At 39.8% G+C, this 72089-nt stretch overlaps 2 protein-coding genes and 1 pseudogene across 2 annotated transcripts; 2 read left to right on the forward strand and 1 right to left on the reverse strand.

Moving 5' to 3' along the window:
* Positions 1-208: 208 nt before the first annotated feature.
* On the reverse strand, positions 209-6577 carry LOC102915540 (trypsin-4). The gene is made up of 5 exons (XM_076566047.1): positions 4285-6577; positions 3201-3360; positions 1203-1456; positions 681-817; positions 209-411 (listed from the first exon to the last, which is right to left on the reverse strand). Exons 1-5 carry the CDS (start codon positions 4388-4390, stop codon positions 262-264), a joined length of 807 nt encoding a protein of 268 aa, XP_076422162.1. The 5' UTR covers positions 4391-6577; the 3' UTR covers positions 209-261.
* A 15774-nt stretch (positions 6578-22351) lies between these two features.
* LOC102918855 (trypsin-4-like) lies at positions 22352-30098 on the forward strand (annotated as a pseudogene).
* A 12208-nt stretch (positions 30099-42306) lies between these two features.
* Positions 42307-45796, forward strand: LOC102915847 (trypsin-4-like). Its single transcript, XM_006995589.3, has 5 exons — positions 42307-42353; positions 43304-43463; positions 44552-44805; positions 45191-45327; positions 45596-45796. Exons 1-5 carry the CDS (start codon positions 42314-42316, stop codon positions 45743-45745), a joined length of 741 nt encoding a protein of 246 aa, XP_006995651.3. The 5' UTR covers positions 42307-42313; the 3' UTR covers positions 45746-45796.
* The last annotated feature ends 26293 nt before the right edge of the window (positions 45797-72089 follow it).

The raw sequence follows: 72089 nt of genomic DNA on the forward strand, positions 1-72089 counted from the left end.
TTGAAAAAGTACAATGAAATAACCTCCCTATTATGGTTCCACTGAAATTATTGTTGTGTTTCAGATTTTGCTGATGATTGTTTCATGAGGCCCATTTTGAGTCCAGGATAACTTTCAATGGAGAAAGTCTGCCTGATCTCAGACCCTTCAGATAAGAGCTTGCCTCCCAGAGCTAAGGGACTAGAAAGGTCAGACAGAGGAACAGGTAGTGATGGCAAATGTACTTTATTGACACAGGGACTGAGTAGGAATTGGGGATCTCTAGTTGGCAGCAATTGTGTTCTGGATCCAGTTCACATAGTTGCAGACCTTGGTGTACACACCAGGGAGGTTCTTCTGGGCACAGCCATAGCCCCAGGAGACGATGCCCTGAAGTTGTCCATTGCAGACCACAGGGCCACCAGAGTCACCCTGCAATGGAGAAACACAGTGTTTAAAGTAGTGGCATGATGAAAAATGGTCACATCTGCTCTTACATTAAGACCCATTCCAGTCAGCTTCTGACTGCATTTGTTTTTCATTGAAACACATCCTCTAATCTTACTAATGAGATGAAAGGACATCCAGGGTAGAGCTCACTTCCCCCATCTCTCTGGATGAATCTCTAGTCTCATAATACTGAATAGTCAAATCCCCCTCTCTGGAGAAGATGGGTTTCATATGGAAAGGGAGCCACTCACCTGGCAGGAATCCTTGCCTCCCTCAAGGAAGCCAACACAGAACATGTTGTTGGTGATTTGTCCAGGGTAGGAGGCTTCACAGGCAGCCTGAGACAGCACTGGGGCATCCAGGCACTGGAGCAGGTCTGGGTTATTCACTTTGAGAAAAGATAGTTATCAAAGTAGAAATATGTATTAGAGCACCCTGAGAAATAATAATTTATCCCAGAATACCATGGCTAACCACCAGAGAAATCATTAAGAGTATAAATTCCAACAAAGAATTATAGCTTTCTAAAACTTTAGAATGACCATTTTTGATCCTGTTTTCAGTATAATAACACAGTGTATATTTGTTCTCTTTAGGTTACAGGAAGTGAACTTCTTGGTATTTTGTAGCCCTTTGCTACCAGGAATACTCTTCTTATAGTTAGTAGTTCAAACATATTTGGAAGATGAAAGCAAATAAGTTCAAATCCAGAGACATGTCTGGTTTTGGAAACATGGGGAGGAAAGGCTGGAGTAGGTAAATGTCATACTTACCACCTGAGCTAAGGGTGTTGCCCCAGCCAGAGATGAGGCACTGAGTGCCAGCAGGTGCACAGGAGGTAGGCAGAGCTACAGCTGCCACTCTGGCATTGAGGGTCACAGGGGAAGCTAGCTTGATCAGCATGATGTCATTGTCCAGGGTCCTCGAATTGAAGTTGGGATGTCTGATGCTTTTGGCAGCAGTGACAAATTGCTCATTGCCCTCAAGGACATTGATGTTGTGCTCTCCCAGTCTCATTTGGATGCGGCTGTTGGAAAGAAGAGACATGGTTCAGAGTTTCAACACATTATCCAAAACACACTACAGGTTCCAGAACTTCATGTTCAGGAATAGCTCAAAGGAGAAGCTCTTCAGTGATGGACAATTTCTAGTTAGTCACCCTGGCCTTTAATATACAGAGGTTGTTGGTATATAGGGTATAAAATAAAGGAGTGCAGTTGGGCTGGTTTTTAACCTGTCATACTATAGCCTTTGATACATCCAGGGATGTGGACCCAAGTTGACATTTGATGTACACCTCGCCCTCCGAGTCTTTGTTAAGTATAGTAGGAACTATGACAAATACTTCTTGCTTTGTTAAAAACTATTACTATGAAGAACCTAATCCCTTGAAGACCAAAGAGTTTTGCCTCGACCCACATCAGTGTGACATAGGACTCTGAGAGAAGTTTACATTCTTGCTTCCAGCTCCAGAAATACTGAGCAGAATCTAGCCCTGGGTTTAGTGTTTTAAAAAACCTTGTCATCTTTATGATACATACTCAGGACTGAAAACACACAGTAAAGACTATATTGATTTAACCACATTTATCTATATTTCTGAAAACTTGGTGTGTTTTTTTTCCAGAGGGAAATATTTCTTTTTTTAAATTTTATAATTTAATTTAATTTTACATATCAGCCACAGATTCCCTTGTTCTCCCTCCTCTGCGCCCCCTGCCTTCCCCCCCTGCCCACCCACCATTCCCATCTCTTCTAGGGCAAAGACTCCCCTGAGGATCGGGTCAGTCCAGGCAGGTTCAGTCCCCTCCTCCCAGGCTGAGCCAAGTGTCCCTGTATAAGCCCCAGGTTTCAAACAGCCAACTCATGCACTGAGTACAGGACTTGGTCCCACTGCCTGGATACCTCCCAAACAGATCAAGCTAATCAACTGTCTCACTTATCCAGAGGGCCTGATCCAGTTGGAGATTGGTTCATAGTTCATGTATTTCCATTCATTTGGCTATTTGTCCCTGTGATTTATCCAACCTTGGTCTCAACAATTCTCGCTCATACAAATCCTCCTCTTTCTCGCCAAATGGACTCCTGGAGCTCCACCTGGAGCCTGGCCGTGGATCACTACATGAACAACATGGACATGAGTGGGGGTAATGAAGGGCAAGGGTTGAGGGAAAGAGAGCTTAGGGGTGTGAGAGATCCCAGCTGGATCAAGAACAGAGAGGGAGAACAAGGAATAAAAGACCACGGTAAATGAAGACCACATGAGAATAGGAAGAAGCAGTCTGTAGAGAGGTCCACAGAAATCCACAAAGATACCCCCACAATAGACTACTGGCAATGGTCGAGCGACACCCCAAACTGACCTACTCTGGAGATAGGATGGCCAAACACCCAAATTGTTGTGCTAGAAACTCCATCCAATGACTGAGGGAACCAGATGCAGAAAACTTGGTGTTTATTATTCATTTTGGCTAGTGGTCCTCTTTCAAAGTTCTTGACTGGCTTTCTCACTGGTGTCTATGATAACAAGATCAATTCTTCAGGGTTTAATGGCCCAAAAACCTTGCCATATTATGGGTTTGTTTGGGGAAGTGAGAGGATTTCTATTCTGTATGAAATTTCACTCTTGCTCATGATACTTAGCTGCTACCAGCAATTGTTTTCTTCATAGCTTTCCCTAGTTACCTTACAGTAACTTCACCACTTGCCCAATGCTATGATCTAATCATGTTCCAGGCCATTAGCTCTGCATCCAGGGGTCCACCGCTTACCTCTTGTAGCAGTGAGCAGCAGACACTACCCACTGGCTATTGATGAGGGAACCTCCACAAAAGTGGTACCCAGAGTTCAGAGACACCTGGTAGGGCACAGAACTCTCCCGGCAAGTGTATCCTCCGACAATCTTGTCATCATCGTCAACAGGAAAAGCAACTTGAATGGAGATAGGAAATGAGAATAAACCAATGTATCAGGGTGCTACATAGTGAAGCCATTGGCTTAAACCCTTAGGATTTCTTAGTGAGCATGAGTGTAGGAAAACTGGGATCACTCTGTGCACAACAGACAACATGGACTGTAGGGCTTCCCAGTATTGGGCTCTGTGGGACAGATAGGTTGTTCCTACAGGGCTCAGATCTCTTCTAAGAGTCAGGGTTGGAAAAGTAAGAACTACCTAAGAACACACTTAGTGGGATCCCATTAGAAGCTAGGTTCATCCATGGCCTGCTTTATTTTTAGACCTGTTACTTGTTTGTGCCACCTGAATGTTAACTCCTTGGACTGTCAGGATGATTTGACCTAGGCCAGCTTCCCACAGAAATCAACTCTGTAGACTGAGGCCAGAATAGAAAGGAATTCCAAGCCAACTCAGACATAACAAAGGGAGGGGTCAGCAGCTGGCCAATGTAACAGCACTTGTTACCATTCAATGTGTGACTGGTAAGATTAAGTTCATTGTGGGACTTTAAAACCCCAGTAAACAGACAAGACACAGGACACATTAGGTCAAACCTGGGCAAAAATAAGTTTTTCATGTCTTCAGGAACACTTTTCTTTAAGAATGTCTATGGTAGCAATATCATAGAATCATGGAGCCAAGTAGAGCCCATGCTTGCCCATTTCATGGAACCTCTACCAGGCCTACCTTTAACATTCCTTGCTTTTGGTACCAATTACAAAGTAAAAGAGAGTAGATTAAAAGGGAAGTGAGAAAGGTGAAGAATGAGAGCCCAGGAAAATGGGGAGAAGATTGGTGAGGTTGGTGAGACTATCAGAAGATAGAGAGACAGCATTTGGACAGTTCATATAATCTAATTAATGGGATGGAAAGAGCTTGGAGAAAGGCATGGAACTCACCAGCAGCTCCCACAAGGGCCAGGATCAGGAGAGCACTCATGGTGGCAGAAGGTAGTGAGCATGGGAAGAGAGCCTGAATATATAGCTCCCTAGGAGAGGAAGGCATAGAGTGGAGGGGTCATTGTCCTCCTGCATAAACATAACTGCACATTTCTCTTTCCCAGAGTCTTGCATCAGCTTCTCTCTTTGGCACCCTTGTCACTAGGAAACTTACAGGTGACAAGGAAACTTTTTTCCCTCAGGCCAGAGAGTGGGAACCAATGATGCTTGAGATGTCACTGGCATAGATCAATCAGAGGAAGTCAAGCCCCTGTCCATACAGTGAGATTCCTAATGCTAGGAGATGAGTTAAGAAGAAATAATAGCATCTAGGATCCTTACAACTCCTCTGACTTTGTGGATATTATTGAAGAAACTTTGAGGATGGCCTGGTTCTGGTAGCTGGTGGGGATGTTTGGAAACCCCCTATTGCCTAAGCCTTTTACCTGTGAACCTGAGTAATCTATTGAATATGAAGATAAAATTAAAGGGCTCGGAGTTCCTCTATTAAAACAGCAAGCATGAAAAAGCAGGAGGTAAGGAGTTCCTCACAAGTTTTGGCTTTCATTGTCTCTTTTCTAACCAGGCTCTTGGGTTGCAGGTGTCTTGAAGAGGGTGGATGAAACTAGTGTAGGCTCTTCCTTGATTCATTACAAGGATGAAATACACCAATACTATGATCTTTTCCTCCAACCCCCAGTGCCTTTTGTGTCATTTTTAAGAGTCATAAAGGCCACAGAACCCACACTAATTATAAATACCCCATATTCCACAAAGATGCTTCATGACATAAGAGTATATGGTGTTTTGGATATTAGAAAATGTTTGAACAGAGTCTTGGCTCTGAACAGAGATTCAGCTGTTTTAGATATGGAGAGATTCTGTCATTTTCTGTTTTGTATGTAGCAAAAGTACCATGCTAAGTGCAGTCTTCAATTTATTGAGGTAAAAGCTAGCTGGCAGAGTTTATTGACTGATGATGGGTCAATCTGAATCTATTTATATAGTCAGTTACAGAAGCCTTGCTATCAATTGCTTATCTTTTATTTTCTCAATTCCAACCTTAGGCATAAGGAGATGTAAGTTGGAGTTGAGATTATATATCAGCTTTCAGAAACATATTGAATGTTCTAGAGATTCTAAATGAAGGTGGAAAAACTTGGCTTTAATTGTGGCAATTTTATTGGCGATGGTAAGATGACTGGAGATTGGAAAATGTAGAATGAACTACTGCAAAGGCCAACATTGGTTTCATAGGCTATGCTGTGGCTCCAATCCTAGTATTGTTAGACCAGCTTTACAACAAAGTCCCTCTACTAAATGCTCTCATTTCTGCATCCTACATCCCATCTAAAGGCTTTTGAGCTCAAGCCTAAGTAGAAGATCTGTCCTAGTGAACAATGTCTGACAGATTTTGGAAATACTCACATGTTTACTTTTCACAAATATTTTAGTATGAGGTATTCAGAAAGGATTCCAGTGATTCATTTTTACCCAAGAAATTAATCTAAAACTAGTGTGCTTCCCCAAAGTTTCTAGAAAACCTGTAATTTGTCAGAGTGTGAGATTTGCTGCAGGTGACTGTCAAATAAAAGTCATCATGGAACAAATTACACGTCCACTTCCTTCTTGCAAGCACTTGTCTCCTGGCATATCATGAACACAGAATTTGCATTCCATTATGTATTTTGTCTCAGATTCTTACCTTGCCATGTAATCCTATCGTTTGCTTGCCAAACACATTCACACACAACTCCGTGTTCACAGGTAGATCATAGTATTGAAGGATTTCACTATGTGTGGTCTGGAATTTTCCACAATGTAGTTTAGCATGCTGGTTGCTGGGGTTTGTTTGCAGGACTCCTGCTGTAGAGGTCAATCATTTGCTTTAGTGTCTGCCCATTTCCTTTTACCCTGACATGTGGCCCACAGTGAAGAAATTAGCACCATATAAGAAATGAATTTGGCTAAACAGAGTTTTGGATTGGTCCTTGACACTATGTATAAAAGGAACCATCTGAGGATGTAAGCATTTCTGTAGCTCAAACTTGAAGATCAGCACTCACTTGATACACTGTCACAGAGTGGAGTCTTTCTGTTGTCTCCTTAGTGTGAAAGGCAGATGCTTTCAGCTTGTACATCATTGTTTTCGTTTTCAGATCTTCTCCAAATTCCTTAGCTCCTTCTTGAGCCCCAGTTCCATACACTATTCTATAATCCACTTGTTACACTCCCGGCTTCCTTCCTTTCAGATCTCAGCTCCTTTACTCCATCATTTTTCTCTTCTCCAACAGAATTTTGCTTTATCTAAAGGAGTTTATTTCCTGAATATGTTTTCCTACATTCACTAACTTTGGATAGTAAAGAGAACTTTGTTATCAATCTCTCTGTCTCTCTGTCTCTGTCTCTGTCTCTGTCTCTGTCTCTGTCTCTGTCTCTGTCTCTCTCTCAAATTCTGAAGTTTTAGACAGAGGCTTAGGGTCCTAGGTTAGTCCTGGGAGATCAGGTTATTGGAGTAGATCATCCTCTTTCTGCACTACCTCTCACCAGTCATCTGAGTTTATAAATCACATGAAAACTTCATGCCCAGGAAAATGTCATTTGCACATTGTATTCATTCTTATGTTTCATTCACTGTAGTAAAGTAAATGGAGAAGTCTCTAGTGATTGTGGATTCAAAGTATTAAGGATAGATTGAGGTTTCAGATAGGACAGTGTATTAAAACTTTTCCCCATGGCACACATACATAAGAAGTGTCAGGGTAATAAAGAAGAGCCTGTGTGAAAATATCAGTGTCCCTTTTCTGAGAATGTACAGCCAGACTCCATCTTGAGGAGGTGCCTACTGACTGAGAGTGAGTGATTTTAAGGATTTGAAAACAAAGAGAAGTATCGTAAGTCAGCAAGCCTGGGGACACTGCTGCACATTTGGCATAGAAGAGGGCGATGAGAGTCATTCATAGAGGAGGTCAGGGTCTGGTGTCTATGGTGAACACCTTAAGCAGTAGCAAACTGGGCCTTTGGAAAGTGATTCAGTTTGAGGCCTTGAACTGTGACGAAGAGCAAATCTTTGGCCTACATAATATTGCCGTCACTGAGAACTCTAGAAAACAGGTAGTCCCCTGCCTCTGTTGCTGCATCTCTGCTGTGTATAGTTTTCTGTCAGGCAAGACTGAGAGTTCTGAGCCCAACCCTTGTGAACCCCCAATTGCTCAATCTCCTCAACTCCATAAAATGATTTGCTGCTGGCAAGAATCTGAAAGCATTAAAAATAGCCAGAAGGGCACCCAGATCCCCCTGTTCTGCCCCTCCAGTGCAGATGTGAATGCCTATCTCCTGTCTTCCCAAATACACTCAGGATTCACTGCTCAGCTTAGATGCTTGTGTCTTTGGAACAAAAACCAGAGAGCCTCTGAAGAAAGTGAGAACCCTTCCAGCTCACAAGGTGCAAAACTCACTGAGGTTAGGGCAGGCTCCAGGCATTCAAACTAAGGAAGCTTCTAAAGTGACACTGACACTGACACTGGCAGCACCCATTTGACCTGACAGCCATCATGCCACAAGGGGAGTAGGATGTCACCAATGGGGTGACAACAGAGATGAAGTGCAATAGACGCCAGGCAGGACTTGTAACACTCTCCTTCAAATAAGCTATACTCACTAGAGGACTCAGTGAGGTCCTACCTACTTCATATCTTAACTTACTTTTTTCTCTATTACTTTTTCTTTAAATTTTTTTGTAATTCTCAAATTCAGTATTTATTTTTTTAAAGTATTTTATACTTGGGATTTTTTTATTCTTATATTCATCTGACTTCATGTACATATTTTTTCTTATTTTATATCTGCATTTAAATCTCTTGCTCTTTTATTCTCATTTCCTCCTTCTCTTGACTTTATTCCACATGAAGTATATTTTAAATATGAGAAATACATATATATGCATATAATTGTATTTTGATCATTTCTATCCCTGATAATAGTACATTGTGTTTCCTAAATTTAATTTTATTATTTTAGTGGCATATTATTTGAATGTAACTATCCTTTTATTATGGATGAACAAAAAACATTAATGATTTATTGAAAATAGTCCTATAGACCATACATATTTTAATTTTACCGTACATTGTTCTGGCATGTATAGCACTAAAATTACTACCCCACCATAATGCCTGCATTAATTTTAAAAGTATTAGGGGCTGGAGAGATGGCTCAGAGGTTAAGAGCACTGGCTGTTCTTCCAGAGGTCCTGAGTTCAATTCCTGGCAACCACATGGTGGCTCACAACCACCTGTAATGAGATCTAGCGCCCTCTTCTGGCCTGCAGTGCAGGCATGTGTGCAGGCAGAACACTGTATACTAAATAAATGAATAAATAAATTTTAAAAGTATTGTCCATTGATTGGAAGGAAATTTTGTTGTTTTTTGTTTTTCGAGACAGGGTTTTACTGTGTAACAGTCCTGGCTGTCCAGTATCTCACTTTGTAGACCAGGTTGACTTTGAATTCATAGAGATTTCCCTGCCTCTGCCTCCCCAATGCTGGGACTAATGGTGTGCACAATCACTGCCTGGCTGATTGGAAGGATCTTTTGCTAAAAGCAAAATGCATAAAATTAAATTGAGAAGAAGAAAAGCTGAACATTTCAGCTATAAAACCTTGAAAAAGCATTGGTATGTTATTAAAGGAAGACTCCTAGAATATTAGAATTTTCATATCAGGCCATAGCCATAAAAGGAAGGCATTAAAAATTCAGGTTATGGCAAAAATACACAAAATCAAGTGCAATCACTCATAAGAAGCACTGAAGAGACAATTTTAATGATCAGATACATGAGGTATTTAAAAACTCATTTTTGATGCTTTAATCTATCAGAGTAACTTATCAACCATTCTGAAGTATATTTATCAATAAAAATCCACAGATTATTCAGGATTCCACAGGAAAAATAAATACTTTGTCTATAACTATCAATGTCATAGACAATGATGGGAGAGTTAGGATAAGAGGACACTTACAGGACTTCAAAGTATGAGAAACATGGCTAAGGAGATGTTCTTCTCTCATTGCAAAAGAAATGTGTTCAAGTTCCAGAAAAGTCATTTTTGCAGAAACAGACTTCTTAAAAGCTTGGCTTCTGCCTTTGATCTTAGGACTTCTAACCTGTGTTCTCTGGTCCGCTCATCCTACCTGGATAAGTGGCTTCTTATCTCTTCACATTCCATGGCTCTTTTCTTGGATCCACAAATGTGACTAGGCATGACTTAGAGAAAGCAAGATTCATTTATGTAAAATTATCATGATGCTTGCTTAGAGTCTCCCAGTAATAATTATTTCTATGCCATTACTTTGCTTAGTAGGAAAGAAACGATACTTTCTAAAGTCTAGAAGATTGCCTCTCTGAATGTTCCCTGACATTTACATAGAAGAGTTTTCAACTTTCAGATGCACTTACAACTATTGGCCATTTTTAAAAAATTTTGAACATGTGTTTATTTTGTTTATTATATAAAGTTTTCTGCCTGCATGTATGCTTGCAAACCAGAAGAGGGCACTAGATCTCATTAGAGAGGGTTTGTGAGCCACCATATGGTTGCTGCAAATTGAACTCAGGACCTCTGGAAGAGCAGCCAGTGCTCTTAACATCTGAGCCATCTCTCCACCCCCACTATTGGCAATTCTTAGCTACAGTGATGAAATCAGACTTCAAGATGAGGATCACAATATTTTGAGCTGATGAACTTCTAAAATGACCACTAACTAACTCAGAAGGAAGGATACACACTTCCTCAAGAAAGGAGAGAGTTAAAATCAAGAAAGTAATGCAATGCAAGTTACTTTGCAGAAGCTAGTAAAATGTTGATTACTGTTTTTCTTAAAGAAGGAATCTCAAAATTACTAGTGCTACATGGAAGCTTCCATGAGGCATTATATGGTGGAAGTAATAGAAATGTTAACAGTGTATTCAGTATTTTCTAGGAAGTACCTTCACACAGAAGGATTAGACTTCTGAAATCCTGTAACAGTACATCCCTAAGCAAATGTTACTGATGAGGGTCTAAGCAAGTTTCTCTGGAAAGAAAAACCCATGATTACACCCTTGAATGGCAACATATAAATGCCCCATAGGCATTTATTTTCATTTTTTAACATTTTATTTAAAATTTTAACCCTTATTTTGAGAATTTCATATGTAAGTACTATATTTACATAATTTCTCCTCCTTCTCCTCCAACTCCTCTCATGTCCTCACCCCACTTCTTTTCATTTTATGACCTCTTAATTTTTAATTATTATTTTCACAACTCATATGAATTTATAAACAAAACCTGATGAGTTATTTGGTGGCACTCATATGTATATGCATTTAGATTTGACTGGTTGGGGTTGTTCCTGGTGAAGACTGATTATTTTTTCCTCAGCACTCATTAATTGCCTGTAGATTTTCATCTATGGGTGTGGCCAAGTGTATTCATTTTCTTTGTTCTTAGAGACATACACAGCATTTTGAATTATAGCATTCTTTGGCTTCTGGGATGCTGTGGAATCTTCCCAATCATCTTCCAGCATTGGTAGATCACAAGATGACAGACACCGGGGAACAGGTATAGAGTGTGGGGACAGATCCTGAGTTCCTCAATTGGTTTACTATAATTTTGTGTCTGGTTGATTTTTATTTTGTTTTATTTCCATGGCTAGATTTCTCCTCTCTGAGCAGTGCTGGGGACTGAACTATCAAGAGAAATCTGTTCACTCAGAAGACACCAGTAAACCACCAGGAGAGATATCCATACCAATAGCTGCAGAAATCACACCATAAGAAGAGAAATATGAATAGGCAAGTCAATATGAATATGCCAGAAATCCATCACTCTTCAGCACATGATAGCATGCAAATATGGTAACGTAATGAAATATTGGACAAAGAATTTAGAAGTCTAGTTTAAAAAACTATCAGTGGCCTTAAGGTGGATTAAACTAGAACACTGAATGAAGTAAAGGTAATCGGAGACTTTTTCTAGAAACTCAGCAAAGAAACAGATGTTATAAAATGAGAAGTCAATATTAGACAGGAAAAATAATTAATCAAACAAAAATATACTGGATAACATTATTAATAGAGTAGACCAGCTGAATACAAGACACTAAATGTTGAAGACATTGTTGAGAATTTGAGGCCAGATTTACTCTCTGTGGTACATTCCCATGATGCCTCAGTTTCAGAGGGCAGCTATTTTCTTGACTTTTTATCCCCTAGAGAAGATCATAGAAATTAGGTGTTTTCAATAAACTATTATTAAACCTTCCTTTTAACTTATCTTATCTTTTGGCTTATTAAAAGTTTATTTATTGTTATATAACACAGTATGTTTTATTATAAAATTTTAATGCATGTATTTTTGTCTACTTTTTCATATTGGTCCTCATTACCCTCTTTGGTCTCTCACCCCCCAACCTTTCCCCTTTCACCACTGAAGAGTCTTGGTTCTTTTCCCATATCTATGTTCATCATATGTGCTACACATGCAAAAATTGTGTGAGTCCTGCTTGTTTCTTACTCTTTGGGTTTACAGATATCCTTATAAGGAAGATTTTATTCCATGTGGATTTAAATAGATTTCTAGTATATACTAGGCAATGATCTACTTCAAGGCTTGAAATATACCATTTGTACCTGCTTCCTTATATGGGATTCAACTCAGATGTGATTCTGATGGGTTCGAATTTGTGAGTTTGCTTTTTTTTATTGTCAGTTTTAATATTATTTCCTGATTGTGTAGTCTTTACATATTAACTATTAGGTGTCATGGAGACATTTTTTCTGTTGTGCCAATTTAGGATTCTTGAATGTCCATGTCTTTCCCTGGATTTTAGAAATTTTCTGCTGTAATTTTATCAAACTTGTTTTCTGTGATGAAATTTTCTTTCCTCTTCTTCCTCTAGATTATTGATTTTCAGGATTAGACTCTTAATCATATTCTAGAGTTCTTGAAATACATGACATTACCCAATTTTCAGTTTTTGGGTGAATGTAGTATTTCCTCAGCCTTGTCTTCTATCCCTGGTATTCTTTATTCTGTTCAGTCTAGTCTATCTAGCTTTCCATCATACTTTTTGTTTTAGTCTTTGTATTTTTCATTTTTAACAGTTACATTTTTAGTGTTTTAACTTTATTTTGTCTTGAATCAATATCTCAATATCTTAACTAAAATTCTCAGTGATGTGTTATTGATGTCCTTGTTTTCACCTTTCTGAAATCGTTTATTTTCTTTTTAGAAATAGAGTTTGTTTTTTATATTTTTGACATTTTAACTTATTCACTATCATTGGATTCAGTATTTAAGGAGTTATTATCTTTCAGGGGAGCTACACTACCTTGCTTTTCCATCACAGGTGCATATTGGTTGGGATGATTATTTTTTTCCGGCTTTATTTGTGTCTTCCTTGTGAGTAATTTTCTCTTAAAGGCTCAGTCCACAGGCCCCTACAGACAAAGGAAACCAATATGACAACAGTACTTCTTTAGTTACTTCTTTTATTGCTGTGATAAAATACATACCATGAAAATTGAGTTTAATCAATAAAACATTTATTTTTGGTCATTATTTGAAGGTACAGTCCATTATTGCAGGGAAGTTATGACAGAAGGAACATGAGGTAACTCACCATATCTCAGCGCTACAGGAGGAAAGAGATTGTAGAAATTGAGGGCTCTTTTTGACACGAGCTTCAGATTTCTCACGCTGCATGGTAGAAAATCACATCAAAGAGACATCTTTGTAGGTCTAGCTGACTTGTGGTTAATGGTCTGGATTGGTCAGTCTCTACTTATACAAAGGTGGAGGGACTAAATCCTTACTATGAATGGTGGGGCCATAAGGCATGGTGCCCTTCATAGCCAAATTGCCTGGCTACTTCAGTTCAGTGTGTCCACATTTTTCTGTCCCATGGTCCACAACTGCCTCTTGCAGCCATCTGTCTCAGGTTTATTTACTTGTGGTTGTTTCTGTTTTTCGTGACCGTAGAATAGTATGGTCTCAATCAATAGGCTCCCATCTCAAGATGCTATCTTGTTGGAGCCCTCCATGGTATGAGGAGTGACAAATGTATTTACTTTTTATGTTGACCTGTTACACAGAAGGGATCACTGTCTCACTAAATTTTTTCACCTGTATGTAAGGGTTTTGATAATCATGTGCATGCTCTTTGTGTACACTTGTGTCTATTTCTATCATAGTACTTGACATACTTTCTGAATGAAGTTCTATTTTCTCTTCTTCATATGTGATCCTTACTTAGAGATACATGTTGATTGCTCCATTTTGTAGCCTTTCTATATCTCCATGCTTTTCAGCTGTCTAATCATCTCTACTGTGATTTTTGGTGTTCTCCCATTGTTTTGTGCAGTAATATGATTTCCTAGTTACCCTGAGTCTTTTCTATCTTTACTACACTGCAAGTGGCTTCTCATCTGCCATCTCATCACAGAAGTTCAACATCTCCTTTCCTTAAGACTTTTTTTGATATTAAATAAATATATACTTACTTAATTGAAAATTCTAGGAATTTTTAAGCTCTAAGTAACAGTGTTACAGAAAAGAAAGTAAGACTCTGCTCTCATGACATTTGTTTGTGCATTGGTGCTTTGTAAGCTTCCATAGGCATGTAAGGGACAGAGATACAAAATAGACAATAGTCAATGTCTTTATCCTAGAAATATGTGATGCTGTCTTATTAAAACAGAGTAAAGTGTTAATAGGTTATAAAATACAGGCATAGTGTTTTGGGAACATGCTATCTTAATAAGAGTATTTCAGTAAATGATATATGACAAGTTGTAATGAGGGCAACTTCTATTATTCCCTCCTGCATCTGTAACAAAACCAAATCCCCTCTCTCTCTTTCTCTCCTCAAGACACACCTGAACTTTTTAAAAAATTAAATAAAACTGTCATCCAAGTAGAAACTTTGTTATTAGTTTCAAACTGTTAAAACTGATAATTTAAAAGATGGTCATCAATACGTTGAAATATTCCTATAAATTATGATATTTTTGACATGCAGTGGTGTTTGCATTTGTATTTGTCATTAATAGACACATACTAAAGCAACATATATGATCTAGCCATGTTGCAATTGTGTTTCTTTTTCTCACATTAATAATCTTAATATTTTATGATAAATATGCATCTACATGAGGAAAATATGAAAAAGAAAGTAACATAATTCTAGTCAAGAGTCATTACAATTTAAGATAAAATCAAAGTCAGGTAAAGAAATAGGACGGTAGGAAAATCTCAGGCCTAACAGTAAGAAACATGTAGGGACATACTACATTACTGTTTGTCTCTATCAGTTATAATTTAATGTATTTAATATGGATTCTTCCACCTCAGTTTTTAAAAATACCTTTATTAACTCTGAACATTTCATATATGCCTGAAATGCCTTTTGAATCTTAATGAAACTTCTCTCCAAATTTACAAAGGAAGATCCCCCTTCCATTTCAGTACCATGGTACCTATCATGAATACCTAACCATGACATCAACAAGGCCAACAACCATGGACATACTAAAGTGAATGAAGAAAGACCATGAATCTTCAATACTATATAAAGAACTATAGGCAACCAAGGAATGCTGAGACAAAGAAAAGGGCCTTCCCCAGGGAAGAACACACCAACTAGTCAACCAGCACATCAGTTTTATAAGAAACCCTCATTCAAAAATCTTATTATTAGAGCCAGACATGGTGGCTCATATGTGTCATTCTAGTATTCAGAAGACTGAGCAGAAGGACCACACTGTAAGTTAGAGGCTAGCCTTGGGTTTGCATGGGACCCTGTCTCTAGAGTAAACATTACTATTATTCTCATTTAGTTAGAAAATAGTGTACAGAGAATTCACAGGACTTGTTCAAGATTACACCTAGTGATAATGAGCAAGTGTCTCCCCACAGATTTGAAATTCATAGCCATGCTGCTTTATAGTTTCTTGGAGTATAATTTTGTTATCCAATGTCATCATCTTTTAGTGGTTGCTCTAGGAGAGTCTGGAAAGCTGTGCACACAGTGAGCATAAAGGCACCTGGGGGAACAATCACTAAATTTATCATCAGCTATGTGGAAGTGTTCTATGAGACAATACCCTGTGTACCTTTGCTTTTTACATATAAACTGAATTAATAACCATTTCATAAGAAAGAGTGAACTAAGTGTGAAAATGTCTATACAGCTCTCAGGATGGAACATACTGAGATGTTGTATTATTATGGGTAGAAGCAAATGTCTTTAGATTATGAAGAATAAAGAGAGAAGGAGTCCTTATCTTCCCTGTGGGATTATGAAAAATCCTTAAGTGTGTTTGCTTTTGGTACAAAAAGTCTCCCAGGTTAGTCAAAGAAGGCAATGTTTTTGCCATCCATGGCTGTGAATGCATATGTTATCATCTTCAAAACCCACAGTAAAGAATGTTTTTTAAATTTTCCTGTATATTTGTTTTATTAAAATGAAATCTTCAGTATAATTCTCATTGAAAAAAATCACCTATAAAAATAAAGGGTTGTCAAGAATGTAATATAAATTTTCTGTAATGTATTTTCAGAAGAAAATGCTGTTTTTCTCTTTGGACAAAACAACAGCCTAAAGAATGGGGAAAGATCTCCACTAATCCCATATCTGACAGAGTGCTGATCTCCAAAATACATAAAGTATACAAGAAACTGGACATCAAAATACCTAACAGTCCAATTAAAAAATGGGCTCTAGAACTAAACAGAATTTTCAACAGAAGAATCTCAAATGTCTCAAAGACATTTAAGGAATTGTTCAACATCCTTAGTCATCAGGGAAATGCAAATCAAAATGACTCTGAGATACCATCCTACACCTGTCACAATGGCTAAACTCAGAAACACTGAACACAGCTTATGTTGGAGAGGATATGGAGCAAGAGGAACACTTCTCCATTGTTGGTGGGATTGCAAACTTGTAAAGCCACTTTGGAAATCAGAATGGCAGTTTCTCAGAAAACTGGGAATCAATCTTCTTCAAGACTCAGCTATACCACTCTTGGGCATATACCCAAAGAATGCTCAATCATACCACAAGGACACATTTTCAACTATGTTCATGGCAGCATTATTTATAATAGCCAGAACCTGGAAACAATTTACATGCCCCTCAACCAAAGAATAGATAAAGAAAATATGGTGCACATACACAATGGAGTATTACTCAGCAGTGAAAAACAATAACATGAAATTTGCGGGGAAATGGATGGAACTAGAAAATATCATCCTGAGTGAGGTAATCCAGACTCAGAAGGACAAACATGGTATGTACTCACTCATAACTGGATACTAGATGTAAAGCAAAGGATAACCAGATTGCAACCTACAGCTTTAGAGAAGCTAGCTAACAAGGAGGACCCAAAGAGAGGTGAATGGATCACTCCGAGAAGGGGAAATAGATGAGATCTCCATGAGTAAACTGTGGATGAGAGTTGGGAAATGGAGGGTAGGGGATGGGGGATGAGAACATAAGGGAATGGGATGGTCAAGCTGTAGCAGGGATAGAGCGGTAGAGCAATGAAAGAGAAACCATGATAGAGGGAGACATCATGGGGATAGGGAGAAATCGGGTGCTAGGGAAGTTCCCAGGAATCCACAAGGATGAACTAATCTTAAACCTCTAGCAGTAATGGAGAAGACCCCTGAACTGGCTTACCACAGTAATGAAATCAGTGAATGCTCTAGATGTCATCATAGAGCCTTTCTCCAGTAACTGATGGAAGCAGATGCTGAGATCCACAGCCAAACACCAAGCCAAGCTCTGGGAGTCCAGTTGAAGAGAGGGAAGAGAGATTATAAGAGCAAGGGGCATCAAGATCATGATGGGGCAACCTACAGAGACAACCAAACCAAACTAGTGGGAACTCACAAAATTTAGATCACCAGCTGTGAAGCCTGCATGGGACTAGACTAGGCATTCTGCATAGAGAGAGAAAGTCCTATAGAATGATCTGCTTAAGGGGCCCTCTGGCAGTAGGATCAGAATCCATCCCTGGTGCATGAGCAGGTCTTTTGGAGCCCACTTCCATGATGGGACACCTTGCACAGGCTTGAGGCAGAGGAAGGGGCTTGGACCTGCCTCTACTAAATGTACCTCCTCATGGGAGGCCTTATCTTCTTGTAGGAGGGAATGGAGGGTGGGTTGGGAGAGGGAGGCTGGAGGGGTGGGAGGAGGGAAGAGGGGGATCTTAGGTATGCAAAATGAATTTTGAAAAAAGATTATGTATAAAGTCAAAAAAAAAAAGAGAAAGAAAATCACCTCTAAAAATTAAGGGCTGTTAAGAATGGTATGTCATATCAATTTTCTGTAATGTATTTTCAAAATAAAATATTGTTTTTCCCTTTGTTTTGAGTTTTGTCTTTTCACATGTTGCTGAACTCCATGCAATGTATTTGAATGTAGTGGATGCTCTCCAGAACTTTCAAGGGGAGAAAGAAATGATCTCCATTGTGAGTATATTTCCCAATGACAAGAAGTTAGAGAGAGGAGGCACATACAAAGCAGTAGTGGTGCCTTTTTTATTGGCATAGTGACTAGAGGGATGGGGCTTTTTAGTTGGCAGCAGTGGTGGCCTGAATCCAGTCCATGGAGCTGCACAACGTGGTGTATACTCCTACTCCAGCATTGTCATTAGGAAGTGATGAATCCCTGGAGATCCCCATTATAGACCCTGGGAAGGAGGAAGAATGTGCAAAGAGGGCCTTTGAAATAGGGTCACTTAATTACCTATGCTAGTTGTTCTGTGGCTCTATGTCTTTGTGATGGTGACCCACTCTGTACTTTACTAAGGAGGTGGCATGTTGGACTAGAGAAGACACCTTCACTTTTCTTTAATCTCACTTCTTCAACTTTCCTGCCTTATGCCCTTTGGAAATCAATTCTACTCCTAGGGAAAGAGGGGTCTTTACATGCAAAGGGAGCCACCACCTAGAAGTAATCCTTGCTCCCCTGGAGGAAGTCAGCACAGAACATGTTATCAGTGATCTTCCCAAGTTAGAGACTCCACAGTCAGCTTGAGACAACAGGGGGCATCCAGGGACCACAGCATGTCTGGGTTTATTTACCATGAGGAAATAATCTGATAGAACAAATCTGATTAAGACCAGACTAGGTTGTACCAAGCCAAAATTAAACACTGTGGGCAGCTACTGGTGTGATTCCCCAAGATATTAACTCCTAGCAAGGACCTGTGGTTATTAGATCCTAGAGTAGGCACTGTTTGACAAGATTTTGGAGTTCATAATAGCACATTTTGCACCTGCCCCTTTTACATTCGCTGGATCAGCTTACTGAGTATATAGACATATGTGGAACCCACCTCAAATGACCATTCATATGGGTGCCTGAATTGTATCTGGAGGATAGTGCCCAAAGCTTAAGTGCCAGAGACATGCTAGATTCTGAAATGTATACACAGAAATGGAAAGCAGATGAAGGGCCCTACTCACCACTAAAGCTCAGGGTATTTCTCCAGCCAGAGATGAAGCACAAGAAGTTGTCAGAGAAACTGGTGTCCACCAGGCATTGAGGGGTATAGGGGAAGAGAGTATGATCACCACGACACCATTGTTCTGTATCTTCTTAATGAAATTGAGGTAGCTAATATTCACGGAAGCAGTAACAAAGTACTTGTTACCCTCAAGGACATTGATATAGTGCTCTCCCAGTCTCATGTGAATGCTGCTGTTGGGAAGGGAAGGCATGATAGAGGCTTTCTCTCTATGGCTCAAGACAGCACAGGTTTCTCAAACTCCTTGCTCATGTGTAGCTCTGAAGATTGTGGAAGAGCCTGCTGCACTATCAGAGGAGATGGAGAGGAACTGTTGAATGTGATTTTGTTTGGCACCTCATGCCTTTCTTAACAGAGGAGATAGTCTACAAGGGCAGAGTTTGAGAAGGACTGCAAGTGTAGACTGCTCTTCATTCCACTAAACCAAGCCCATGATGTGTCCAGGGCTTTGGACACAGCAGCTACTTGAAGCTCTCTTCATCATCTATGTCTTTGCTGACTTCACACAGGAATGTAACTCATATCTTCACTTTGGAAAGGACTAATTTTCAGTTGTGTCTAAAGCGGTGGTACCCAAAGTATCATGTCTGGGTCTTCACCAGTATGACTTGGGGCCTCACGAGAGGTTCACTTTTTTTCCACTCAACTCCAAAACTATGTAATCATGATCTGGGACATAAGGCTGTCAACTCCACATTATAACAAGCTCTTCTCATCTTTCTCACCCACATTCGTAATTCAGATGGTGGCTCTCAGCTCTCTATATAAACTAAAATCAACTAGAGTAGAAAACTAAGAATAAACCAATATTCAATTGTGTTCCTGAAATCTCTGAGTTTATTTTCCTACTACAGTCCCCAGGTGATTTGAATAATTTTCACTTGCTTCATTGTTGATCTCTATGATAACAAAATAAAGCACTCTTTCTTTCATGACTGACTGTATTTGATATTTTATGTGTTTGCTTGTGGTATGAGATCCTTCCTAGTATGTGTCAATGTTCATCCAAAATTAAGATACATCAGCTACTGTCTACAACTTCTCTTTTACAAAGCTTTCCCCTTTCACCTTATGACTTCACTGCTATCTCAACCTGCTGTCATGTCATGATGTTCCAGGATGTGGGAGCTACAGGTAAGGATTCAGCACTTATAATCAGCATCAGTGAGCTGAAGATACACACAGACACTGTTTATGAGAGTGTCATATACAGAGTTCAGAAACAACTGGTGGGGGTGGAATTCTACTGGTAGGTGTATCCTCTGATGATCTTTTTTCTTTGTCAACAGGGAAAGCAACTTCAGTGGAGATATGAAAGAACTAATTCGTTAACATGATGGAGGGTATATCCATCAGCTGCCCAAAAGCAACTCCCTGATATTCTCTTATTCACTTCTGAGCACAATGACTGTGAAAAGGTTGGGAGCACACTGTCTCCAATAAGCAACACAAGATTTCAAGTTCCACAGCAGAAGTGATTCAGGACAGGGAGCTAGATACTCTGGGGCTCAGAGCTCTCCTGAGCTCCAGGTTGGACAGAAGAAATGATCTAAAAACAAACTCAGTGAGATTGAATCACACATCAGTCATTCCACCCATAGCCTGCTTCACTCTGAAATTCATCAGTTGTCTATAATATAAGAATATTGGATGTTCAGGATATCAGTTAATTTTGCCTAACTAGAAAAATATCCTGGCTGGGTAGTGTTGGTTCTATCTTCTCACATCACTGAAATGTGTAGAGGGATGCCAGAATAGAGAGGATCACCCAAGCAAACTCTGACAGAACAAAAGAGGGCCCAGCAACTGGCCAATATAGGAGGACTTAACTTTCACTGAAACCTGCCAATACTAAAGTTGTATGGGATCTTTCAACCCCTGTGATGGTTTTACTGATGACATATTACATCAGTAATTCCGTGGTGACACTCTGGTAAGGCAAGTCTTTCAGTGTCACTAGACACGTTTCCTGTCACAACAGCTACAATGAAGGTTCCAGAGTTGTTGGATTCAAGGAATAAGGCTTAGTAGTGAATTTGATTGATTTTTACCTCTGAATTTCCTCTCAGTCTCTGCAATTTTCACAAGTAAATTTTCTTTTTTTCCTTTTTCTTTCTGGTCATTTAAACTAATTTAATGCCTGTAAACTCAGTATTTCCAGAACTAATGTCTTTGAAGAAAATACGCTGTTCATCTTTTAGGTGCTCTTGTGTTACTGTGTGACAATCTATCTTTTTGTTTTAAAATAGGCATCTCTCCCAGATATTTTTGGGTCATCCTCTTAATGAATGGCTTTGTCTTGAGAAGTTTATTATCCCTGGTGCCCTACAGATAACAAAACAGAACAGAACAACTAAACTACCACTGTCATGGCCACACTACTTTGTTAATTATTTCATTGCTCAATTTAAAACGTTCTGACTAAAACAAGTTAAGAAAGAAAGGGTTTATTTTGACTTACAATCTGAAGACAGTCCATCATGTTAGGAAAATTATAACAAGAGGAGAATGAGGTGGCTGGTCACATTGGGTCTATGTCCAGGTGGATGACAATAATGCATGCTGTGCTCAACTTTTCATTTTTTTTTAAAATTTCGTCTTTAATACAGCCCATTGAATAATATTCTGAAGTCTCATATGAATGTTCCCACACCAATTAACATCATACAGATAACTGTTCATTGAAGGGTCCCAGGAGTGATATATATATATATATATATATATATATATATATATATATATATATTCCTTCATATGGTACCCACAAATGTGTCTTCTGTGTGATTCTTCAATTTGTCCACCTGATAATTACTATTAAACCTCAGTCATTAAGAAACAATAAGAGGTATGGAAATATGTTTCAATGGCCTTATTGACAATGACAATAGAGGAAATAGAGGAAAAATGAGACAATAGAGGAAAAATGAGAAATAAAAAATTTAGAGTCATTCAGTGGAATTTTACTGCTTGAGTGCAGTCCACATCAGTTCACATCCGTTTATAACCCCAAAAATCATTCTGCCTCCAAAGCCCTCCAACCTCATCATCTTCCCCAAGCCCAGCCCTTCTCCCCAATTCCATCAGACTTTATTGGCTAAGATAGCCTACACTATCTGAAAGAACACATGAAGACCACAGCAGTCAGAAAAATAGGCCACACCAGTCAGAAGAACAGAGACCCTCTGCTACACAAAAGGCCCAGCTAACCACCTGAAGACCAGCCTCCAACTTGGACAGGGACTCCCTACTAGATCAGAGGTCACACTGGCCACTAGAAATCCAGGCCTCAAAGACTAGAAGACCAAAGAGGAAACAGAAACCAAGGAACAGAACGCTCATCTAACAAAGACAAATCAGAAATCAGGACCTAGACCTATAATCATACCAAGACCAGAAGCCTAAATGCCAGTGTAAGATATAATCAACAACCACCAGGGCAATATGGTACCACCAGACAGACACCAGCTTGCTATGACAACCAATAGAATTCAACAGATAGAAGAATTTCAGATGTTGAAGATTCAATGTAAGAAATAGATTCATTGGTCAAAGAAAATGTTAAATCTAAAAAAAAAAAAAAATCCCTGGTACAAAATATCCAGGAAACCTGGAACACTACGAAAAACATCAAACCTAAGCATAATAGGAATAGAAGGAGAAGAATCTCAGCTCAAAACCCCAGAGTACATATTTAACAAAATCATAGAAAAAATTTAACATTAAGAAGGAAATGCCTACAAAGGTACAAGAAACTTATAGAAAACCACAGATTGGATCAGAAAAGAAAATGTCCCCACCACATAATAATCAAAATACTAAACATACAGAACAAAGAATATTAAAAGCTGCAAGAGTAAGAAGAGTAAGATATAAATGCAGACCTATCAGAATCACACCTGACTCTTCAAAGGTGATCCTAAAAGCCAGAAAGCCCTGGACTGATGTCTTGTAGACTCTAAGAGAGCACAGATGCCAGCCCAGACTAATATACCTAAAAAAAACTTTCAATCACTGTAGATGGAGAAAACAAGATATTTCATGACAAAGTAAAATTTAAACAACATCTATACACAAATTAATCCCTAGAGAAATTATTAGAAGGAAAACTCCAACCAAAGTATGTGAGCTACACCCATGAAAACACAGGCAATAATCTCATACTGGCAAAACCCAAAGAAGGGAAACACACACACACACACACACACACACACACACACACACACACACACACAATCACATACACTACCCCCTCTAAAATAACCAATCACTGGTTGTTATTATCTCAAAATCACTGGATTCAATTTGCCAATAAAAAGACACAAGCTAACAGAATAGATGTGAAAATAAGATCCACCCTTCTGTTGTATACACAAAACACACCTTTTGTATGATATTTTGTTTGTATTCTGACAAATAAAGCTTGCCTGGAAATCCGAGGGTGTAGCTAGCCACTAGTTAATCATAGAGGCCAGGCAGTGGTGGCACACATACTTAATCCCAGCACTTGAGAGGAAGAAGCAGAAGATCAGGAATTCAAGGCCAGCCTGTGCTACATGAGATTGAACCAGTCTAAAACAAAACAGAGCCAGGCAGTGGTGTCTCACACCTTTGGTTCCAGCACAATCAGAAGGTGGAGACTGAAATATAAGGTGGGTGGAGACAGATTCTAGGCCCATTCAGTCTGAGGATTCCTTGAGAAAGGACCACCCATTTGGTCTGAGATTTCATAGACCTAAGAAGTCTCTGGTTGCTGGCTTTTCTGCTTCACCCTTGATACCTGAATCTGGGTTTTTATTGATTAAGACTAATTAGGATTGTGCTTGATACATCTCAATATCAAAGACAGACATTACCTCAGGGTAAAGGGTTGAAAAGTTTTTCTAACCAAATGGACCTAAGAAGTAAGCTGGTATAGTTACCCTAATATCTACCAAAATAGATGTCAAACCAAAACGAATCAAAAAAGATGGAGAAGGACATTTTATACTCATCAAAGGGAAAATACACCTAGATGATGCCTCAATTCTAAATATCTATGCCCCAAATATAAGGGCACCCACATTTGTAAAAGAATCATTGCTAAAGCTTAAATCACACATTGAACCTACACATTAATAGAGGGAGACCTCACCATTCCACTCTCACCAATGGACAGGTCTACCACAAAAATTACACAGAGAAACAACAGAACTAATAGACAGTAAGATTCAAATGGACCTAACAGATTGAAAGGGAAAAATCAGTAGCTATCTTGAGAGATACTTCCCCTTCTCCTCTTCCAAAGGTATTTGCTGACCAGCAGTTTTAGAAGTGACCAGAAGTTGAACTTATAAGGCTGGGACAATAAATCTATATATCCTGGACTTGGTAAAACAAGATATGGGGAGTAATGGGCTCAACTGACCAGAAATTGAACTTATAGGAGAGCAATACTGCAACAATTAATCTGAATTTGTATATCCTGGGTTCAACAAAAGCAGGACATAGGGAGTAAAAAAAAATATGTTTCTGTAGAAACCCTGAATCCTGCTAGCCATCAGTAACCTCATGCTTATAGTTCAGCCAGTAACTTCAAAGAACTACCTCCCCCCTAGCCCCCTCGTCCAATCCCAAGCTGCAAGTAAACCTTTCCTATATAAACCTCTTAAAGCGAGTGCTGGGGGCCGTTCTCCTCCACCTGCTGTGTCAGGAGGGGACCACGTTCTGGGCTTGCTTGTTTTGTTATTAAAAAACCTCTGTGTGCTTGCATTGGATAATGGCTCTGTGGTGGTCTTGCTTGGGGGTCTTGCCACCTGGGCACAACAATATCAGGAAGCAAATTTAATTGGATAAAATGAAAGTATACTATGAAAAAATAATAGGTTAGGGGAAACAATGGAAGAAAATAGTTGAGATAAAAGGGGAACACATCCTCAAATTAAAAAGTGGAAGTAGAGTAGTAAAAGGCATCAGAAATAAGGAAGTAATGACTAAGGCAATCTGAGAAAATTCCAGAGTGGTTTAGATATGAAAACAACCATGTGGAATCTAGAAACTTCCACCTCTTCTCTACAGACCACCCAGAGAAACTCCACTGCAAAGGAGTGGTCAGGTAGACCAAATGAGGGACTAGAAGCTGGCCAATATAACAGTAGCTATTAACTTTGGGGCAATCTGGACTTCACACTCCAAATAAAAAAACACCAAATACAGAAATTGTCCTCAGATGGCCCCCTTTACACAGTGTGGCAAGAAACAGTGCGCTATCAGGCAAACTGAAAATTCTGTGTTCAGACTCTTCTAGGAAGACAAATGCCGGAAGGAAAATGGGTGTGTAATTTGTCCATTGGGACCTCTGATTTGATTGTCAGTAGATTACACTGGTTGCCACCTGCAGCCAGTCTCACGTGCTCTAACAATTTCTCTATCTTCTTGTGGCCTTGGGGCAGCATGTCAGTTTTAGATAACTTCTCAGGTGAAAAGGAATCCATCCAAATCATTTCTTTCTGAACACCTTGTACTAGCATGTTTGTGAAAGTGAAAGCATGTGAATAGTCAGGAAAACCTGACAGACATGGCAATATGATAGTCCTTCCACGTAAGTATAAAGCCAGGAGGAAATAAATGAGAAACAGGATACAGAGATGACAACGCTGAGTTCCTGTTCAGGGATGTGAATCTCATCCAGCCCTGGCAGTAATAGGACCACAACATATGCTACGAAGCCCATGTTGACATTGCCTGCAGTTTCTTCTGATTTCTAATTCCTCCACCTCCAGTCAGTTTACCCTCCTCCCCAACCCAGTTGTCACAATCGTAGCTAAACTTCTCCTCCATTACTAGGTAACTCCAGAATCATCACTAGTTTTCAGAGAACTCAAATGTGATCTCACCCCCAACATATATTTCCTATAACTGGGGTCAGTGAAGCGAAAAGCATCAGACAGGAAGGACCCTCCAATTGGGTCTTATAAATAGGCACAAGCTGACACACAGTCAGGCACTGCCCTTCTATGGCTGGTTTGTCCTCTAGTAAAATGGAAACCAAGTCTTAGAGATGATTTAAGTTGAAAAAAAAAAACTTAATTCAATACAAGAGTCACCACTGATTAATACAACATACTCTTGTTACATATATAGTAAAAATATCCATAAACCTCTCATTTCTACCTGTACCTCATTCTTGTTCAGAAACCATATTGAACATGGCCCCAAACCTTTCTTTTCTTGTAAATGGGTGTAGACTTCTACCATAGGCTGTTTATCCTAGAATAGGGGTAGCTATGTTTAGTACAGATATTCAGTGCAACATTATTGAGCCTTAGAATCATCATTGTCTATATCTGCAGTATTGTTTGTATACTCTCTGTGTTCCTGGGTGCCCTTAATATGACATGAGTGTGAGAGGCAAATATCTTGAAATTGAGATCAAAGTGGAGCACTGTGTTGATGTAGCTCTTTACTCCACTAACAAAGTAAGACATTTCCTACTCAACCCTTACCCTTTCCCTTTCACCATGTCTGAAATCCATAAGCCTAGTTAGGAAGCAGAGTATGTAAAAGCCCACACTTGCTAGGAACTCTACCTCCTTTCTTACCATCAGTGATGTTCCAGTGCTGGTCCATAGAGCTCTTAAATTTCCATTTCCTATGAAGTAGATTCGTCATGTTAGAGCAAAGAAATTTAGAAAACACCGATAGACTCTGCGAGTGTTGGGGACTCACAGAAACCCATTATCTACCAGAATCAGTCCTTCTTCAAAGTTACTAAAACCAACCTACCATCAAAAAAGAATTTCTGAGCCTCTTATACAGACTTTATTTTCTAACACCCATAGATTTAGTCTAGTAAAGCAGCGCTGCATAGACAGATTGACTATCACTGTTTCCTCCATTCCAGCATCCTTTAAAGGATCAGCTGTTCTGTCCTCTCCTCTGGGAGAATAAGATTCTCCTTTACACCTGAAGGTCACCTGGTGCCAAGAAAGAATAAAAGCAGAGGTGATGCAAGAATAAAGGAAGGGGAAACTATTGTATTTGTTTGGTCAGAAGTCATGAGACCCTACCGCCACTTTCATAGACAGTCTTCTTGCTCTGTAGGGTTATAAAATAGGGCCTTCTTCAGTGCTCATCACTTTCAGCCACCATGAGTGCACTCCTGATTCTGGCTATTATGGGAGCTGCTTTTAAGTTCCATGCTAAGTCCGGCCCTGTCTTTCCAATTAACTGGACTACATGGACTCTGTCTTCCACCTCAGCCAACTCACCTACCTTCTCTCCAGTAGTAAATTTACCCTTTGATATCCTACTTCCAGCTGTTGTAATCTCTCAGTCTTCACCTTTCTCACACTTCCATGAGTCCACCATCTCCAAAACCCTGTGTCAGATCCATAGCTGTGATCACTAAGAGAGGCTCCTCAGAATGACCTGGCAAACACATTCCTCCAATGAAATAGCTCTGGGAATCCCTCACAAAAGAGTCTGTTAAGGGAAATGTGCCTCAAGGCTTTTTTTTAAAACAGATTTATCAAATTCTCAGCCTTAGTAATTTTGATGAATTACTGTGCCTTGTACACAGGGTTTTAAAGTCCCCGATGACTTTAATATTACCAGGTTGCAGCCAAAGTTAATAACTAATGTTATATTGGCCAGCTTGTGGTCCCTCATTTGTTCTACCTGACTTTGCTGGAGAGCACCTTTCCATTCAGGCCTCACGGTACACAGTTCAGTGATTTAAGGAGTTAGGAACAACACAGACACAGTCTGTGTAGCCTAGGGATTTTCCTAGGTAGCCATATCTAAGTGATACCCTGAAAAGTCCATTTGCTGTAGCATAAACAACTGAAGAATTTCAGAGTGAAGCAAGCAATGGGTTAAAAAACTGACATGTAATTAGATTCCACAAAATTGTTCTTATGTCCTATAGTCTCTGCCAGTCTGGAAACTTAAATCCTGTGGTGCTTATTGCAAAGTATGTGTTCCTTTATTTCATAGGCATTTTGCTCAGAAAATAACACTAAAATATTTGGAGGTTGATGTAGATCTGAGGGATCTACCCTCCAATGTCTTAATGAATTTGCTTCTCCTTTTATCTCCATTCTAGTGGCTTTTCGTGATAATGATGATGACAAGATCATAGGAGGATACACCTATCAAGAGAATTCTGTGCCCTAACAGGTATCCTTGCACTCTGGCCTCCACTTCTGTGGTAACTCCCAAATCAGTGACCAGTGGGTATCTGTGGCTCACTGCTACAAGTACTAACTGATGGTTCCCTGACTGCAGTTCCCACAGAGGAGGGTATCTTTGTGACAGGCATCAGTATGGGCAAGTGATAAAGTTATTGGGGAGAGAGGAAAGACATGTAAGAGAGAAGTTGCTGGCAGCCAGTGATATTCATGGGGTTTGAGTGACCATAGACCCATAGTATGTTTCAAACACTGAGCAGAAAACAAAATATGTAGAAGAATGTGCCATGAAAGGAAATAGAAATTTTCTCATAGAAACCAGTGAAGAAGCAGGCAAGGATTGTCACAAATGCTACCTAGGACTTATCTTAGGGAAGTGTAATCAGAATTTTTCAAGAACATGGCTGAAATAGACTTCATTCATTTTCTTCTGTTATTGCACTTATTCTGTATAAGGGGATGATAAACACTGTCCCCACAATGGTCTCTCACTATTGATAATGAGTGAGAAAGATTTAAAAAAAAAACTTGGTAAAACATGGTTCCATAAGCTCACAGTATAGATTGTGATGCAATAGGTTTGGAGTTAAAAGCAAGGAATTGAGCCTCTCACAAGATCACAGCTCATACTGTTAGTGGCTGGACACAAGATCTTGCCCCAGTTGTTGAGGCACAACAGCACAACAGTTCTTACAATAGAAAAACAATAGATGATTAAAAGTTCCTGTGTAGTTACCAAGGATGCAGAGGATGAGATGTGCTTCATATAGCTCCTTCAGTCCTCACCAGTGGATTCATGAAGGTCTTTTGGTTTCACAGAATGAAAAGAAACCTATATCTGCAGTCCTTCACTCTATCCCCCCAAATACCATATCTCTATGAATAGTAAAGTAAGGAGGTGCCAAACAAGTTCACGACCTACAGTTCTCCTCCTATGAAAACGAGACAAGCTTTCTCACAGCCTTTAAAGCCACAGATGAGTGGGAAGCTTCAGAAACTTGGAGTTGGTTGCACCACAGAGCGAGCCTCTACTGTCCTTCATCCTCCCAATAGCTGCATCAAAGTGAGACTGAGAGAGAACATCCTTGAGGGCAATGATCAGTTTGTCACTGCTAACAAGATCATCAGCCACCCCAACTTTAATGGGCAGACCCTGAACAATAACACCATGTTGATCAATCTCTATTCCTCTGTGACCCTCAAAGCCCAGGTAATCCCAGGATCTCTCATCCACATCTTGTGCACTTCTGGCACTCAGTGCCTCATCCATCACTGGGTTAACACCCTCACTTTGTGGTGATCAGGGCCCACTTCCCTTTCTTTGTAGTCCCTCCACAACCAGGCACATGTCCAAATTCATCCCACTGGCTTCTGAACTGCAAATGTTTTGAACTGCCCGGTACACACAGGTTCTGCAGGTACAAGAGAAAACTACACAACAAATAAGCTGATCCCCAGAATGTAATCATGGCACACGCAGAAAGTGCTGTGGTTACTTTCAGGAGGGATATCAATAATGAGTATTCTGGGATCAAAAAGCCATAGTTCCTAACTGGGACATAGTATCTTTGGGAACACTCCATTGCTTGCCAGCTGTTTCAACACTGGATTGTTGCCTACATACACATGTTTTCATTCTTTCTTTTCCTCACAGTCAGTAAACCAGACATACTTCAGAGCCTAGATACCCCACTGCTGCTTCAGGCTGACTGTGAAGCCTCCTATTCTGGAAAGATCACCAATAACATGATCTGAGGTGGCTTAACATGATCAGAGGGAGGCAAGGATTTCTGCCAGGTGGTTGACTCCCTTCATACATCCAGACTCCAGTACTCCTGTGACTTCAACGCCCTATGGTATGAGTCAGAAGTTTCCTTAGGTGGTTTCATGGGAAATGAGGTCTACCCTGGATGTCAAGTCATTTGTGGGAATAGAGGATGGACTGCCACGAAACCAAATGGAACCACAGAGTGACTAGAATGGAGTATTAAGTTTAGAGTAAATGTGTTGCGGTTTCTACATACCCCTTCTTTACAGTTTTCCCCCTTCCCAGGCTGCCTCTGGTAGCTCTGTGTCTTTGCCTGATATCTTTAGCTTCTTGATAGTGATGAATATGCTTCCACTGAGGTTATCAAACTCTTGCCTTGAGAGGTCACAAGAGCATCTTGTACCTCAAAATAAGTTACATGTAATAGTTTAGTAGCATGTGAAGAGATGAAATGCTAAAGAAAAATTATAAAACAATGTCAGAGAGGCTGATTTTGGTCTTTAGTAAAATACATTTCAGAAAGTCGATGTGAAAAATCTTTTAAAATATCATTTAACACTTAATGTGATTTTCAAATGAACATTTTAATGAACAAATTCATTATTGTGATACCTATAAACACAACACTAACTAGTTGCATACCATGGTAACTATGAAGGTGCAACAGGTAATCTCATACCTTGTTGGTAACCAAGGTCTAATTGGACATAAAGCTTTCGAAATCACAAGAAGGAAATCATGCCTGATACTAGAAACCTCGCCAGCTTGCCATGGCTAGTGAGATCAGGAATCTTTCAAGAAAACCTACTACTGCTGCCTTGCTAGAGCAGCATAACTCCTAACTACATTCCAAAATTTATCCTTAAGTGAAGATATATGCATAGCTCTCACTGCCCATCAGAGTAGTTTCTCCTTAGAACAAATGCAGACCACCACAGAAAAACATAAATGGCTACAATGCAGAGATCAACGGACCCTGGGGTGCCTAGCCCCATTTGCCACATGACTAGCTCAAAGGAAACTTCAGCTTTTTTAACACTGTAGGAGATGGGAGTGGGGAATAGTAAAAGCCAGAAGACCAGGAAGTCAGCTATGAGCCTGTGTCCTCTTGAGTGGGCTACCTAGGCAGGACATGAACAATGACAATATGTTGTTAGATCCCTCTTTATTGGGCAAGCAGATTTTGTTTTTTATTTTTAAAAGGAGTTTTTTGTTGACCCTTGTGTTCTCTCCTTCATTTTCCATTCTTTAACATAGGCTAGCATTACCTATGTTATGTTTACATTTCTGTGTGGCCTCCATTTATGTTTTCATTTATATTTTCCATATCTAGTTAATTATCAACTATCATTTTTTGGCTGTTATTTGTTTTTTTTTTGGTAACATTTTTATTAAGAAATTTTCTATTCACTTTACATACCAACCACAGATCCCCCCTTCTTCCCTCTTTTCACCCCCCCCTCAGCCTTCTCCCCAACCCAACCCCTTCCCTACATTTTCCAAGTCAAGGTCTCCCATGGAGAGTCAGCAGCACCTGGCACACTCTGTTGAGGCAGGTCTAAGCCCCTCTTCCCTGCAGCAAGGCTGTGCAAGGTGTCACACCCTAGGCACTGGGCTCCAAAAAGCCCACCCATGCACCGGGGATGGATCCTGATCCTCCTGCCTGGGGTCGTCCCAAACAGTACAAGTGTAACAACTGTCTCCCATATCCAGAGGGCCTAGTTTAGTCCTATGGGGGCTCCATAGCCATTATTTGTTCTTTTTACAATTTTAATTAAATGTATTTATTTATTTTACATACCAACCACAGTTTCTTCTCCCTCCTCCCTCCCTATTCCCCTCTCCTCTGCCACCAACCCAAAATCCACTCCTCCATTTCTGTTCAGAAGTGGGTGGACCTCCCATGGATATAAACAAAACATGACATTTCAAGTTGTGGTAGGAAAAAGCACCTCCCCTTGTGTGTGGGCAATGCAACCAAGTAAGAGGAATAGGTTCCCAAAAGTCAGCAAAAAAGTCAGAGACAGCTCCTACTCCCACAGTTAGGAATCCCATAAGAAGACCAAACTACACAACTCTTACATATATGTAGAAGGCCAAGGCAAAAAGGTCTTAAGGAAAAGAGATGTTCAACTTCTGGGATGAGATAGCTGATGAGAAGCCATTTGTAGTGGGATGGAAAAGGCTGAGGGTAACTCATGATACATACTACTGCACAAAAAGAGTAGGAGAACAACAGAAATCACAGTAGAGGTGAGTGGACAGCTGAAAAGTATGGAGATATAGAAAGGCTGTGAAATGGAGCAATCAACATGTATCACATATGAGAATCAAAACTTCAAAAAAAAAACCCAGAAAGTAAAAGTAAGTCAAGCACTATGATAGAGAGAGATACAAGTTTAAACAAAGAGCATGCACATGATTATCAAAATCCTTACACACAGATGGAAATTGTTGGTGTGACAGTGATCCCTTCTGTGTGACAGGTCAACATGGGCTCTAACAAGATAGTATCTTGGGATGGTTGCTGATTGATTGATACCGTGCTACTCTGCAGTCATAAAAAATAGGAACAACCAGAAGCAATTGGATCTGAGATACTCTATGAGAACATCTCTGAGAAAGATGTTTACAAGAGGCAGTTGTGGACAATCAGACACACAAACGTGGACACACTGAACTGAAGTAGCCAGGCATTAGACTATGAAGGGCACCTGGATTTATGGCGCTGCTATTTGTAGTAAGGATTAATCCTATCACCTTTGGATAAGTAGAGACCGACCAAAATAGACCATAAGCTACAAGTCAGCATGAGGTACAAAGATGTTTCTTTGATGCAGTTTTCTACCATGGAGTGTAAGAAATCTGAAGCTTATGCCAAAAAGAGCCCTCAATTTCTACAATCTCTTTCCTCCTGTAGCACTGAGATATGGTGAGTTACCTCACGCTCCTTCTGTCATAACTTCCCTGCAATAATGGACTACAATATCAAATGATGACCAAAAATAAATGTTTTATTGATTAAATTGAATTCTCAGGGTATTTATTTTATCACAGCAGTAAAAGAAGTAACCAGTGAAGTACTGTTGTTACATTGGTTTCTTTCCTCTGAAGGGTCCTGTGGACTGAGCCTTTAAGAGAAGACTACTCACAAAGAAGACACATATAAAGTTGGAAGAAATAATCATCCCAACCAATGTGCACCTGTGATGGAAAAGCAAGGTAGTCTAGCTCCCCTGAAAGATAATAACTCCTTAAATACTGAATCCAATGATAGTGAATAAGTTAAAATGTCAAAAATATAAAAAACAAACTCTATTTCCAAAAAGAAAATAACGATTTCAGAAAGGTGAAAACAAGGACATCAATACCACATCACTGAGAATTTTAGTTAAGATATCGAGATATTGATTCAAAACAAAATAAAGTGAAAACACTAAAAATGTAACTGTTAAAAAAATGAAAAAATCAAAGACTAAAACAAAAAGTATGATGGAAAGCTAGATAGACTAGACTGAACAGAATAAAGAATACCAGGGATAGAAGACAAGGCTGAGGGAATACTACATTTAGCCAAACAATGAAAAGCAGGTAAGATTATATATTTCAAGTACTCTGAAATTATGACTGAGTCCAATCCTGAAAATCAATAATCTAGAGGAAGAAGAGAAATAAATCTCATCACAGAAAACAAGTTTGATAAAATTACAGCAGAAAATATCTCAAATCCATGGAAAGACTTGGACATTCAAGAATCCTGAATAGTTTGAATCCTGAATAGTCTCAGTGGCTCACCAAGGAGTCTTTCATTCTGTGGTCTACCAGTGCTGAAAGATTTTGGGAAGATGTCATGGAATCCCAGAAACCAGGAAATGCTGTAATTAAAAATCCTGTATATGTTTCTAGGAATAAAGTAAATGAATATACTTGGCCCCACCCATTGATGAAAATCTACAGTTAATTAATGGCTGCTGAGAAATAGAGAATCAGTCTTCCCCAGGGACAAGCCCCTTGATATATTATCCAGTCACAACCAGAATAAAAACGTCTCCATGACATCTGATAATTAAGATGTCAGGAAATAATATTAAAACTGACAATAAAAAAAGCAAACACACAAACATGAACCCATCAGAATCACATCAGACTTCTGAGTTGCACTCCATATGGGGAAGTGGGTACAGAATGGTATATTCCAAGCCCTGAAGGTAGAACACTGACTAGTATATACTAGAAAAGAAATCTATTAAAATCCACATGGAATAAAATCCTCCTAAAAAGGATTTCTGTAAAACCAAAGAGTAAGAAACAAGCAGAACTCAGACAATTATCCCATGTGTAGCTCATATGATGAACATAGATATGCGAAAAGAAACAAGACTTTTCCGGGGTGAAAGCAGAAAAGCTGGGAGGTGAGAGACCAAAGAGGGTAATGAGGAGCAATATGAACAGAGTAGACAAAAAATACATGCATTTTTATGTATTTTATAATAAATTTAAATAACTTTATAATAAAACACACTGCATTATATAACAATAAACAAACTTTTAATAAGCCAAAAGATGAGGTGAATTCAAAGGAAGATTTAATAATGGTTCATTGGAAGCACCTAACTTTCAGCATCTTCTTTAGGGGATAAAAAGTCAGCAAGAATGTAGCTGCCCTCTGTAGGTGAGACATGATAGAAAGGTACCACAGAGAGTAAATCTGTCCTCAAATTCCCAACTATGTCTTCAACATTTAGTGTCTTTTATTCAGCTGGTCTACTTTATTAGCAATGTTTTCCATTGTTATTTTGTTTGATTTATTATTTTTTCCTTCTAATACTGAATTTTCATTTCATAACCTCTGTCTCTTTGCTGAGTTTCTTTAACAAGTCTCCAATTATCTTTCCTTCATTCAGTGCTCTAGGTTAACCCTCCTTAAGGTCGCTGATTGTTTTTTAAACTAGACTTCTAAATTCTTTGCCCAACATTCCATTACGTTAGCATATTTACAGGCTATTATGTACTGAAGAGTGATGGATTTCTGACATATTCATATTGACTTGCCTATTCATATTTCTTGTTCATGTGGTGAGATTTCTGCAGCTATTGTTATGGATATCTCTTCTGGTGGTTTACTGGTGTCTTCTGAGTGAACAGCTTTCTCTTGATAGGTCAAACCCCAGCACTGCTTGGAGAGGAGAAAACTAGCTATGGAAACAAAAACAAAACAACAAAATAAAAATCAGTTAAGATATAAATTATAATAAACCAAATGAACAACTCAGGATCTGTTCCCACACTCTGTATCTGTTCCCCAGGAGTCTCAGTGGCTCACCAAGGTGTGTTTCATTCTGTGATCTACCAGTGCTGAAAGATTATTGGGAAGATGTCATGGCATCCCAGAAGCCAGGAAATGCTGTAATTAAAAATCCTGTATATGTTTCTAAGAGTAAGTAAATGAACATACTTGGCCCCACCCATAGATGAAAATCTACAGTTAATTAATGGCTGCTGAGAAATAGAGAATCAGTCTTCCCCAGGGACAAGCCCCTTGATATATTATCCATTCACAAGCAGTCAAACCTAAATGCATATACATATGAGTACCGCTAAATTAATCATCAGGTTTTATTTATAAATTCTTATGTGTGTGCATATATATGTGTTGTGAAAATAATAATTAAAAATTAAGAGGTAATAAAATGAGAAGTGGAGAGGAGATGAGACAGGAGGATGAGAGAGATGGGGAATTATGTTAATATAGTACTTGTATATGAAATTCTCAAAATATGGGTAAAAAATTTAATAAAAAGTTATAAAATGAAAATAAATGTCTATAGGGCATTTATATGTTGTCATTCAAAGGTGTTATCATGGGTTTTTCTTTCCAGAGAAACTTGCTTAGAACCTGATCAGCAGCATTTGCTTAGGGATATACGGTTACAGGATTTCAGAAGCCTAATCCTTCAGGGCAAAGGTACTTCCTACAGGATACTGAATACACTGTTAAAACTTCTATATTTCTGCCATAGAATGCCTCATGGAAGCTTCCATGTAGCACTAGTAATTTTGAGATTCCTTCTTTAAGAAAAACAGTAACCAAATCAACATTTTACTAGCTTCTGCAAAGTAACTTGCATTGCATTACTTTCTTGATTTTAACTCGCTCCTTTCTTGAGGAAGTGTGTATCCTTCCCTCTGAGTTAGTTAGTGGTCATTTTAGAAGTTCAACAGCTCAAAATATTGTGATCCTCATCTTAAAGTCTGATAGCATCACTGTAGCTAAGAATTGCCAATAGTGGGGGTGGAGAGATGGCTCAGAGGTTAGGAGCACTGGCTGCTCTTCCCGAGGTCCTGAGTTCAATTTCCAGCAACCACATGGTGGCTCACAAACCCTCTCTAATGAGATCTAGTGCCCTCTTCTGGTTTGCAAGCATACATGCAGGCAGAAAACTGTTTATATAATAAATAAAATAAATAAACACATGTTCAAAAATTTTTTAAAAATGGCCAATAGTTGCAAGTGCATCTGAAAATTGAAAACATCTCTATGTAAATGTCAGGGAACATTCAGAGAGGCAATCTTCTAGACTTTAGAAAGTATCATTTCTTTCCTACTAAGTACAGTAATGGGATAGAAATAATCTTTACTGAGAGACTCCCAAGAAGCATCATGATAATTTTACATCAATGAATCTTGCTTTTTCTAAGTCATGTCTAGTTATATTTGTGGACCAAAGAAAAGAGCCCTGGAATGTGAAGAGATAAGACCACACAGAAGCCACTTATCCAGGAGGTAGGATGAATGGACCAGAGAACACAGGTTAGAGGTCCAAAGAGCTAAGAGAGAAGACAGGATTTTAAGAAGTCTGTTTCTGCAAAAATGACTTTTCTGGAGCTTGAACACATTTCTTTTGCAATGAGAGAAGAACATCTCTTTAGCCATGTTTCTCATACTTTGAAGTCCTGTAAGTGTCCTCTTATCCTAACTCTCCCATCATTGTCTAGGACATTGACAGTTACAGACAAAGTGTTTATTTTTCCTTAGGAATTCTGAATAATCTGTGGATTTTTATTGTTATTTATACTTTAGAATGTTTGATAAGCTACTGTGATATTAAAACATCAAAAATAAGTTTTTAAATTCCTCATATATCTGATGCTTAAAATTGTCTCTATAGTGCTCCTTATGAGTGATTGCAATTGATTTTGTATATTTTCTGCCATAACCTGAATTTTAAGTGCCTTCCTTTTATGGCTATGGTCTGATATCGGTGGTGGCACATGCCTTTAATCCCAGCACTCGGGAGGCAGAGGCAGGCAGATCTTTGTGAGTTTGAGGCCAGCCTGGGCTACCAAGTAAGTTCCAGGAAAGACACAAAGCTACACAGAGAAACCCTGTCTTGAAAAACCAAAAAAAAAAAAAAAAAAAAAGAAAGAAAATTCTAATTATCTAGGAGTCTTCCTTTAAAAACATACCAATGCCTTTTCAAGGTTTTATAGATTAAATGTTCAACTTTTCTTCTTCTCAATTTAATTTTATGCATTTTGCTTTTATAAAAGATCCTTCCAATCAGCCAGGCAGTGATGGTGCACGCTTTAATCCCAGCCCTAGGGAGGCAGAGGCAGGGAGAATTCTATGAGTTCAAAGCTAGCCTGGTCTACAAAGTGAGTTCCAGGACAGCCGGGACTGTTACACAGAGAAACCCTGTCTTGAAAAACAAACAAAAAACAATAAAAGTTCCTTCCAATCAATGGGCAATACTTTTAAAATTAGTACATACATTGTGGTTGGGTAGTAATTTTAGTGCTATGCATGCCAGAATAATGAATGGTAAAATTAAAATATGTATGGTCTATAGGACCATTTTCAATAAATCATTCAGGTTTTTGTTCATCCATAATAGAAGGATAGTTACATTCAAATTATATACCGCTAAAAATCATAAAATTAAATTTAGGAAACACAATGTACTATTATCAGGGATAGAAATGATCAAAATACATTATAGGCATGTATGAAATTCTAAAAGAATAAATACATATTTAAAATATAATTCATAAGGAATAAAGGCAAGAGAAGGAGGAAATGAGAATAAAAGAGCAAGAGATTTAAATGCAGATATAAAATAAGAAAAAAATATGTACATGAAGTCAGATGAATATAAGAATAACAAATCCCAAGTATAAAATACTTTTAAATAAAAAAATCGAGAATAAGAAATATTAAAGAAAAAGTAATAGAGAAAAAAGTAATTTATGATATAAAGTAGAGGACTCACTGAGTCCTCTAGTGAGTATAACTTATTTGAAGGAGAGTGTTACAAGTCCTGCCTGGCGTCTATTGCACTTCATCTCTGTTGTCACCACATTGGTGACATCCCACTCCCCTTGTGGCATGATGGCTGTCAGGTCAAATGGGTGCTGCCAGTGTCAGTGTCAGTGTCACTTTAGAAGCTTCCTTAGTTTGAATGCCTGGAGCCTGCCCTAACCTCAGTGAGTTTTGCACCTTGTGAGCTGGAAGGGTTCTCACTTTCTTCAGAGGCTCTCTGGTTTTTGTTCCAAAGACACAAGCATCTAAGCTGAGCAGTGCATCCTCAGTGTATTTGGGAATACAGGAGATAGGCATTCACATCTGCACTGGAAGGGCAGAACAGGGGGATCTGGGTGCCCTTCTGGTTATTTTTAATGCTTTCAGATTCTTGCCAGCAGCAAATCATTTTATGGAGTTGAGGAGATTGAGCAATTGGGGGTTCACAAGGGTTGGGCTCAGAACTCTCAGTCTTGCCTGACAGAAAACTAGACACAGCAGAGATGCAGCAACAGAGGCAGGGGACTACCTGTTTTCTAGAGTTCTCAGTGACGGCAATATTATGTAGGCCAAAGATTTGCTCTTCATCACAGTTCAAGGCCTCAAACTGAATCACTTTCCAAAGGCCCAGTTTGCTACTGCTTAAGGTGTTCACCATAGACACCAGACCCTGACCTCCTCTATGAATGACTCTCATCGCCCTCTTCTATGCCAAATGTGCAGCAGTGTCCCCAGGCTTGCTGACTTACGATACTTCTCTTTGTTTTCAAATCCTTAAAATCACTCACTCTCAGTCAGTAGGCACCTCCTCAAGATGGAGTCTGGCTGTACGTTCTCAGAGATGGGACACTGATATTTTCACACAGGCTTTTCTTTATTACCCTGACACTTCTTATATATGTGTGTCATGGGGAAAAATTCTAATACACTGTCCTATCTGAAACCTCAGTCTATCCTTAATACTTTAAATCCGCAATTACTAGAGACTTCTCCATTTACTTTACTACAGTGAATGAAACATAAGAATGAATACAATGTATAAATGACATTTTCCTGGACATGAAGCTTTCATGTGATTTATAACTCAAATGACTGGTGAGAGATAGTGCAGAAAGAGGATGATCTACTCCAATAACCTGATCACCCAGGACTAACCCAGGACCCTCATCCTCTGTCTAAAACTTCAGAATTTGTGTGTGTGTGTGTGTGTGTGTGTGTGTGTGTGTGTGTGTGTGTGTTTTGTAACATAAAGTACTCTTTACTATCCAAAATTAGCATGTAGGCCAACATATTCAGGAAATAAACTCCTTTAGATAAAGCAAAATTCTGTTGGAGAAGAGAAAAATGATGGAGTAAAGGAGCTGAGATCTGAAAGGAAGGAAGCCGGGAGTGTAACAAGTGGGTTATAGAATAGTGTGTGGAACTGGGGCTCAAGAAGGAGCTAAGGAATTTGGAGAAGATCTGAAAATGAAAACAATGATGTACAAGCTGAAAACATCTGCCTTTCACACTAAGGAGACAACAGAAAGACTCCACTCTGTGACAGTGTATCAAGAGAATGCTGATCTTCAAATTCGAGCTACAGAAGTGAATGTTGGTCTTCAAGTTTGAGCTACAGAAATGCTTACATCCTCAGATGGTTCCTTTTATACACAGTGTCAAGGATCAATCCAAAACTTTGTGTAGCCAAATTCATTTCTTTTATGTTGCTAACTTCTTCACCGTGGGCCATATGTCAGTGTACAAGGAAATGGGCAGACACTAAAGCAAATGATTGACCTCTACAGCAGGAGTCCTGCAAACAAACCCCTGCAAGCAGCACGCTAACTACATTGTGGAAAATTCCACACCACACATAGTGAAATCCTTCAATACTGTGAACACAGAGTTGTGTGCAAATGTGTTTGACATGCAACCAATGGGATTATATTGCAAGGTAAAAGTCTGAGGCAAAATACAGAGTGGAATGCAAATTCTGTGTTCATGTTATGCTAGGTGCTTACAAGAGGAAAATGGATGAGTAATTTTTTCCATCAGGACTTTGTATTTGACAGTCACATGCAGCAAATCTTACACTCTGACAAATTACAGGTTTTCTAGAAACTTTGGGAAGCATGCTGGTTTTAGATTAATTTCTTGGGTAAAGATGAATCCTTGTGAATCCATCCTTTCTGAATATCTCATACTAAAACATTTGTGAAAAGTTAACATGTGAGAATTTCTAAAATCTGTCAGACATTGTTCAGTAGGACAAATTTTCTACTTAGGCTTGAGCTCAAAGCCTTTAGATGAGATGTAGGATGCAGAAATGAGAGCACTGAGTAGAGGGCTTTGTTGTAAAGCTGGTCTAACAATACTAGGATTGGACCACAGCATAGCCTATGAAACTAATGTTGGCCTTTCTGGTAGCTCATTCTCCATTTTCCATTCTCCAGTCATGTTATCATCTCCAACACAATTGCCATATTAGAGCCAAGTTTTTCTACCTTTATTTAGCATCTCTAGAATAGTCAATATGTTTCAGAAAACTGATATACAATCTCAACTCCAACATATATCTCCCTAGGCCTATGGTTGGAGTGGAGAAAATGAAAGATAAGCAATTGGTAGCAAGGCTCCTGCAACTGAGTATATAATTAGATTCAGATTGACACATCATCAGTCTATAAGCTCCTCTGGCCAGGTTTTATCTCAGTAAATTGAGGAATGGGTCTAGCTACATACAAACTAGAAAATTACAGAATCCCTATTGGAATACATTTCTGACTGTTCGAGGTAGTTGTCTGCCATAAGCCTAGCATGCTTTCTTTAAGCTTGGCAATAGTTTCCTGTTCTCTACCTGTCCTGATCTGGAGAATGTCTCTGGGCCTCAAGGACTGACCTTATCTGAAAGCTGCCTTTAAACCAAATGCCTGCCACTAAACTAGATGCCTGTTTCATCTTTTGCTTGACCCTTGGCACAAATCCCTGCTAGAAAGACTTGTGTTGAGGAGCTCTGCTATAGGACCCTACTGCCACATACTAAGCCTTGTGATAGGAATGTGCCACTTAATGCAAATTAAGGTTTGTCCCCAGGCTCTTCAGTCCTATATATTCCTTATACTCTGGAATAAAGTTTAGCTGATTCACCAAAATCAGTCTTCCAGAGGCCTCTCTCTTCCTGTTCATGGGCCATGTACAAATTTCTGTCACACCTTCTACCTCTTTCCCCACTTGACCTGGTAGTCAAGAGACTAAGAGGGAAAGAGAACCTTCACAAATCCCCCCATATCTATACACAGCTGATTCTCTGATCAGAGCCCAGACTCTGTCCAAACGTTTTCTACTACATCTGAAATATCATGTATACTCTTAGGTCAGGAGGCGTCTTCCTAGAATATAGGGTATTTGTAATTAATGCAGTTTTCTGGAGCCTTGATGACTCTTAAAAAGGACACATGATGTTAACAAACTATAAGAAAAAAAAAAAGACCTCAATTTTGGAGTGAGTATTCCACTCCTGTAATGTATCAAATAAGATCATATGTAAGTTTCATCCATCCTCTTCAAGATACCTGCAACCCATGATTCTGGTTAGAAAAGAGACAATGGAAAGCCCAAACTTGTTAGGAACTCCTCATCTCCTGATTTTTCATCATTCCCATTCTATTTACAGACCCCAGAGCCCTTTAATTTCATCTTCCTACTCAGTAGATTATTTGGCTTGTCAGAAAAAAGGCTTGGACAATAATGATATGCTATCAGGTGGTTTCCAAACAGCCACACTAGCTACCAGAACCAGACCATCCTTAAAGTTTCTTCAATTAACATCCCCAAAGTCAGAGGATTTCTAAGGATCCTAGAATGCTTAATTCTTCCTAACTCATCTCCTAGCATTAGGAATCCCACTGTATGGACAGGGGCTTGACTTCCTCTGATTGATCTATGCCAGTGACATCTCAAGAATCATTGGTTCCCACTCTCTGGCCTGAGAAAAAAAAGTTTCCTTGTCACCTGTAAGTCTCCTAGTGACAAGGGTGCCAAAGAAAGAAGCTGATGCAAGACTCTGGGAAAGAGAAACGTGCAGTTATGTTTGTGCAGGAGGACAATGACCCCTCCACTCTATGCCTTCCTCTCCTAGGGAGCTATATATTCAGGCTCTCTTCCCATGCTCACTACCTTCTGCCACTATGAGTGCTCTCCTGATCCTGGCCCTTGTGGGAGCTGCTGGTGAGTTCCATGCCATTCTCCAAGCTCTTTCCATCCCATTAACTAGATTATATGAACTGTCCTAATGCTGTCTCTCTATCTTCTGATAGTCTCGCCAGCCTCACCAATCTTCTCCCCATTTTCCTGGGCCCTCATTCTTCACCTTTCTCACTACCCTTTTAATCTACTCTCTTTTACTTTGTAATTGGTACCAAAAGCAAGGAATGTTAAAGGTAGGCCTGGTAGAGGTTCCATGAAATGGGCAAGCATGGCCACTACTTGGCTCCATGACAGTGTGATAATTCCACCATAGATAGTTTATAGGGAAAGTGTTGCTGAAAGCAACAAAACTTTTGTTTTGCCCAAGATATGACCATTAGAGTTATTACCTTATGTGTCCTGTGTCTTTTCTGTTTACTGGGGTTTTAAAGTCCCACAATGAACTTAATCTTACCAGTCACACATTGAATGGTAACAAGTGTTGTTACATTGGCCAGCTGCTGACCCCTCCCTTTGTTATGTCTGAGTTGGCTGGGAATTCCTTTCTATTCTGGCCTCAGTCTACAGAGTTGATTTCTGTGGGAAGCTGGCCTAGGTCAAATCATCCTGACTGTCCAAAAAGTTAACATTCAGGTGGCACAAACAAGTAACAGATGTAAAAATAAAGCAGGCCATGGGCAAACCTAACTTCAAATTGGATTCCACTAAGTCTGTTCTTAGGTAGTTCTTGCTGTCCCAACCTTGATGATCAGAAGAGATCTGGGCCCTGTAGGAAGTACTTATCTGTCCTGCAGAGCCAAATACTGGGGAACCCTAATATCCATGTTGCCTATTGTGCACAGTGTGACCTCAGTTTTCCTACACTCATGCTCACTAAGAAACTCGAAGGGTTTAAGCTGCCATAGAGCCAATGGCTTCACCCTCAAGCACCCTGAAAATTAGTTTATTCTCATTTTCATTTTCCATTCAAGTTGCTTTTCCTGTTGACGATGATGACAAGATCGTCGGAGGATACACTTGCCGGGAGAGTTCTGTGCCCTACCAGGTGTCTCTGAACTCTGGGTACCACTTTTGTGGAGGTTCCCTCATCAATAGCCAATGGGTGGTGTCTGCTGCTCACTGCTACAAGAGGTAAGTGATGGGCTTCTAGATGCAGAACTCATGGGCTGGGACATGATTAGAACATAGTACTTGGGCAAGTGGTGAAGTTGTAAGGTGATTAGGGAAAGCCATGAAGAAAAAAATTGCTGGCAGCAGCTAAGTATCATGAGCAAGAGTGAAATTTGATACAGAATAGAAATCCTCTCACTTCCCCAAACAAACCCATAATATAGCAAGGATTATGGGCCATTAAACCCTGAAGAATTGATCTTGTTATCATAGACACCAGTGAGAAAGTCAGACAAGAACTTTGTATAAGGACCACTAGCTAAAAAGAACAATGAACACCAAGTTTTCAGAAATCAAGTTAAATATTGGTTAAATCAATGCAGTCTCTACTGTGTGTTCTCAGTCCTGAATATGTATCACAAAGATGACAAGGTTTCTTTTTTTTTTTTTTTTTTTTTTTTTTTGGTTTTTTCGAGACAGGGTTTCTCTGTGTAGCTTTGCGCCTTTCCTGGAACTCACTTGGTAGCCCAGGCTGGCCTCGAACTCACAGAGATCCGCCTGCCTCTGCCTCCCGAGTGCTGGGATTAAAGGCGTGCGCCACCACCGCCCGGCGACAAGGTTTCTTAAAACACTAAACCCAGGGCTAGATTCTGGCTCAGTATTTCTGGAGTTGAAAGCAAGAATGTAAACTTCTCTCAGGGTCCTATGTCACACTGGTGTGGGTCCTGGCACAACTCTTCGGTCTCCATGAGATTAGGTTCTATAGTAATAGTTTTTAACAAAGCAAGAAGTATTTGTCATAGTTTCTACTGCAGTTAACAAAGACTCGGAGGGTGAGGTGTCATCAAATGTCACCTTGGATCCATATTCCTGGATGTATCAGAGTCTGTAGTATGACAGGTTTAAAATCAGCCCAAACTGCACTCCTTTATTTTATACCCTATATACCAACAACCTCTGTAGATTAAAGGGCCAGAGTACCTAATCAGAAATTGTCCATCACTGAAGAGCTTCTCCTTTGAGCTATTTCTAAACATGAAGCCTTAGAACCTGTAGTGTGTTTTGGATAATGTGTTGAAAATCTCAACCATGTCTTTTCTTTCCAACAGCCGCATCCAAGTGAGACTGGGAGAGCACAACATCAATGTCCTTGAGGGCAATGAGCAGTTTGTCACTGCTGCCAAAAGCATCAAGCACCCCAAGTTCAATTCCAGGACCCTGGACAATGACATCATGCTGATCAAGCTAGCTTCCCCTGTGACCCTCAATGCCAGAGTGGCAGCTGTAGCTCTGCCCACCTCCTGTGCACCTGCTGGCACTCAGTGCCTTATCTCTGGCTGGGGCAACACCCTTAGCTCAGGTGGTAAGTATGACATTTACCTACTCCATCCCTTCCTCCCCATGTTTTCCAAAACCAGACATGTCTCTGGATTTGAACTTATTTGCTTTTACCTTCCAAATATGTTTGAAGTACCAACTATATGAAGAGTATACCTGGTAAGAAGGGCTATAACATACCAAGAGGTTCACTTCCTGTAACCTAAAGAGAACAAATATACACTGTGTTATTATACTGAAAACAGGATCAACAATGGTCATTTTAAAGTTTGAGAAAGCTATAATTTTTTGTTGGAATTTGTACTCTTAATGAATTCTCTGGTGGTTAGCCATGTTGTTCAGGGATAAATAATTGATCCTCTGGGTGCTCTAATACATATTTCTCCTTTGATCACTACCTTTTCTCAAAGTGAATAACCCAGATCTGCTCCAGTGCCTGAATGCCCCACTGCTGTCTCAGGCTGCCTGTGAAGCCTCCTACCCTGGGAAAATCACCAACAACATGGTCTGTGCTGGCTTCCTTGAGGGAGGCAAAGATTCCTGCCAGGTGAGTGGCTCCCTTTCCATATGAAACACCTCTTCTCCAGGAGGGGGATTTGAATATTCAGTATTGTGAGATTAGAGATTCATCCAGGGAGATGGGGGAAGTGAGCTCTACCCTGGATGTCCTTTCTTCTCATTAGTAACATAAGAGGATGTGTTTCAATGAAAAACAAATGCATTCAGAAGCTGACTGGAATGGGTCTTAATGTAAGAGCAGATGTGACCCTTTTTCTTCATGCCACTTCTTTAAACACTGTATTTCTCCATTGCAGGGTGACTCTGGTGGCCCTGTGGTCTGCAATGGACAACTTCAGGGCATCGTCTCCTGGGGCTATGGCTGTGCCCAGAAGAACCTCCCTGGTGTGTACACCAAGGTCTGCAACTATGTGAACTGGATCCAGAGCACAATTGCTGCCAACTAGAGATCCCCAATCCCTCCTCAGTCCCTGTGTCAATAAAGTGCATTTGCCATCACTACCTGTTCCTCTGTCTGACCTTTCTAGTCCCTTAACTCTGGGAGGCAAGCTCTTATCTGAGAGCTCTGAGATCAGGCAGACATTCTCCATTGAAAGTTATCCTGGACTCAACATGGGCCTCATGAAACAATCATCAGCAACATTTGAAACAGAACAATAATTTCAGTGGAACCATAATAGGGAGTTTATTTCATTGTACTTTTTCAAGAAAAGTCATGTCTGAATAGCAGAGCTAAAGATTTTTCTTCCTTAGTACATCAGGGAGATTTGAAGTTGTAAAGTATGCATACATTGTTGTGGTAGACAAGACTACTGATTTCTTTGACTATGGCAGAAACTCTTTGTACCCAATGTAAACCTTAGCAATGATTAACCATCTTGACTTCTGAGTTCCCTCCCTCATATTCATTTTGGGAACTTTGATGCAAAGTCTTGCTCTGTAATCCTAGCAGGCCTTGAACTTTTCATTTTCTTGCTTCAGGCTACTGAATGCTTAGACACTAGGTTGCACCAACAGAGCAGGCTCTCTACCTGAAAGTGTTCATACCAATGCAGTTCTACGCCATCCTAAGAGTGGATGTCCTTAATTCTCACTTATGCTTCTATAGAAGAAATAAGAGTTTTTGGATCTAAACCTCTCACATCTCTGAGCAATCTGCCTTCTGTTTATCTCACACAATAATACAAATGTGCATGTACTGTCTTGAGAATTTCCATAGACATGTTCACATTTACTTCTGGTTCCCTTCTGTAGTGGTATTCCAATGCCACAGCTAGAATGCAATAATTCAGAGAAGATTGTTCGAGCACCCTATCCCATACACGGAAGGTGATAGAACTGGTTATTGTCAGAATTGCTTAGCCATTTCCATGCCCACTACTGGCCTCCTTTCTCCTCCTACTGGGTGGTCTCAGATGAGGAAGAGCCCATCCTACTTGACTTTTGACATCTTTCATGCCCACCCTCACCAAAAATCACCCTGCACTTCCTGAAATTATTCCCTAGTCACAGCCTTCCATGAATTCTGTCTGCTTATAGAGAGCTCTTGCTCATTGCATTCTTTCTGATTTAACACTTTCCTGATTTTCCTCAATGTTCAAGACACTATTGAAGTTTCTTCTCAGGGAATATGGGGCTCTATTTTGCCTTTCTCCTGGTTTCCTTTCTATGGCTACAATCAAACTCTCTCACCAACAGTAACTTAGTGACTTACATTTGACATTACAGTGCATCATTGAGAGATGTCATGGCAAGGACTCAAGCTAGAGTTAAAAGCATAAACCATGAAGAAATGCTGTTTACTGTCTTACTTTCAGGCTTATTCTCTCATTTCAGAAATTTAGTTTTTTAAGAATTTCATACATTATGTTTTGAATATATTGATTTTCTCAATTCCTTCCAGATCCCCCCTCTTTCCTACCTATCCAGCATGTGTCTTTTTCTTTTTCTTTTTCGATATTTCAAATCCTATTTGTGTCATCCATATATGCTTGGATGTGTGGTTCTCCCCTGGAGCATGGCTTTCACTCTCAGGAAAAAAATAACTTACTCTACCTCTTCCAACAGCCATCCATTGTCGACAACTCCTCAGCTAGGGCTAATAACTTCATGCCTACCTACCAGCTCCCTGCTGGGATTTGGTCTGACTTAAGTATTCACAGCTCTTGTGTATGCTGTCATAATCACTATGAGTTCATACATGCTGTTACCCTGTTGTATCCATAAGACACTCTTGCCTTATCATCATCTACAACCTCTGGCTCTTATACTCTTTCCACACCCTCTTTTGCAGTTGTCCCTGATCCTTAGGAGGAAGTTGTATGATATAGATAAACTACTTAGGACTATATACTCAGAAGTCTCTCATTTTTGGCATCTTGACTTGCTGTGAGTACCTTTATATCACAATCTATTGCAAACAATCTTTTTGGATGATGGTTCAAAGATTCACTGTTCTACAAGCCTAATAATAAGTCATTAATAGTTAGTTTAGTTCTATGTTTATTTAGCAAAGTAATAGTAGTACCTTCAGCCCAAAGGGCCCGTGATACTTCTGGCCATAGGTTCTTGGTCCTAACAGTGATGCCAGTTATGAATTTCAACGTGTGGAGTGGGGCTTAAATCCAGTCAAAAAGTGGTTGGTTACTTCCATGATGTTTGTACCACTATTGCCCTAATGGTCATGTATTTCCAGGGCAATCATTATTGTACATCACAACATTCAAGCTGGGTAATTCTAATGAATACTTTCCTGCTCTGACAGTGTAAATGGTACCTAGCAGCATTATGATATCTAGCCTGTAGAAAGGAAGTTTCACGGTCAGTACCACCTTGCTTTCTCCACCTTCTATAACTCTTTTATGTGGTGTCTTGAGCAATCGGGCTGTACCATCAAGTTCTGGAAAGTAACCAAGAGTAATCAAAATAAACTGTTCTTTTTGGGGTTATATGGGACCTTAGTGGCCAACAATTCCAAAAGATTTAACCCATTCCAGACAACAGGCTTTTTATTTTTCAGTTTATGGTTTCTAATAGGGGCATTTTTACCTTGTTACAGGGTAAATTCATCATTAACACTTTTTATGTATATGTATAAATATTTTAAGCAGCTTCTACAATAATAAGCATCCATGTGACATTTTGAAACTTCTTTAGTTATCCCTTTATATTACCCCCCTCCCCCCACACACAGACACAATAAATCTTCTTATCATCTGGGACCCTTTTTGACTTCCTTCTATGTAGGTACACCAGACTCACACTACCCACCTCTTCCCTCCATGACAAGTGCCTTTGGACCTTTTTCTAGGTAGAACTACAAGGTTCCTACCACCAATTCTACCCATCTGTCTATACATACCATAAGCCCTTGGCCCTGTGTTTATGTAGACATATTGACAACTCTATACCCCAAGGACCACCCTGTCCTGTTAAGGGCCCCAGACTTAAGAATGTCAACTCCATCCATTCCTGTGACCTGGCTCAGGAAAACATGCCACACAACTGTCTTAACTCCCTCTCCTCTGCCTCTTACCCTAGAGGTAGGAATTTTAAACTTGTATCATCAACTCCATAGACTCCCAGTGCTTAAGTACAAGTACTGCACACACCCGTACCCCTAAAGATTGACTGTCAGAATCTTCTAACTCCTAAAGAAGTTCAGTTCTTGGGCTTAGAAGCTTCATTTAGCTAAAGCTAGCTGGAACTATTTCTGACACCCCTTTTGAACATTAACATTGAGTTGTCTCAACACTGAACCCTAAGCCACATACAGTTACTCTATAACCTGATGAGTTAGGGTAACAGGAAACAGAGACTCAAACACCCACTCAACAAAAGAGATACAAGGTCTCCATAGCAGGAAACATGCTTATGACCTGATTTCCAATGCATAGGTTCCATCACAAAAACACAAGCATGAGTAAACAAGACATTACACTCAGCCAAAAGTTAATACTATCATATTAATGTTTTCCAGAAAAGTGACTTAGCTAAAGCACAAGACAATGATTTCAGAATAACAATAACAAACATGGTCAAGGAGTTTAAATAGGAAATCAACAACTGCTACCATGAAGATCATGAAAACACAAAGAGTTGAATAAAAGAAAATAAAATCAAAGCATGAATCCAGAATTTAATGAAGAGGGAGAATCTCTGAAGAAAAGCCAAATGAAATAAAACTCAGTATGAGAAATTCAGGAATTCACCCTGGCAGTGAAGTAGGTATGCTATCTTAGATCTTCACCTCTCCCTCCTCCTTTAAATCAGATCCTCCAGCCTCACCCCTGCCTCTGTAACAGACCAACTACTGCAGCCTCCCTTCTCCCTCTGTCCCTTTCTGCACTGGATCAAGTAGACTTTCCCCTCCTAATTTCCTCTTGGAGACTCTGCTTTATCCCATCCCCAGACTCCAGCAGACATCCCCCACCAACCTGCAGGCCATTTCTGCCACAGAAGCAAATAGCTCAAATTCACATCTCCAACTCTCCCCTAAAACCCTAAGCCTCATAAAGCTCTACACCAATCCCCCAGTCTCATCTCCAGCTCTGTAGCAGACCAACTGCTCCAGAGTCAACTCCCTCCATGATCCCATTGTTGTTTACACTATGGCACTGCTCCTGGTGGCTGGTCAAGCCACCCTGTGGAGGTTGTGCTAGAGGAGGAGTCTGCTGATTGAAAGAATCACAGCCATGGTTACCTTTTTAGAGCTTTACTGGGAGAGAGAGAGAGAAGGGGGGGGAGAAAAAGAGGGGGGGGCAACAGGAGGAAGGAGTGGAAAGGAGAGGAGCACACAGAGGGCCCATCCACTTTTTAGGCTGGAACTCCCTCAAAGGTTGATGATGTAATTAAGGACCAAATCCTTACATCCCAGACTTTCCCTTATTATAAAAAAAGCAGGTAGATGGGACTAGGGGCGTGGTTCCTCTCAAAAACTGCTTCCAGCTGACTCTTGGATGTGGCTTGGTTCTGGGGGAGTGGGGAGAGTAGCTTGTGAAGTCCTGGGATGATGGTAGGTAGGTGCGAGGGTGGGGGGGGGGGTGGGGGGGGTCCTAGAATGCCATCCCCTTGTTCTGTAGCTGTCCATCTATGCTGTGGCTAGGAACCTTCTGTTTGACAAGATACTGTTGACATAAAAAAAGCTTAGAGAAAAAAGAATCATTATTATTTTATTTTTGGAGTTGTCATTTATCTGAGGTAGATCTGTCCTGCCCCTATGGATTTTAAAACATGTTAAGCTTTATCAGAGACAGATTATTTTAAAGCACCTGTTTCCTTTACTAGTTCAGCATCTAGGAGACAGGTGATCAATTGTTAAAAACATCTCATAGTAATAGATGTTTACATTAAAGTCTTTTTGTAGCACCTAGACGCCTTTGGGTCTGGGGGTGTAAATACCTTTTAGCTGTTACAGTTTCTTATTTGATGATCTCTGGACTCCCATTCTATGGTGGTCCTGTACCATTAGCTGAACAGTGAGTTAGAACAGGGAACTGGGAAGAGAAAAGCTTGTGGTGCATGAGAATTTATTTATTTATTTATTTTTTGAATTGGGGACAAGGCAAAGATCAGGGCCCTGTCTGTATATACGTGAGAAACACAAGCAGTGGATCTGGAGTGAAGTAATGAGCTCTTATTTTAGGTGGAAATCTTTTTTCATTAAGTAAGTCTGAAAGTGCAATTAAATCTGGTGAGGTGGTAAGGCTGTCCTCTGTACCCAACAATAAAGGAGAGGTGGCATTCCAAAACTCCCAGGACTGAGTCAGTGGCTCTGGTGTCTAGAAGGAAAGAAATGGATTGCTTCCCTGCTGTGTTCTGGGTTCCCTGCCATGTCTGTAGCCAAGCCTAAGTCTGCTGGAGGTCTTAGCTTGATGTACCCAAGCATCTTGGTGCCTGGGGGCAGTCAGCTGACTCGTTGTCTTTCTAGGCGGCACTTTTAACAAGGCTGTTGATGGCCTGGCAGCCTGTGGCCTCTTCTTCACTTAAAACAGGGACCCAACAGCTTTTGGGAGTCAGTGAGTGCCAGCACTTGGCAATTTTGTTTTCTGGCTTTTATCTCTTCCCTGGCACACCTTAAACACCATAGATGACTCTTTTGCCTGTGGGGTCAGGAGCCTTGCTTTCTAGATGCTTAACTTTTAGTTGGGGAGGTCTGGGGAACAAGAAACAGATTTTACTCTATGTCCCGAATTTTTTTTTTCCTGATGATTGGTAGCTTAAGGACAGCTTTTGGAAGATCTGTCAGTAGGCAGATTATAGACTGATCCTTTTGAAGACTTGTCTGAGGCTATAAGCTGATTTTTTGGCTTAAGAGCCATCCTGACTACTGTAAACTTATTTGTACAGATCTTAGCTGCTTCCAGACTCCTCTGTGCTTCTCCAGGCAGTTTGAGAATGAGTGGGTGGAGTTAAGGTGAGTTAGGACCAGTCTGAAGAAAATGATACATTTCATGCTAAAACCAAATTTAAGTGATATCTATCTACAAATCCAGCTCTACAGAAAGCCCTAGAAGGAAAACTCCAACCTAGAGGTTAACCATACCCAAGGAAACACAAGCAATAAATAATCCCATACCAGCAAATCAAAAGAGGGGAAATACCTCTCTTGGGCATATACATATACTAAATACTGATCAAAGGAAAAATATACCAAGAGGACACTGTAGTACTCAAAATATATTCCCTAAACACAAAGCACACAAGTTTGTAAAAGAAACACTACTATATCTTAAACCACATATTGTCCCTCACATACTGATAGTGGGAGAATTCAGTGTCCCACTGTCACCAATAGAGAGACCATCCTTTCAAAAACAAATAGAGAAATGCTGGAGCTAATTGAACTTATATACCAAATGGACTTAATAGTTACAGAAAATTTCACCTGAATACAAAATAGCACACTTTATTCTTAGTACCTCATGAAACTTTCTCCAAAATAGACCACATACCTGGACACAAAGAAAGTCTAAAAGAGAAATGAAATTACACCCCAAATGTAGCTAGAGTTTTCCTGTCTTGCCAAGAGTCAGGACAAATCTTTGTCACCCGCCAGTCCCACAGCCGCTCAGACCCAACCAAGTAAACACAGAGACTTATATTGCTTACAAACTGTATGGCCGTGGCAGGCTTCTTGCTAACTGTGCTTATAGCTTAAATTAATCCATTTCCATAAATCTATACCTTGCCACGTGGCTGGTGGCTTACCGGCATCTTCACATGCTGCTGGTCATGGCGGCGGCTGCAGTGTCTCTCCGACTCAGCCTTCCGCTTCCCTGAATTCTCCTCTCTCCTTGTCCCACCTACTTCCTGCCTGGCCACTGGCCAACCAGTGTTTTATTTATTGACCAATCAGAGCAATTTGACATACAGACTGTCCCACAGCACTTCCCCTTTCTTTTTTTTAAAAGGAAGGAGTTTTAACTTTTACACATCTCCAAAGTCAGCTTGGTATATTTGGGAATTTGGGAGTAGCTTCTCTTACTACTTCCTGCTGGAGGGGGGCGCTGTATCTTATGGGGACACAAAGAAAATTTTAGGATCATGGAGTAGTCCGTGAGACCGTATTGTCTGAGCCAGTTGCCTTGAAACGATTCTGGATATTGAATCATCTGGGTCATGGTGTCATCAGAGAACTTTCAGGTGGTCTTGGCTGGTCAAACCTGATGTATCTTAATCTGGAACAAATCCATAGCCTCTGGCTTTCTGTGGAAACAAAACCAGAGCCTCTTTTCCAAAGCAACATATCCTTATATCCAAATTTTGAAGTCAAGGTACCTTTAAAATACACATTTTGGCATAACTCAACAGCTTTTGCAATCAAATGTTTTTCTTCAGTTACAAATATCAAAGAGAACATAATCCAGATTCTCTGTGTGGTACCCATCTTTACATGGCTTATTTTTTATATTACCTTGAGCCTATTGCTTAAACTGCAGCCTTTTAAGCCTGAAACGGCGCTGTGGCTGCTGGCTCCGCCCACTTCAGCTTCCCAACAAGGCAGTGGTACCTTTTCCTCCAGCTCTGGGAGCCATCCTGGGTCTATGCTTTTATCCAAGCAGTGTGTAGCCCAGAAACCTCTTTTTGTTTTGTACTAGCAAAGGCTAAATCCACCATGCAGCTTAATGTGCCACTTGCAGAGGCCTCATTCCCGCCATACTGCAGATCAAGCTTGCACGCTAGGAACCCGCCAGTAGTTCAAACCGGCAGGCTGCCGCTCCTTTGAGAGAGACAATTAGGAAGCTGTTTTTAGCTCCATTTTAGAATCTTTTCTCAGGTTTTAGGTAGAAACTCTTGCCAACACGTTGGGCGCCATTTGTAGCTAGAGTTTTCCTGTCTTGCCAAGAGTCAGGACAAATCTTTGTCACCCGCCAGTCCCACAGCCGCTCAGACCCAACCAAGTAAACACAGAGACTTATATTGCTTACAAACTGTATGGCCGTGGCAGGCTTCTTGCTAACTGTGCTTATAGCTTAAATTAATCCATTTCCATAAATCTATACCTTGCCACGTGGCTGGTGGCTTACCGGCATCTTCACATGCTGCTGGTCATGGCGGCGGCTGCAGTGTCTCTCCGACTCAGCCTTCCGCTTCCCTGAATTCTCCTCTCTCCTTGTCCCACCTACTTCCTGCCTGGCCACTGGCCAACCAGTGTTTTATTTATTGACCAATCAGAGCAATTTGACATACAGACTGTCCCACAGACCTATTTGGACACTGCAGCTTAAAGCTGGATATCAGCAGCAGAAACAACAGAACGCTTACAAACTCATGGAAACTAAACAACTCACTACTAAATGAAAAATGAGTCAAGATAAATTTAAAAAGAAATTAAACGCTTCCAAGAATTAAATGAAAAAGAATACTCAATACACTCAAACTTACGGAACACAAATGACAGAAGTTCTAAAAGGCAAGTTTATAGAACTAAATGCATACATCTGTTAAAAATGGAGATAATTCATATTAGAAATTTACAAGAAAATCTGAAAGCTCTATAACAAAAGGAAGAATATACACCAAAAAGGAGTAGATGGCAAAATAATCAAACTCAGTGTTGAAATCAATAAAATAGGAACAAACAACACAAAAACCCAATAGAAAGGACCAATGAAATAAAGAGTTGGCTCTTTAAAAAAATTCTATAAGATTGACAAATGCTTATCCCAATTAACTAAAAGGTGGTGAGAGAATATCCAAGTTAATAAAACTATAAATATATTGGGGACATACAAACAGACACAAAGGGAAGCCACAGATCATAAGGACATTCTTTAGAAAACTGGCCTCCAGCAAATTGAAAAACATAATAAAAATGTATAATTTTCTCCATAAGTACCACTTACCAAAATCAAATCAAGAACAGATAAAAAAACAAACAGTCAAAAATATTCAATGCTAGGCAGTCTTAGCACAGAATTCTACTGGTCTTTCAAAGAAGAATTGATGCCAGTGTTCTACAAATGATTCAGCAAAATAGAAAGAGAATCAAGATTACCCAATTCGTTTTATGAGGCCACAGTCACCCTGACACCAAATAACATAGAGATTCAACAAGAAAGAGAATTACAGACTAATTATCTTTAAGAACATATTTAATTAAGAACGTAGATGCAAAAATTCCCAATAAAATACTTCTAAACTAAATCCAAGAACACATTGAAAGATCATCTACCATGTTCAAATAGCCTTCATCCCAGATGTGCAGAGATGGATCAATATAGGAAAAATAGTAAATGTAATACACCATATAAACAAACTAAAAGAAAAACCTACATGATCATCTCATTAGATAATAAAAAGGCCTTTGACAAAATCCAACATCTCTTCATGATATAGGTCCTGGAGATATTAGGGATAAAAGGGGCATACCTAAACATAATAAAGTCAGTTTACAGCAAGCCCATAGCCAACATTAAGTTAAATGGAGAGGAATTCAAAGCAATTATACTGAAATCAGGAACACGACAGGTTCTCCACTCTCTTTCCATCTAGTCTAAACAGTATTTGAATTCTTAGCTAGAGCAGTAAGACAATGAAGGGAGATGATCAAGGGGATACAAATTCAAAAAGAACAAGTAAATATATCTTTATGTGCAGATGATATTATTATATGCGAAGTGATCCAAAATTCCACCAGGAAACTCCTACAGCTGATAAACACTTTCAGCAAAATCATCTGCATACTAATTAAATCAGAAAAATCAGAGCCCTACTTTATACAAACAACAGACAGAACAACTTTAATAATAGTCTCAAATATGAAATATCCTGGGGCTAATTAACCAAGCAATTGAAAGACTTACATGATAAGAAAGAAATACATAAGGATATCAGAAGATGGAAAGATCTCCCATGCACATGGTTACTAATCCATGTCATTCTACAAAAAGTAATCTACAGATTCAACCCCCATCAAAATTCCAACACAATTTTTTAACAGACTTGGAAAGGACAATTAGGGGAGGGAGTGGGAACTGGGGATGGTATGTGAAATGAAAAAAAAAGTCACAAAAAATGAAAAGAATTAAACTTCATATGGGAGCACAAAAAGCAGGATAGCTAAAACAATCCTGAACAATAAAAGAACCTCTGGAGATATCACCATCCCTAATTTCAAGTAGTTCTACAAAGCTATAATAATAAAAACATCATGTTATTGACACAAAAACAGACTCACCAGTCAATGGAATTGAATTGAAGAACGAGACATAAATTTACAAACCTATGGGCACCTAGTATGTCTATCTGTCTGTATGTCTGTCTGTGTGTCTGTCTGTGTGTCTGTCTGTCTGTTTGCTTCAACAAGAAGCCAGAAACACATACTGGAGAAAACGCAGCATCTTCAACAAATGGTACTGGTCAAAGTAAGTGGGTGAATGTAGAAGAATCCAAATAGATTCATACTAACCACTTGGCTCGAAACTCAACTCCAAATGGGTCAAAGACCTAAATATAAACCAAATAGACTGAACTTGATAGAAGAGAAAGTGGGGAATAGCCTTGAACTCATTGGCACAAGGAAAGACTTCCTGAACAGGACATAGCACAGTCTAAGATCAACAACTAAAAAATGATACTCCATGAAACTGAAAAACTTGTAAGAGATATGACACCATCATTCACACAAAGAAGCAACCTACAGAATGGGAAAAGATTTTCCCCAGCTACACATCTGATATATCCAAAATATATTATGAACTAACAAAACTACATCTCAAGAAAACAAATAATCCAATTAAAAATGGGATAGAGATCTAAACAGAGGGTTCTCAAAAGGGAAACTCAAATGGCTAAGAAATGTTCAATAACCTTAGTGTAGGGACAGGGAAAGCATTTAGAAGGATTTGGGGAGTAATAGCAATGATCAAAATATATTTAAATTTTAAAATTGTTTTAAATAGTAAAAGTATAACAAAAATAAAGCAAAAATTTATCAAATGATTACAAACCACAAACTAAAAAAATTGATGAATAAATATCATGAAGTTTACATTTAATGTTAGAGAATAATAATATTGTATTATCCATGGAAAAAATGGATGGAACTTGTAATTTTCATGTGAGTGAAAGAAGTCTCAAAACCTCAAATATTACATTGCTCACTCATAAGATGAACATATACATGAAAGTAGAATGGAGATGATTGGGAAGAAAAATAGGTCAAGGGATAACTGAGAATGTCAACAACTGTAATGGGGAGGATCAATAAGAGAACTGGACAATGATATACACGCCTGATAATGTCACAGTATCCTCCCTATGCTAGTTCCCTGCCAGGTTCCACCCTCCTGAATGCTTAAGGGAAGTTCCTTGTCTGTGTATCCTGCATAATGGGCGTTAACAGCTTAGATGCAAGATTGTAAAACATGGGTAGAGAACTTCTGCCCTCAGGGGTTCTCCCATTGTGCTGTAAGCCTGTATTTAAGAACTCCTCCCTCCTTCAATAAATGACATTAGTCATTCAAAACAAACAAACAAACAAACAAACAAACAAACAAACGAAGCCACAGTAACTACTGGCATCCAGATCAGTCTAAACCCACAGCCCATTGATTTATCTCATCTTCACATGGCTCCATAACACCTCTGTCCCCAACAGTGATGACTTCTGCTTCTCTTCTCATGGATGGGTTCAATTTATTTACATCAGTGCTTAAGATGACCATTTTAGTTTGGGGGCCTGGTTAACTTCAGTGTAAAGTTCTTAAATAAGTAACAAACATTTTAAATAATAAAGTTTAAAAGAAAAGGAAAAGAAAAAAGAAAATTCTAGGCCAGCCTGGTCTATAGGAGTAACTAAAGATAAATAAATAAATAAATAAATAAATAAATAAATAAATAAATAAATAAATAAATCCCACAATATGGAACACTAATTGTAAAGTTTTAGTAGGGAAAAGGAAAGGAAATGTGGTAAGGTGATGGAAACAAGGGTTCCCTAGAAGTAGACAGGCTTCATCGCCAGCTAAATCACAGTAGCAACAGAGTAGCAACAGAGTAGTTAACCCCTCCATGATGCATGGCAGGGAGGCACCACACAGACACTACGTTTGTTTGACCTCCTATCCAGATGTCCTGGACATTAGGGTCATGCATGATTTTTGTCTCCATAATCATTCAATTTAGTGATTTCTCAACACTGCTTTCCACATATGGCATTGGCTTCCTCCCTGGTCTACTCTGCTACTCTGGTACTTTCACTGTGTTTTGGGTAGTTCAGTCAGTTTCATAGTCCCAAGGTTGATTTTCTTTCATAATTTCTAACCCTTTGTGAAATTTCTTAGTATGGATTTGAATTGTCTTTTCTTCATTCAGTTAATTTGATACACTTATGGTCAATAATAATATCTTTAAAGATTCATTCATTCATTCATTCATTCATTCATTTATTATGTATACAGTGTTCTGCCTGCATGTTTGCTTGCACACCAGAAGAGGGCACCAGATCTCATTACAGATGGTTGTGAGCCACCATGTAGTTGCTGGGAATTGAACTCAGAACCTTTGGAAGGGCAGCCAGTGCTCTTACCCTCTGAGTCATCTCACCAACCAGACACTAATGATTTTTATATGAAGAATTTTCATTCATTTTATTTGGATGACATTTCTTTCTAACATGCCCTCTCTCTCAACTATCTTCATTTTCTTTCTCTTCTCAAAAACATAAAAAAAAAAAGATGAAAGTTAAAACAAACAAACTGAAATGAGAAAACCACTAGGGAAAATAATAACAAAAAATAAAAAGTATAAGAAAAGCATGGTGTTCATTTTGTGTGGTCTGTGTAGTTGGTATACTCAGTGACACTTCACTGGGGAAAACTGATTTTTCTCTTTCCCAGCTGGCATAACTTGCAAAGAGTTTCTTATGTAGGGGTCAGACGCGTGTCCACTTGCCCCTGTTTGTGCTTTGGACTTTTGCAGGTCTGGTTGGTGCTGTCACAGTTCCTGTGAGTTCAAATGAGCATTAGTTCTGGTGCATCTCTAGGATGCTCTTTCCTTGGAGAAATCCACCACCTCTGACTCTTAAGATCCTTCTGGCTCTTCTTCCATGTAGATCTTTGAGCCTTGAGAGGAAGGTTTGATGAAGATACCCCGTTTAGGGCTGGCTTCCCAAAAAATGTCTCATTCTCTACACATCGTTCCGTTTGGGTACCTGTATCAATAATGCAAGATGAAGTTTCTCTTATGAGTGATGCTCTGCTCCATTGCTTTGGAAACATGTCATAGGGAGTAATTTTTATTGCTATGTTGTAGATGTAACCAACCGTCTTATTAAATAAGAAACACAGAAACAATGTAAAAGAGAAAGCCAAGAGGTCAGAGCTCAGAGCTAAAATCTCACCCTTCCTCCTGCTGTGTCCCAGCTTCTCGAAAGAGAGCTATTTCCTGTGTGTAAATCGTTTCCAAGTCATTCTGCCTTCTCATTGGTTGTAAACCCAAACATGTTACTGCCTCATCACTGTCTGTATGTACAGCCTTCTAGGTCTTAAAGGCGTATGTCTCCAATGCTGGCTGTATCCCTGAACACACAGAGATCTATGGGATTAAAGGCGTGTGCCACCACCGCCACACTCTTGCTATGGCTCTAATAGCTCTGACCCCCAGGCAACTTTATTTATTAACATACAATCAAAATCACATTTCAGTACAATTAGAATACTATCACACTATGTTCCTTTAACTAAATTATATTAGTGTGTTCCCACCCCCCCCCCCTTGCCCCTGGGCCATTGCATTATATGGTTTCAGGTTCTAGTTCACTTTAGCAGTGTCAGGTATGAGTTCAACATCATAGAATGAGTATTAAATCTAATCAAACTGCCTAGTTACACCCATACTATTTGTGCACTTTATCAACTGGGATGTTTCTTATTCTTATTAGAAGCATTCTTATTTACATAAAATGGTTAAAAATTCAAGCCAAGTAGTGTGCTGAGATTACATGAGAGTAGAGATGACCAAAGCACTGAGGTCAGCTCTGGAAGGGGACAGCTGGGGGAACAGAGATTCTACTGCCCAGTTTTAGCTCATTAAATGCTACTCAGAAGTAATAACACAGTGGATGCAGGACTCTATGGAAATGAGTAAGGACAGAAGCCCAAAACTCTCAATGCTTCCTGGCAAAGCATCTGTGGGAACACAGGGAAAAATGGATCTTGTAGGTGTTACTGTCTCCAGTTATCTACATATGAAAGAACTTACCCCTTCCTTTAGAGGATGAGACCAGAAATTGTATAATCTTCATAGCCTCAATTTCCTGCTGTTCAATCTAGGCGTTTTCTTCAGAATCTCATATATGACTACCTAATGTAGTTATATTCTATCCAGACCATGTAGCAAATTGTTCCTGAGTTTGAAGCAAAAGATTGTCATGCTTATTTTGAAATCCTCCAAAAGGTTCAATATCAATAATTGGGCACCTTCTCAAGATGGTACCTGTCTATACCCTCTGTGATATGGCAGTAGTAAAAATCATCTTATTAATTGCTGATTAATTACAAAAGTCACAGTTGTATCAAAAATCAGTACCAGCAAAGATACACACACACTCAGGTGTAGTGGTATTTGCAAGAAACACAGCCCTCCATATAGCCCAAGGTTATGGGAGGACCAAATACCACTACACACACACCCCCTGGAATTAAGTATTAAAAATAACAGTTTTTTTTGTGTGTTTATAATTGTTGATATTTTATTGTCAAAGTCATCCATTTACTCCAGGATTACCTGTTAATAATCATTGATGTCCTCATATATTAGGTTCTCCAATGGAACAGACCTGATACAGTGAATATATACATATTAAAAGGAGGGTATAAAATGGGATACAGCTATGGTCAGATAGGCAAAGACTCCTCTGGTATTCCCTTGTGAGAACTGCTATCTCAGCACCTGCAATGTACAGAATATCCAAGAGAGTACTTAGATTGCTACTGGTTTTGAGTTTGTGACTACTGGCTTATTTAGAGTTTCTATTGCTGCAATAAAGCACCATGATCAAGAAGTAATTTGGAGAGGAAAGACATTACTTGGCTAATACTTCTATTTCACTGTTTATTCTTAAAGGAGGTCAGAGCAGGATATGAAGCACTGAAAGAAGTTGGAGCAGGAGTTGATGCAGAGGCCATGGAGAGGTGCTGATTACTGGATTGCTTCTCCTCACTTACTTGGCCTGCTTTCCTATAGAACCCAGAACTGCCAGCCCAGGGATGATATTATTCACAATGGATTAGATCCTCCCCCATCAATCACTAATTAAGAAAATGCCTTACAGGCTTGCCTATGACCTGATCATATGGAGGCGTTATTCTTAATTGAGGTTCCCACTCTCAGATGACTTTAGTTTGTGTCATGTTGACATAAAACTGTCCAGCAAAACTCTCAAGAAGTAGGTTTTAATACCAGTGAAGCAATGCTTCAGGATGTTATAGGATATGCAAACGTGACAATGAGTTAGAGCAATCAGGAAAAGAGTAAAATCTTCCTTCTTCCTTGTCCTTTTAAGTGGGATGTCACTACAAGATGTGACCCAGACCTAAAGTGGGCTTTCCCAGATATACAATAAGGAAAAGTTATCATGGCATATACAGCTGCATGGGTATGGATTTGGTCAACAACTCATGAAGTCAAGTTGACATCCATGACTAGGCATCAGTACTCATCTGTACTTGGAGATCCAGCGTCTGAGGTTTAACTTATTAGTCAAAGTGAGACAAGGGTCTGTTGCATGGAGTAGTGATAGACCTGTGGACTATTTTGTTTACTCTCTGTTACCTGTTTGTGTCTTTGCGTTCTTTTGTAGTCCTGCCAAATGTTCCCTGGACTCCTGCATCGCAGCTCTCCATCAAGCTCTGGAATACAGACACCCATTTGCTAACCAGGCTGGTGTTTCTATTTGCGCCATTGCAGAATTGCCAGTTTTACCATCTGCCTTAGAAATTACAATCAGTTCTCGATCTTGTAAAACATAGAGAGTTCTCATTTAGCTTTAGATATTGAATAAAACTTCTGAATAAAAAAAATCCCTGAATGACCTAGGGCATGAAAATAGCATGTTGTGCCTGCATTCAAGGTGAGGGGCCACAAATGGGGTAGAAAGAAAATACCTGAAATATCTCATTGGTGATTACCAGTGAGCAGCCTTGAGATCATAGTTAAGGACTAAGATTTCATCTTCAGAGGGGAGGCACAAAGGATTTCTTCACTATACAGAGTAGAGAAATATTGGGTGTCATATTCAGGAAGCAAATTTCATTCGTTAAAATAAGAGTGTAACATGAAAGAAATAGTAGGCTAGAGGAAAATAATGGAAGAAAATAGTTTAGATTAAAGGGGGACACATCTTTGAATTACAAAGTGGGAGTGTAGAGTAGTTAAGCATACAAGAAATAAAGAAGAGTGACTAAGGGGTTCTGAAGAAATTGGAGAATAGTTTAAATATGAAAACAATCATGTAGGATTTGGAAATTTCTAAATTTCCGCCTACAGACATCTCACATAAACTCTACTCCATAGGAATATGCCATGGGTCTCCGGACTTCCCACTCCAAGTACAGAAACACCCCTTTCCTTGGATGGTCCCCTTTACACAATGTGGCAAGAAACAGTGTATTAATAGGGAAACTGAAAATTCTGTGTTCCCATTCTTCCAGGAAGAGAAATGCCAACATAAAATGAGTGTGCAATTTGTTCCACTGGGAACTCAGATTTCATTGTCAGTAGATCATTTACCTGCCACCTGCAGCTGGTCTCACATGCTTGAACAATTTCCAGATCTTCCTATGGCCTTCAAGCAGTATGCCAGTTTTAGATAATTTTTCAGGTGAAAAGGAATTCATCCAATTCAATCCTTTCTGAATATATCATACTAACATGATTGAGAAAAATAAAGTATGTGAATAGTTTGAAACACTTGACAAACATGGCAATATGACAGTCCTTCTTCCACTTAGGAATTACCCGGGAGAAAATGAATGAGAAAAAAGGATGCTGAGATGACAACTCTGAGTGGCTATTTGGGGGGTGTGACTCTCATCCAGGCCTGCCAATAATAGGACCACAACATATACTATGAAGCCCAAGTTGGCATTTCCTCCAATTTCTTCTAATTTCCAATTCCTCCACCTCTAGTCAGTTTTCTCCCTCTACCCCAATTGTTACAATTATAGCTAAGTCTCCTACATTACTGTTGAAAGACCCTAGCCCTTCAGGCTTACACCGCCAAGCCTCAGAGAAACTTCAAGCACCAGGAAATGAGAAACTAAAAATCTAGTTCCAAGGGCAACCTGACTTAGCCATTGTTCAATCTCCCCTGCAACCATATAACAATGTAAAAAGATTTCTGTTAAGAGATGAGCTCGACTGTGACTGGGATAGTTGCAGGTGTTCCAGGAAGGACCACCGTGACCTTTGTGTAAACTCCACTCCCACCCTGATACCCCCCTTGAGGTTTCAGGAAGAATGTACATGTGGACGTGACTGTACCCACTCTGTGATCAGATCATGATCTTGTGAAACGAAATTGTATGGGAATTGTAATCTTGTGGGTTTTGTGGGTTTTTCCTTGATAAGCCCTTATGGGGCTGCAGTAAGATGCAGCTCTTGCTCTTAGGAGTGGGGTTTGTACTTCTATATAGAAGCTTTAATAAATCCTCTTGCATTTGCATCAACTGGACTGGGTTCTTGGGGCACCCACTTGAGACCCCCAGATTTTGTGGTCCAACATTGGAGGTTCCACTTAGATTGGGGTACCCCCCGGATCCCCACTCTGCCAGTTGGAGGTAAACACGAGCTCGATCTATGTTTTATGTTATTGTGTCTTGTCTTTTGTCTGGTTGATTTGGCATTTGTATTTGGTGCCTACAGAAGTGTGCAGGACTTGTGTCTGGGACTTATGTGGGAAAGCAGACGTGCTCAAGGGTCCCCGGGTCCCCACTCTGGAGGTCTCCTCCGGAGTGATCTGAAGAAGGAGATGAGTCTCTCCTTCCCTGGGGGAGTGAAGCTGTTCATAACCACTCCAATTTGAATTTGTGCTTTCGGATTTGTGGCCAAATCAACTACCGTGGACTGTGTCTGTCCTTGTCTTCTTTGTGGTTTTTTTTTTTTTTTTTTTTTTTTTTGAGTCTGTCTTTTGTCTCTACCTTTCTCTCTCCATATGGGCAAAAACTAACTACCCCCCTAAGTTTGACTTTAGATAACTGGAAGGATGTCCTCACTCGGGCTCACAATGCCTCCCTGGACGTCAAGAAAAAGAAATGGATCACCTTCTGTTCCTCGGAATGGCCCGCCTTTGGGGTCGGCTGGCCAGGGGATGGGACTTTTAACACTGACATCATTTCACAGGTGAAGGCTCTGATCCTTGACCAAGGACCACACGGACACCCACATCAAGTGCCTTATATTTCGGTCTGGGAGAGTTTAGCTAGAGATCCACCTGTCTGGGTGAAGCCGTTTCTCATTGCTTCGCCTGCCCCAGCAACTCTGGGACCCAGACCTCCCCCTCTCCCTTCTCTCCCCTTTCCCCTTCAGCCCCGGCTGCCCTCCGACCTTTCCCCCCTTTACCCTCTTAAGGAAATCAAGCGTGAAAAACCCCCGGTCCTTGCAGAGGTCCCAGGAGACTAATGATGGAATCACCCCCACCCCCACCCCATGTAGATCCGCCTGCCGGCGCAGGGAAAAAAATCCTCCAAAAGGGCTCTGGACACTGGCTAGGCAGCCTGTGAGCAATGGAGCAGAGCGGAGCTGGCAGGAGTCAGCTGGAGCCTTAAGGGGCTCAGAATGTGGGCTTGGTGGAGAACTAACTGCCCTTCCAGGATCACAGCTGACAGGTCTGTGGGCCCAGCCAGGGCATGGAATCTCCCATGCTGTTGGATGGGACTCCCAAGACCTGCCCTGGAGCTAAAACCTGTTCAGGATCTGGCTCCAAGAATGGAATGTCACTCTCTATATGAGGCTAACTGACAGTTTCTTGTCTATGATTACTGAGGAAAATCACAAGAAAGATTTTGATATAAAAGGTTATAAAAGGTCAGTAAACTGTTATGGTTTCTTATACCTGCAAATACTGAATTTGAAAGTTAATTCTGGTTGGTTTTCATCTTAAAAATGGCTAATGATTCTGCAAACTGCTTATGTGTGTATATGAACAGGTATGTGACTTGGAAATGTAAGCAAGCTTTAACTGTATGTATGTATGTATGTATGTATGTAACTTGGATCCAACTGTGTGTATGTGTACAAGTAATTATTATTTTAAAAATATATGTAACACCTAAGTACTTATGTCTTTACCAAGTGTTCAACAACAAGTTTCTAGAAAATTTAAATAGATAACAACATATGTTTAATAAATAAGATATTTGATGAATATTAAAGCTGCACATCAATGCTTTTATACAGAAAAATACCTTGCTCTAACAGCTAAACTTTGTAATTTAAGATTTACCCATGTAAAATAATAATGATTTTAAAGATATAAAAGGATCATAGAAAACAGCTGAGGTTTACAAATATATGGCAGGACTAAAGTTTCAAAAAGAGTCTGATGGACCTTGGCAGTTTTAAAAATTGCCAATGTCAGATGATGATCACCAAAATACCAGCCATAATAAAATAGAGCAGACAGGCTATGTATGTGCTGCCAAAGGTAGGGTCAAAGAAATCATCAAAGCCTCTGAATGAAGGAACCAAAAAGATTGTAAATAAGTTCCAGATATTGAACTTTGGGATTGTTTGTACTCTGGAGTTTGGTTTTACTTTATACAGATTATGCTCCTCCTTAAAGTAAAAAAAGGTACTTCATTGTTATTACAGAAGACATTTGAGAGATCTTAATCCTTTAAGAACAGTTTTTATAGTTAAAAACCAATGACTTAAAAATGTTTCTCCTTGTCCAAGGTGCATTCAGGCTTAAGAATGTTGTCTAGCCTCCTTGTATTTGCTAAGTTTGTTAAGCTTAAGTTATTTAGATAAGCTGATACATATATATGTCTTATATTGATATTTTGCTTTGGCTTCTTTACTGAACCTGTATTTGATGCTAGAGGAAGCTTCAACTTAAAAGCATTGTTTTTAATAGTCAGTCATGAGTAAACAAGTTTCTTTTAATTGTAGTCAGGATAAAAAAGTACCGGTATAATATTACAGGGATAAGTTTACTCATTTATTTAGTCCCTTGCATATGTTTTCAGGGTTGAGCTTAAAACAAGTAATTAAAAACAAAGTTTGTCTATTCAGACATCTGGACAGCCTTCATACTTCAGAGATCTGCAGAATATGGCATTTAAATGTTGATCTAAAAACTTATTATATCAGACAGGCTTCCAGATCTTGGCAGTGACCCAAGGTCTCCAAAGAAGATTACATATGAAGCATCACAACGTCTCTGCCTGGATTATGACAACTCTGACCACAGGGCAAGATGCCCCAATGCACGCCTGCCGCCAGGACCCAGCCCAGACTGTGGACAAGTAGTAGGACACTGGACTTGAATGCACCCTCTTGAGTCACCCTCTTGGGTCTGTCCCTATTCCACAGAAAAAGTACTCTGCCTTATGGGCTTGATGGTGGTAGAAGATTGATGTTGTTCTGACTGGTGCCTCCAACGCTATGGAGACCTGGGTAGGGATTGATCACTGTAATTTATAGGATTGGATGCTTCTTGTTCTGCACTCAGATATAGTTTATCCTTCTCAGATCTCTGATAGTACTGATGGCTAGGCTAGCTCTAACTTTGTCAGCATGGCAGCATCAGACAACCAGACCCTTCTGCAAGGCCATAGCTAGCTTGTTAGCTCACTTTTAAAAAATGTTCTAAGATATAAAAGTTTAAATTAATCATAAAGGTTCAGATATGAGTCTAAAATAAGATATGTTTCAGATTACTCTCCTGTAACATTTAGGAGTCCCGATGAGCTGATAGAGCAATTACTACTTACTGTTCAGTCACAAGCTCAACATTTTAGATTTGTTTTAGATATCATCTAGATATGTCTAAATGTAAACCTAAAAGTGCTTCTCACCAGGCCAAAGATCTCTGTCCAACTTATACCTGGCTTTCTGGACAGAAAAAAAAAATGCCCGAATCTGTAGTTCTTGTTGGAACTCAAAGGTATGAGTCCACTTCTGCTGTTTTACAGATAACCATTACCTGCTTTGTAGACAATATGGATTTCAATACAGATTGGTAATACTAATGTATCTAAAACTTTTATGTCATTTTGTAAGTAGGCCTCAAAGGATCAAAAGAGTTATAAAAACATAGACCCACTTCACAGAGGTCGAAAGGACCCCAGATAAGTATTCCTAAAGATGGTATTTTTCCTCTCTCCTGGTCTTGGGACTAGTGCTTTTCCCATTACTAAGGGTATGGACCTAAGGGTTCCAAATAAGTTCATAAATTGTAACTTCTATTCCTAGTTTAAATCTGTCTCAACAGATTTCTACTTGGCTGGCAGACACCTCCAAGTTTTAGTTGCGGACTCCACTGCTCCAGGCGATTGTGGGCTCCAGACATGCTAAAGGCTAACGTGGACCAGCCCAGCTGACATGATTCTTCTCTGTCCCTATGGGGTCAGGTAGCTACATGCTACTGACAAATGCCCCTTGCCTAGTCTGTGACCAGCTTTTCAGCCTTTTGGGGTAGGGGCCCTGATAACGGTGCCCTAATGCCAGTTTGAAGCAGTTCCAGAAGAGAATACATCGTCCCATTTTCCTTGTTCAGAAAAGGCTGAAATGCTGGGTCAAAAGAAAACTCCCTGGCATAGAGACCAGATGGCTAATTATACATGGACTATGCATGGCCATTACAGGCCACAAGTTACTAGAACAGGCCATGAGTTACTAAATGTAATACCATAATTTTACGATTAAAATTTTCCAAAAAGAAAATGGGGGAGTGAAAGACCCTAGCCCTTCAGGCTTACACCGCCAAGCCTCAGGAAAAGAGAAACTTCAAGGACCAGGAAATGAGAAACTAAAAATCTAGTTCCAAGGGCAACTTGACTTAGCCATTGTTCAATCTCCCCTGCAACCATATAACAATGTAAAGAGATTTCTGTTAAGAGATGAGCTCGACTGTGACTGGGATAGTTGCAGGTGTTCCAGGAAGGACCACCGTGACCTATGTGTAAACTCCACTCCCGCCTTGAATCCCCCCCCCCCCCGCTTTGAGGTTTCAGGAAAAATGTACCTGTTGACGTAACTGTACCCCCTCTGTGATCACTCTGTACCCAGACCATGATCTTGTGAAACGAAATTGTATGGGAATTGTAATCTTGTGGGTTTTTCCTTTATAAGCCCTTATGGGGCTGCAGTAAGATGCGGCTCTTGCTCTTAGGAGTGGGGTTTGCCCTTCTATATAGAAGCTTTAATAAATCCTCTTGCATTTGCATCAACTGGACTGGAGTCTGGGTTCTTGGGGCACCCACTTGAGACCCCCAGATTTGGGGACCAACACTGTGTAACTCCAGAAACATCACTAGTTTTCAGAGAACTCAAACCTGATCTCACCTCCAACATATATTTCCTATATCTGGAATCAGTGGAGAGAAAAGCATCTAATAGAAAGGACTCTCTATTGGGTTTTATAAATAGGGATCTTACACCTATCAGAATGTCTAAGGCCAAAAACACTGAGGACTGCTTATGTTGGAGAGAATGTGGAGTAATGGGAACACTCCTCCACAGCTGGTGGGAGTGTAAACTTGTACAGCTACTTTGGAAATCAGTATGAAGACTTCTCAGAAAATTGGGACTCAACTTACCCCAAGACCTAGCCATACCACTTTTGGGCATATACTCAAGGAATGCTCAATCATGCCACAAGGACACTTGCTCAGCTATGTTCATTGCAGCTTCATTTGTAATAGACAGAACCTGGGAACAACCTAGATGTCCCTCAACTGAAGAATGGATTAAGAAAATGTGGTTCATTTAAACAATATAGTACTACTCAGCTGTAAAAAGCCAATGACGTCATGAAATTTGCAGACAATTTTTGCAAACCTGAGTGAGATAAACCAGACTCAGAAAGAGAAGCATAGTATGTACTTACTCCTAAGCTGATATTGGAGGTAAAGCAAAGGATAACCAGACTATAACCCACAGCTCCAGAAAAGCTAGGTAATAAGGACTCTAAGAGGGATGATTGGATCACCATGGGAAGGAGAAATAGATGAGATTTCCTGAGTAAACTGGGGGCAGGGAAACTATACACAAAACGGGATGAGGATGAGAATATGAGGGAATGGGATGGTTGAGCTGGGGGAGGGACAGAGTGGGAGAGCAAAAAAAGATATATCTTGATAGAGGGAGACATTATGGGCCTATGGAGAAACCTGGTGCTAGGGAAATTCTGAGGAATCCACAACCTTGACTCCAGCTTAGACAACTAGCAATAGTGAAGAAGGTGCCTGAACTAGCCTCCCCCTGTAATCAGATTGGGGAATACCCTGTCATCATAGAGCCTTTATCCAGTAACTGATAGAAGTAGATGCAGAGATCCATAACCAAGTACTAGGCCAAGATCCTGGAGTCCAGTTGAAGAAAGGTCCAAGGGCTTATATGAGTGAGGGGGATCAAGGTCATGATGGGGAAATCTACAGAGACAACTGAACCAAGTGCTTGGGAACTTACCAACTCTAGATCAATAGCTGTGGAGCCTACATTGGACCAAAGTAGGCCCTTGGCATGTGGGAGGCAGTTGTGTAGCTTGGTCTGTTTGAGGGGTCCCTGGAGGTAGGATCAGGATCTATCCCTGGTGCATGAGCTGGAATTTTGGAACCCATTCCTTAGGGTGGGATGCCTTGTGCAGCCTTGATGCAGTAGGGAGAGGCTTGGTCCTGCCTCAACTGAATGTACCAGGCTTTGTTAACTCCCCATGGGAGGCATTACCCTTTAGGAGGAGTGAATGGAGGGTGGGTCAGGAGCTGTAGGTGGAGAATCAAGAGGAGGGATGGGAGGAGGAACTGTAATTGACATATAAAATGGAAAAAATTTAAATAAATAAAAAATAAAATTCCAAGCTAAAGTCTTATGAATAAATATATAGGTAAATCAGGTATTGGCCTACTATGGCTGATTTATACTGTAACAAAAATGGAAAATGTGTCTTAGGATGATTTAAGTAAAAAAACCAAACAAAACTGGATACAGTACAAGAAGAGTCATCGCTGACTGAGCACAGTATTATACTATTGCTACACATATAATAAAAATAAAAAAATACATTATTACACCAAAACAGCAGTTTATACTCCATTTGAAAGTTTGTGCTATTCCTATACTATTCATCCCAATGTGCAAATTCCTTTATATATTTCTCTACAAAATTCTTCTAGTCCTAATTCAATGTTTGGCATGTCAAATAATTGCATTTTGATTTTGGCAACAGTGTAGTTTTCGTGGGTGTGTATTTTATGCTGCAGATTATAGTCTTCTATGGACCTTGTATTTATTCTATCATTCTGCATTTCATAGATGATCAACTGGTCTTTACAGAGGAGGATTAAGGTTTTTAAGTTTAAGCATCAACTAGTGTAAAGGTCAAGTATGGTAGTCAGACTCCAGACAGAGATGTTCCAACCAGAGCATCTGGTTGCCTTGCTGTTGTACCATACGTGCCCCAATGAAAGAGGCAGATAACAGACACTGTTATCTCATTTTCAAATATGACCCCCTAGGTCCTTCCAAGTGGAATGTCTGTCTTATCACCACGTTTGTCAAAATTTTCAGACTATTCATATACTTTCATTTTTTATAATCATATTGGTGGAAGATATTCAGAAAGGATTGATTTGGATGGATTCTTTTTCACCTGAGAAATTATCTCAAACTGGCTTGCAGTCTCAAGGCCACAGGAAGATATGGAAATTGTTGGAGCATGTGAGACCAGCTGCAGGTGGCAGGTAAATGATCTGCTGCTGCTGAACTCAAGAGTTCCCAATGGAACAAATTGCACACTCATTTTATGTTGACATTTCTCTTCCTGGAAGAACATGAACACAGAATTTTCAATTTCCCTATTAGTACACCGTTTCTTGCCACACTGTGTAAAGGGGACCATCCAAGGACAGGAGTGTTTCTGTACTTGGAGTGTGAAGTCCAGATTAGCCCTGGCATGTTCCTATGGAGTGGAGCTCCTTTGGAAAGTCTTTAAAAGGAAAGTTAGAAGTTTCTAATTCTCACGTGGTTGTTTTCATATTTAAATGACTCTCCAATTTTATTAGATCACTTTTCACCCTTCCTTATTTCTTGTATGCTCTATTACTATACACTTCCACTTTGTAATGTGAGGATATGTTACCCTATAATCTCAACTATTTTCTTCCATTATTTTTCCCTAGCCTACTCTTCCTATCATGTTATAATTTCATTTTTTATAGTTAGTATTTATGGTCATTTATCAGATTCTATTCTTTTAATTTAATTTTATATTTAATTTAATTTTATATATCAGCCATGGATTTCCCTATCCTCCCACCCACCCCCATCCTCCCCCAAACCACCCCCCCATCCCACCTGCTCAAAAGCAAGGACTTCCCTGGGGATTCAACTCAGCCTGGTAGATTCAGTTGAGGCAGGTCCAGTACCCTCCTCCCTTGACCTAGGCTGAGCAAAGTGTCCCAGCATAGGCCCTAGGTTCCAAAAAGCCAGTTCATGCACTAAGGGCAGTTCCAGGTCCCACTGCCTGGACCCTAAGAAAGACACAGGAATCACTCAGTGACAGAGAAATGGTTGAGACCAACATGAGCAAAATGGGCGTGAAGGGAGGTAATGAAGGGCTAAGGTAGGGGGAAAGAGAGCTTAGGGGAACAGGAGATCCCAGCTGAATCAAGAGCAGAGAGGGGGAACAAGGAAAGATACCATGATAAATGAGGACCCCATGGGAATAGCATGAAGCAAAGTGCTAGAGAGGTCCCCAGAAATCCACAAAGATACCTCCACATAATTTCCTTTTATCCAGTCAAATTTGCTTACTGGATATGACAATATTCCTCTACTCTGTGTAGTGAAGAAATTCCTTGTGTCTTCCTCTCTAATATTCCAGTCTTACTCAGTATCTCTCATCCCAAGGCTGCTGCTTCGTTATCACATAATTTTAGATACATTCTTTCTATCCCATTTGTGGCTCATCATCTTGAATTTGTGCATGATATGCAAGTTTCATGTCCCAAGTCATTTGGGGATTTCATTTATTCAAATGTTTTATCCAACATCTAAATCCAAATGAGACCTCTCTAGGTTTTAAAGAATCAAGACTTGTTTGGGATTCCTAGGTCAGATGGT

The sequence above is a fragment of the Peromyscus maniculatus genome, chromosome 3 (assembly GCF_049852395.1).
Source record: "Peromyscus maniculatus bairdii isolate BWxNUB_F1_BW_parent chromosome 3, HU_Pman_BW_mat_3.1, whole genome shotgun sequence".
In the NCBI taxonomy this organism is placed as follows: Eukaryota; Metazoa; Chordata; class Mammalia; order Rodentia; family Cricetidae; genus Peromyscus; species Peromyscus maniculatus.

Bases quoted from the DNA above. Each gene is read 5' to 3' on its own strand.
- LOC102915540 (XM_076566047.1), bottom strand. From the start codon at position 4,390: ATGCCTTCCTCTCCTAGGGAGCTATATATTCAGGCTCTCTTCCCATGC. The intron at 1,457-3,200 runs GTAAGCGGTGGA...TCTTTCCAACAG, and splicing joins GCTGCTCACTGCTACAAGAG to CCGCATCCAAATGAGACTGG. The intron at 412-680 runs GTGAGTGGCTCC...TCTCCATTGCAG, and splicing joins GAGGCAAGGATTCCTGCCAG to GGTGACTCTGGTGGCCCTGT.
- LOC102915847 (XM_006995589.3), top strand. From the start codon at position 42,314: ATGAGTGCTCTCCTGATCCTGGCCCTTGTGGGAGCTGCTG. The intron at 43,464-44,551 runs GTAAGTGATGGG...TCTTTCCAACAG, and splicing joins GCTGCTCACTGCTACAAGAG to CCGCATCCAAGTGAGACTGG. The intron at 45,328-45,595 runs GTGAGTGGCTCC...TCTCCATTGCAG, and splicing joins GAGGCAAAGATTCCTGCCAG to GGTGACTCTGGTGGCCCTGT.